Raw genomic sequence first — 72,089 nt, 5'->3', positions numbered from 1 at the left:
TCCATCCACTGGGAGAGGGACAGGTCCATTTATTTTGACAGGGACAGGAAAAGATCAGCAATAGCAGTCTGAGAGAGGTTCCTTTATATTAATCAAATTTCTGGAACAAGTGATCTTAAATTATAAATCCTGCATTTGCCAAAATCATAGGTCAGAATATTTTTCACAGTTGACACTGATTTCTGATCAATCCTCAGTGAATGAAGATTCTGAAGGTGTTCTGAGTAAGATCTTCAAACGTCTTCCCTGTCGTAAATACAGGAGCTTTGCATGTACAGTAATGCCGAGAGGTAAAGATGGACATAGTGATTTAGTTACTACTGGTAGAGAAGAATTGTCAAGTGGTTCTGTTTTTGCTGACGAGGTGACTGCTTGTGTAGTGATTCCTGGTAGTGTAGAGGGACAAAGTGGTTCAGATAGTGATGATAGTGAGATGACAACTGATTCCGAGTCCTTCGATGAGATGCCTGGTGGAATAGTTACTCTGAATACTGCATGTTCATCAAGTAAGTATCAACAGTCTCAATTAAATTTATGACTCTAGAATTTTGACTTTCTGAATCTAAACAGCTCTTCTGAATAATTCTTTGATTTTAGAAAGTCAAGCGCTCTTTGGTGTCTCCGAAAGTTGGGCAGACCAAAATGACCCTTCAAATGTAAAAACTACAGGCCACTTTTGGCACTAGGTACCTACATTACCATTGAATGATGCATGGCTACTCTACCCCACCACGGGGTTACAGTGACAATGGCGGGACAAGAAAAAACTCCTATGTACAAGAATGAAAAGCAAAGAGGAAGGGTGGACCATTAGGAGACCATCACTATTTACTGTTGTGGAATCAAAGGGACTAAAACATGATGAACAGTATGGGGGTATACATAAAAAGTGACAAACAAACAGGGATAGTGCATAAATGTCACGGTACATGACGGTAATTGTACCACCAAATATGAATTTGATTGCCAAATTGTCAAAAGTGTTCTGCATCAGGAGAGACTGACTTACCCTAGTTCATGGTGTTACCAATCTGGTACCCAAACACACATATCAATATCGGTTACTGTAGTAACACCAAACGCTACATCTTGCTTCAAATTTTCCTTAACCTATGCAACTTATTTGAAAGAAATAAAGGCAGTTTTGCAGAACTTGTAAAAACTGTATTCTCTTTAAAAAATTGTAGACTGATTTGTCAAATGGGAAAAAGACAATCCCAAATATATCCAAATACCAAAAGTTAACATATGCCAGATTTGGATAATGGGCGCCAAACAGTCATCAGTCTGATAAGCTCCATGATGTACCTGATGTTGACAGCAAAATTGAAAATCCACAGAAACATGTATGTATTAATTACTGAAGCAGCTGAACTTGATTTTCCGTCACCATAATTTTTGTTTCATATTAATTCTGAACAAGAGCCCATCTTCAATCCGTGAAGATGGGCCAAATATTACCAAATATTAAGCTAACCCTAACGTCTGCATTTGTTTCAAGACTTGTACTGTGACATATGGTCATGCATCAATTATTGACTTTTGAGCCTCAAAACAGCTGTTGATTCAATTTTATAGAGTGAAAATCAGTAGATCTTGAGTTGAAAGCCTGATTTTAATTGTGCTTACTTCACATTGACTACCTTTATCAAATTTTTACTTTTGACTTTTCAGAGTATTGGTCTAAAATTGTTCTGGAAGGTATTCAAGAAGAGCAAGACCAATTCCAATTCCAAAATGTATGCGGACTTGCTTTCCATAATGATCAACTTTTCGTGTGTGATAGAAACAACAACATCGTGCACATATTGAATCCAGACTATTCATGTGATAAGGTTTTAGGCAGTTTTAGTGGTCAGTTTACGAAACCATTTCGGCCAGTATCTATTGCCGTCTCTCAGGACAACTTCTACTTCATCCTTGATGACAAAAATTTACAAGTTGTTGTTTGTAATCAAGATGATAAAATCATCAGATTAATCAATCTACCTGAAGACACAAAACCCTGGTGCATAGCTCTTGTGAGAGAGTTTGTTTTGGTAACAGAGGTCATAGGTCACCGCATCCTTAAGTACACCCAGGGTGGTCAGTTTGTTGCAGAAGTTGGTGGTCAAGGTCATGGTAAAACCAAATTTAACTTCCCCTACTTTATTGCTGCAAGCAGTAGGGATGTGATCAGTGTGTCTGACTATTGGAATCACTGCATTAAGTGTTTTGATACTGATTTCAATTACCTGTACCAATATGGTCAGTATGGTGGTGGCGATGGTTGGCTTGGTAATGCACACAGCATTGCTGTTGATGGCAATGATAATGTTTATGTTTGTGATGAAGGCAATGATAGGATTGCTAAGTGGAGTAGTGATGGAAAGTGGATCTGTAATCTATTTCAATACGAAGTGAGATGGCCCTTGTACATAGCAGTGACTCCTGCTGGTGATAGGATTGCAGTTAGTGGACAACATGGGGATAAAATTGTAGTCTTTTCTCAGTAGACAGACAAACAAAGATGACATCATTTATAAAAATTATGCAGACTGTTGAGGTGCTGTATATTTGTCTTGTAGCTACTGGCAGGTGCCTGTCTCCAGAAATGGAATGTCGTTATTGTGATACACCAAACTTGACATATCAAGCATATATATTGATACAATTTTCTCCAATTTTTATTTAGATTTTTGTAGTGAAAGAAGACCTGTGGCCACATGAAATCAGAAAATATAGGTAGAGAAAATGCAGTGGGTACATTTCTGTGTAGCATATACAAATTTAGATCAAGAGCAGCTGTCTATGTCAATAAGCAATATGCATGAACATTTTGTTGAGTTCTACCAACGACCAACCTCCATCTCTGCAAAATTGAAATAAAGAGAAAAAAAGGATAATTTGAAATAATGTTTGGTTGCCTGGCCTGTTTAGCCAAATTGAATACTAATGAGTCGCTACAAATGAATAAACTTCCTTGTCTGACACATGTTTGTCACAAGGTAAAATATCACCACTGATTCATAAAATTCCAAGCTGCTGCATTGACATGAATTTTCCCTTCTTTTACATGGAATTCAATGGCTGTCGCTAAAAAGGAAGTCTTGCACTTTGTAATTTCATGGTTTTATATCCCATATAAACAGTAAATGTTGACTGGAATAATGCCGGAAGGGTAACCAATCAGAAGAAATGCCTCGCAAACATAGGAAACCCAATACAAAATCACTGTACAGTGTAGGCAAACATGACTGCCGTTTTACTTCTCATTATAAGTGTTACAAATGTGAAATGTCAGAAGTTTAAACGTTTTACAAACAGGAGGAACAGAGGGTGAAGAACATTTTTTGTGAGTGAAAACCTGTCAAAATGTGGCAAAATATTTAATGTAACATATTCCATTTAAATAAAAATATATATACGTGCTTCATGCCACCTATGTTTGCATGAAATTTCAAAAACAATTACCACTGATGTCTTAAATTTAGAGCTGATATTTTGGAATAGAAATATTTTGACTTTGCCAATTGTCTCCTGAGCATGGGTTGTTTAAATGTGGTCATTTTTGACACATTTTCATGGTTGAATTGATTTTCTTTGACAAGAAGTGTAAAGAAATCAAGTGTGATTTGTTTACAAAAACATAATGTCATGTCAATCATGTCAACAAATCAAAATTGTGCACCAAAATGTTTTTATTCCAGCCATATTACCTCCGCAAGATGAATACTAAAAAGAATGAGTTGCTGTGAAGAATTTTTGGATATTTTGGTATTCAACATATCATACATGTTATGCAGATGAAAGAACGGATGGACCAATAACATCTCAACTGGCAGAGAACAGCTACAGCTAACAGCGCTGTATAGGTCAGACACCATCTGACATCTTGACATCGACTGAAATTGTCAGGAGAGGGCGCCATCAAACTGTTAGCAAACTTACACATTACTTGCAGTCAGTTACCTACTTGACTCTTGGGGCACCATAAAAGACTAATTGATTTTCATAGATATTTTTTAATTTCATTTAACGCTTATCCTTGGTATACACAATACATAAAAATTATTTGCTTTCATTAATATTCATCATTTCAATGTTTGCAGTGATAAACTGTCTGCAGCCACATATCCCATCATAACTCTCACTCATTTATAACTATTGATACCAGTCAGCAATGACTTGACACTCAGATCAGTATTATGTTACACATCAAAGGAATTAAAACAGTGTTTTCAAACTGAAGAACGTCTGTGCTGTTTATACGCATTATTTAATGACGTTGAACTCAGCTGCGGATATCAGTGACATTAATCTGTTCTTAGTAGCATGCCTCAAGGTAAGATGGTTGAAATATATATTGACGTTTTGCTTGTACTGCACTCTAGATAATAGCGAAATTATTTGAAGTCACAAAAATGTTATGAAACTATAAAATTCGGTTGGTTACTAAATCAGAATAATTAGGGTTTAATGAAATGCAAAAGTTTAATTCCACCTTCAACATGAAAGGTTTGATAAGCGAAAAATCACCTGTATTATATCTGTGTCGTATGTGCAATGCACATTCATGGAAAACAATATGATTCTGATGTACTAGTATGTTAAAATCTAATGTCATGATTACTTTTGTATCAATAACAAGTAAGATGGCTAAAGTACTATACATGTGCAGAAGGGACCGAGATGAAGCCATGTTTAGGCACTTTTCCTCAATGTGTCAGACAGGAGGAAACATTCAGGTCAGTAAATCAGTGTATGCAATCACATCGCATTTACCTTATTTCGTAGTCCATAAAAGTATTGATTTTGTAATTCAAATGATCTTTTATTAAAAAATTCAATCACACATGATGAAACCTTATGAAAGATTTCTTATATTTGTTAACCAAACAATGAAATATCTGCAAATGCTTTAGCACGTGAGGGTAGAAATCCCCATAAACGGAAAAGGTTAAGATCTGTTAAATAGCGCCCTCAAGATTGTTGATTGAAGGCTTTTGTTTTTGTCCAAACTTGAACAAGTACATTTTGAGGCATAGACTTTTACTGAATAGCAAGAGTAGCTGGATATCAAATTGGTTACAACTGCTTTGAGCTGGGTAATAAACTACAATGAATGAAGTCCAAAATTCAGATGACAGGCTACGCACTGTCACATTTGTTCTGACCACTCAAAAACCTGATATTCATCAGGGCACTGACATTGAACTCCCTAGAGCAACATCTGCAGGTATTAAAAGTATGAGCACCTTCCATAAGGGGCTAGTCAACACTGCTATTTGCATATCACTAACGAAACACAACTAGTGTAAAAGATTATTTTGCTACCAATTATGAAAATAGAAAATGACTTTGGACATAGGGCTCCATGAACTCTAAGAAATGAAAATTAACCAACTGAGGGTACAAAGACTGGTAGAAGAGTATCAATCAGGGATCATTATTTTTTGACCGCACACGCTAACAAGCGATGTAATGGCCAGTACAGGACCAATGTGTTAGATAAGGGATAACTATTTGTGATACATGTGTTGATGAATTGTGTGAAAATATTTGAAAGCTCATTTAAGGATGGTCTGACGAAAACTTCCACCTGCATAGGAACGTATCATATTAAGATTATCCCTAGGAACACAGCTTCCAAATATCAAAGCCATCAGAAGAGTAGTCTTTTAGAGACAAATGTTTGGACCAAAATTGGCAAAATTGAACTAAATATACAAAGATGATGATTTCAAAAATATCAATATATGATATTAAGATAACCTGAACGAACTTGTTTAGCAAATATCAAAGCTATAAGCTGAGTGGTTTTTTGAGAAACAAATCTTTGACCTAAAATGTAGAAAAATTGCCCCAAACATCCAAACTTTGTAGATTTCATCATAATTTGAATGTATTATCTTTGATCATCCTATGAACCAGTAGGCCAAATATCAAGGCCATCAGACAAGCAGTTTCGGTAAAAAATGACAAAATTGTCTTAAAAATACAAATTTACATATTTCTGCAAAATTTCAACAAATCTATATAAGGTCTTCCCTTTGGACCTGTGTATCAAATATTACAGCTGTTGGACTAGCTGTTATGGAGAAAAAGATTTTTGCTCAGAACGAGCAAAATTAGCCTCGAAAATACAAATTGCATATTTCATCACAATTTGAACAAATTATATTAAGGGTATTGAATCGGAATGGCCATTTTAAAGAAGAATGGAATGTAAAAAGTTTATGGATGCCAGACGATGGATGCTGGACGTGGGGCGACGTGATCCTCCTATCAGATAAGCTCCATGTTGCTGACAGCAGAGCAAACCAGATATGAACTAAAAATACTCATGTGTTTCATGTCATATTACATTTGTATGCAAATTTGAACATTTATTACATGTTATAACTTCATTGAAAGTGTTATGATGAACATATTGAACAATATTCACCACAGCTCAATTCTAATGATCATTAGTATTCAAATATGCAATTAGCTGAAATAAAAATAATTTCTTGAGTACTATTATTGTATCACCACTTAGGGAGCGTTCAGTTATTATGGCCGGGGGTGGGCCGGCAAATTCTTCCTGCGCATCAGTCAAAATAAGTGAACCCCCTACCCATTGTACCAAAAAATTGATGACCCCCCTTTCAAGATGACAAAAATTTCATGACCCCCCTCCCCCCACATTGCTTGAGTAAATTAGCTGCACACACAAACACCTCAGGGGTATGGAGCGATAGAATCCCCCAAAACAGAGCTTAGATTTTTTCAAATGACCTTCCTTACAAACTCAAAAGGTGTTAATGCTCAGATTTCCAATTCTGACTTGCTATAATTTTGAAATTACCCCTCAAAGGGGTTGGACAGAAATTACTGGTTGATCGCAATATTTTTGCGCAAGCGTGTGTGTACATATTTTGATATTTGGATTTAATTAAAAATCAGCTGTTGATAATGTTGATTCACATGGTATACATATATTTTCTCATACATGTATGAGGAATCTATGTAATACTTTCTCAATGCAAAACTATATCTATGCATTTATAGATACTTGATAATTTACATAAATGTACTTAAATGAAATAGGGTTGTTACAACTGGCATGTGGACAAAAAGTTTGACCTTAGAATTTCACCAAAAATGTTCATCCACTATACATGGGAGTCAATGATAAAATTGTGAATAATTGTTTTTCCAATGAAAAACTTGGTATACTTGTACATATACAGACGTTCAATAATTAACATAATTGTACTTGATTAGAATATGATGGTTAAAGGTGCATATTATGTGTACTAGAAATCTGATTATGGAATTTCACTGAAAATGTTCATCCACTATACATGGGAGTCTATGAGGAATTTCAGTATGAACTATTTTTTTCCAATACAAAAATAGGTAAACCCATGTATTTATGTACTCTCAATTATTGATATCAATGTACTTGATTAGATTAGGGTGGTAACAAATGGATGTGTTCGTCAGAAATTGGATTTTGGAATTATACCAAAATGTAGATTCACTGTACATGGGAGTCTACGAGGAAAATATGAATAATATTTTTACAATACAAAACTATCAAAATCTGTGTATTTATAGACATTTGATATTTCATTTTAAAGTACTTAGTTAGCCTAGGATGGTTAAAGGTTGATATGTGTGCAAGAAATTGGATTTTGGAATTTCACTGAAATGTTGATTCACTATACATTGGAGTCTATGAGAAAATTAAGAATAATTTTTTTACAATGCTAAACTAAATTAATGTGTGCTTTTATAGGTGTTTGATAATTGATACAATTAATAATGTGTGCTTTTATAGGTGTTTGATAATTGATACAAATGTACTTGATTCAAATAGAGTATTTAAAAGTTCAGATATGGACAACAATTATGATATTGGAATTTCACCTAAAAGTATTATTTAACTTTTCATGGTACTAGTAGTCTCAGTACAGGTAATTGTTAAATAATTTCCCTGACAAAACTTGCTATATCTCTAATATGTAAGTAATAGGAATTGTTCATTGCCCTCAGTGCAGTGAGCTTGATTTACAATAAGACAAGCCTCAGAGTTGTCAAGTCAAGATGTTCATGTGACAGATAATTATACTTTTGTTCAGATTTACAGTTGAATAATTTCAGAGAATGAAATCATGCAACGAATCATTTTTATCTCCCAGAATATTTCTGAACACTGAAACTACTTTTTGACGGGACAGATACTTATGAAAATTAAGTGACCCCCTCTGAGCTGTTTGAAAAATACATGACCCCCTTTGCAGTTTTCAAATTTGAGGTGACCCCCCCCCCCTGGATTTTGCCGGCCCACCCCCGGCCATAATAACTGAACGCTCCCTTAACCTGGTATAATCATCTATGTACATATCATGTCTTGCCAACTTTGGTCAGGTAAATCCCAGTATATATCCCTATTAGGAAAGTTCGATATGGAAATTAGAAATTGACTAAAATGTTCTCATTAAATATACAAGTTAGGAATTGGCTGAAATAAAAAATGTTAAATGACTTTCAATAATGTTGTACCATTGTATCTTTAATGTACATAGTAAGTTTCGTCAACTTTGGTCTAGTCAATACAGATAAATATCCTTAATTAGGAAAGTTCATCAAATACACAAATTAGAAATTGACTTAAGTAAAAATGCTTAACAACTTTCAATAATGCTGTATTATAGTATCTGAAATATATGTAGCAAGATTCATCAACTTTGGTCGAGTCAATTCAGATTTATATCCCTAATTAGAAACGTTCATTACACGTGAAAATAAGGAATTGGCTGAAGTGAAAAAGTTAAATGACTTTCAATAATGTAATATCATAGTATCTTCATTGTACATAGCCAGTTTCATTAACTTTGGTCAAGTTAATTCAGATATATATCACTAATTAGGAAAATTCAAAATGAAACTGATTCATATAATTACTTACGCATGACTGTCACACGATGTTAATATGAGTTACTAGAAAGGAATGAAACTGATTGCATGCTGTAAATCACGGATCAATCATCATTATAGTTTTGATCGATTTCTATATGACACAATGTTCTATTGACCAATATTGTTCTCCCACAATCACCTACGGAAGCAGTGAATGGTTGTTTCAAAGGAAATATGACCTAAGGAAAATTAGATGTTTACAATACCATTTTGGAATATTTATTTTCAAAGAAAATAAAAATATTGACAGCTCTGAAGTTCCAGGCGATTTAGGCTGGACGGCTATTCACACTTCGCACAATACATCACATGTAGAATACCTGGATTACAAAAAATGGACAATGATAGTTGGACAAAAGTAGTCTTCATTGCACTAAATAAATCATTTAAATTTAAATGAGGTACTTTTAGAATATGGTGACAGTATAGATGTATATATGTGTCATTCTCGGAGCTTGAATTTAATTTTAGATTCAACGTTTTATTTAGCAAGACCTTGTGGGAGATGGACCACAACTTGGGAGAAAATGTTTCAAAATTGACCAAAACATATATTAAAACTCTCTGGAATATGAGGAACACTGCTCAGAAAGACTCGCAACTAATTTGTGTTTAAAGATGGACACTTCCTTTGATGTTTATTTGCTGTGTTTTTGATACTTACTGACACTGCTCTTGTCTGCACGTTTTGTTTTCAAAACGTAAATAAATAAAATTATAAATAAATAAATAAATTCACTGACAGAAATACTACTGTTGTTGTCCTACCAAGTGCTTTTTAATGGTTTTGAGGAATCTTTGTCACTAAGTTCATCAAGCTGTTCAAGTATAAAACTGACCAAAGTCTTAAATCTCTCAAAATTAATGAGAGTTTATAGATGCTATGTGTATACAGACAACTATTTTCATCATTATAAAGCTATATTCATATCAGGTTTTCAGCTTTTGTTTCAACATAATGCCATAAAACCAGGGTATACAGTTGAGAATGTTCACCTTGGCTTCAGCAAAAAAATGGAGTAGAGCCCTTAGTGGTCTGCAGATTTGTTTGACTCAGTCATTGTCTGGGATTCTATAGGATAAGCTGAACTTATCAAGATACCTGTTTACACAATATCTGCCTGTCATGAACAGCCCTTGATGGTGTACAGATTGGTTGTACAAAGTAATCGTGTAGGATTCTGTAGGACTAATCTTACTTACAAAGATGTACAAGGATGTCTGCCCATAATTAAAGCAGACCTGTGGTGTACAGCTTGGTTGTACATAGTAATTGTGTAAATTCTATACGACTAGTTTTACTTACAAAGATGTACAGGATATTTGCCTGTCATTAAAGCAGCCCTAGTTTGTGTATACATTTGTTGTACAAAGTAACTGTGAAAGAATTCTATAGGACTAATCTTACTTACCAAGATGTATTGTCTGCTTGTCATCAAAGCAGCTCTGGTTGTTGTACAGATAGGTTGTACAAAGTAATTGTGTAGAACTCTAGGTTGATTGGAGGTTGATTGTACATAGTATATATACCGGGGTATGCAAATGGTATGTATTTGTGCAAAATCAACTGAGCGCACAGTACTAGTGAGGTGGCTTTGAGCGAAAAGGTAGGGTGTACCTGTATTTTTTTATGGAATATCTTGAGACCAGTAGGCAATTGGAGCAGAGGCAGGGTACAAGATGATGCAACTACAATCTTGTGTTAATCCTGATCAACTTTGTCCTCAATTTACGGACACAAAAACAAATGTAATTTCCCCGTTCAATCTGTGGTCACTGTTTTAAAACAGTTCACAGCGAGGATGCCTGATAAAAATACGACACACTCCATTTTCTGTATCAGAAAAGGAACCATTCCTACTTAATACAGTTTGCTTGTTGTTATCTAAAGCGTATTTCCATCAATAAACCCCTTTTTGTTTTCATTGGTGTTATGTGGTATATACCCTTAAATAAACATTATTTGTAAAGCTCCATAAACCTGTTTTAAGTAGGTCAAAGCTCAACAGTCATGTATTGAGTCTTCATGGTGGTTGCAGGTATCCGCCAGTGTTTAATGTCTAATACTTTAGTGCCCACATGTTCTTCTTCACTGATTTTTCATGACAATGTCAGTGACAACTTAGAAAAGCAACAATATAATCAACCATTTAAAGCTCCATCAGCTATAACTCTTGATTTTTTAACGTTTTTTCATAACGTCTGTAAAGCAGAGTTTTTTGTTCTACTCCAAAAATCATATCAAAATGCCCAGTATTCAACAGGGTACTGCAATGCCCAATATCAGTGAGGGCAACTGAATTTTATTCCAGACTGGAATTATAAGAATTTCCACATTCTACCGGAAGAAGAAAATTAAAAATATGCATGACCATATTCCCCCAAAGTTGCAATGACGAAGTACATATTTGCCACAATTCAAAAACTATTTCCAAATTGGCAAAAGTAGCAGCAACAATTCAGTTGAACAGTTTAATTATTCATCCTTGCCTATCTCATTCACATATTATGTGTTCACTTTGATTGTTGTATGTCTATTGGCACCTGCAGCCACAAAATATGAAATATGCACCAGAGATTGTAGAATCGAGAATCGTGGGGGACCTGACAAATTATAAACTTTGTGGCCTGATATTTGTTTCGTACACAATCAGATAAATCCTAAATAATACAAGTAAAAGACTGACAAGACTCAAATATTTTCTCTGGAACTGAAGCCTTTAAAGCTCCATTAGCTGTCGTTTTGATTTTATTTCCAGTATTTTTGTCATGTCTGTAAAGCAGAGTTTTTTGTTCTACTCCAAAAATCATATCAAAATGCCCAGTATTCAACAGGGTACTGCAATGCCCAATATCAGTGAGGGCAACTGAATTTTATTCCAGACTGGAATTCATTTGACAATGATAACATGGTATATTGCACACAATACAGTGTTTGTATGACTAATACCTTTTGTTCTAACTGACTTTTTGGAGAAGTATTTTTTCATGGAGCAAAAATTATACACTGTCATAAATTACCATAAATTCCTTTTAACAAAGTATAGAAACATTTTTCACATTTGATGTTGCTTTTTGGTACTGAGGTTGACCCTATTTTGAAATCAATGCATCACTACTATTAATTATAGGAAAGAGAAGTCAAACCAACAAAGAATCAAAGAATATAAGTCATTTCGAACATGCTGGTAGGGCCAGACAAATATAGCTTCTCAGGGGTTTTAGTTATTTTCTTTTTACAAATCGCAAATATCTTCTACCTACTGTACTACCTATATTTACCGATGACTTGGAGTCCAGATTTTACAAACTGTTCGCAATACTAGAGGTATACATACACAAACAGTGTTGACAAACAAATTCTGAGTATTTCAACTTGCTTCTACAAGAAAACACAAAACTTGACAATATAGAAATATAAATTTTCTGCAATTTCGAAAACAAGGCGTGATACCATTTCATGCATATAGAAGGCGATGTTGAAGCCTAAATCAGTAAATGGTCATTCACCGGTGTTGATGAATCGATGAAGTAAATTGGAGGGAAAATGTATGTATAAATTCTAGCTTAAACTGCAGAACATACCGTAAATCGTGATATTTTGCCTGTGGAACCTGCCCCGTGGCATTTGAATTAGGCTCACCCATCCCAGAGCATAGCTTTGATAACTCGGAGAGGACAGTTTGAAGCGTAATTTCTGTCAAAACCAGCAGCAGGTCCTCCATTGTCAGTGGTGAATACGATGAGAGAATTGTTGTAAAGACCAGTTTCTTTGAGGGTCTAAATCCAAGCTGACAGTTAATCCTGACTTTGGCAAAATTGAAGATATCCTTCCAGTCACAGGCGCCCAGAGCTGCCTTTCTTCAACGTGACTATTACCCAGCGATCCAAGGGCCTGCGCTTCCAGCTGCTAGTACTTTTTTGTACATTCAAAATGAAAATGGGTAACTTTTATGATTGATATTGCCAACTAAAATAAGTTACGCCACTTTGCAGGATATGATAAATTACCAAGTCAAAGCAAACGAACGCGATAACTACGAATGCTTTTGAACATTTAAAACCATTCGCAACCTGGCTGGACTGTGCAATATAGGTTTTTAAGACATTCATCCTGTAGAGGGCGCTCTGAGATTTGACAGTTTTGCTGCTGCCCTATGCCTGCGTTGTACCTTCTTTAAATGTTTCACAGTAGTCCTACAAGAGAGAAAAGTGTGCAGGTATTGAAAATTCTCCATGTTTTTTTCCTGATAAAGTGGCTGTAATGATACACATTAGGGTCCGAGTCAACTGACAATATTTTAAATATAAAAAAGTATTTCTCCATTTTATGTCTTCTAGCTTTTATATCTGTATTTTGTTGTCACTTTGAACATCATTTTGTTGGTTGCACCCTTTTCAACCGTCATGAGATAACCGATGATAATCTAGCAGAGTACATCAGAAATTGAAAGTTCTTTACCATTGTTGTTTTTTTTGGTGATTAACTTTTCTAGGAGGGGGTTTCAGTCAAATTTAAGAGTTAGAGAGGGGTTACTCAAATTCATCATGGTTGACAGGGGGTACTCGAAATTTCAGAGTTTCCGATGAAATTCCGCCGACCCCCCCCCCCCCCAGGCCGTAAATAATTTCGGCTCCCCCAGTACATACCGGTACATTGTGTATACCTTATGACCTTATGATGTATAGACACGATGGTATTTCTTGACCTCCACATCAACGACCCCTGTTGACCTCTGTTGACCTCTATTATGCTCTCGTTCAGTCAACATTGTCGACCCTAGGTAGTGCATGAGGCGAACAAAACCTGGCAACTTTAAAGTATCGGTGCTACTCTTTTCACATGGGTATGAAATAACAAGAACTGACCTCTCGTCAAATCTCGTTCGCCCGTGGAATTTTTATTGCAACACACCCAAAGGTGACACACCTGTTTTGCCGGACTGCAATCACGCTTCACATATATTATTGGTACACAGTATATCACAATCTCGACTACAAAACATTTAGGCTGCATTCACAAAAAACTAAATTGGGTGGGAACTTGTGGATATCAAAGGAAATTTGAAAGCCCAGGGTTAGTAAAATGGTAGATTTGAAAGGTTTGCACTGGGTATAGGGGTTGGATCTGAAAATATTTTGGTTCCCATTTTTTACATTATCAAATTCAACAGTTTGGTAAGTAAGCTTAATTTAATAATAATTGAATGAATAACATTGCTATATCATCCAATGGCTCTAATGTTAATATAATTACACACATTCTAGAATCATTCTATAGCATTTCATAACTTTCATTTTGAAACAATTTACAACTATGTCAATAGTGTGAATTATCATTGATGGATGAAACAAGACTAATGGACCTTATGACAAGGGACAGTACACTTGATATATATTTTTTCTGCTGTATCTGAATCCGTACAGATTATTATGCTACGTATTGGTTACTGTGACAACCACATTCTTTTCCCGCCATACCATTTACAACGTACTCAACAGTCAAATCTATTCAATTACAAAAAACTCTGCACGACATCTTTCCTTTACACGTGTCTTTTGCTGTTGCAAAGTCTAGTGGCGTGGGGCGTCGTGAAATAAAAGTCAGCACCGAACAAAAATTCTAATGAAGTGGAAACGCAGCAACTTTCTCCGATTTGTATGACAGCTTGTGCGTACTGTTGACCGTGAGTCGGCCAGATCTTCAACGGAAGAATAAAGATAAAGTTTCCAATGCAACGGCTTTCATTGCATTTCTCAATATACAAACTGTCCTACTTCTGAATTTATCAAACAAACTTTAAATGACAGTGTCATCGTTGTAAATTATGTAAATGTATTACTGTTGTCAGCATTATGTTTTTTCAATTGTGACGTAATTATGTTTATGTTTACATATTTGCCGATGTTGCCATTTTAAATAGATAAATAAATAATGATAAACCCTCGGCGCTATCAAACAAGACGTTTGTACCGTTTCAAGTTAAACATGCGTTTCAAAGATTGACAATAATTATTCAGCAAGAGTTACTGCAGTGGAACTCGCTTCCAAGTCCCGTGGTCAGCGCAACATCGCCGCTGTGTTTTCAAAGTAATTGCTCTACCATTACAATAGTTTGTCGACAGTCTCGCACGCAGACTGTGCAATATGCATTTTTAAAGTTCATTAACTGGCATTACTGCCTTTCTTTGTTGTGTTTCGTGCTTACTGTGTGTATGTGATGTCTAGTTGTTTGGTTTGCTCTTTGTATATATTCATAGTAAATGTTAACTTGGGAAGTGCTTTAAATGGATAAAAGTCTGCCCGCGACCCTAGACTTTTATCAGAAATAAACAAATAAATAAATAAATAAATAAATAAATAAATAAATAAAACTTGCATAACTTTAGATTTTGACTTTGCAACACTTCTCGCTAAGATATTCCAGTAATATGAGGATGAACTGTACTGCAATCCATTCAGCCCTAAAGTACGATTGATGCTGAACTATAATTAGCTATTAAATAGCTGTATTTGTTCTGTTAACCCGCACACAAGTTTTCTGTACAACCTCGCTGACAAAACCACCTTGTGACGGCTAGGTCAGGTCAAACCCACACACCTGTGACATAGGTCTATTAATATTTCCAAGGCGAATACTTATATTAGCAGCATGTCTGCGTACAAGGCCCTTGGTATAAGGCCACACAGATGTTTAAATTGAAATTGTATGAATATTTTCATGGACGGAAATGTACCGATAAGTATTATCTAAGGAACTCTGGAACTGTGGTTTATCTACAGTCAGCATGGTCAGTATACAATCAAATAGATAGGGGGCGTTTGTGTTCGCTGTAATAAATATTCATATTTACGTCATACCGTCGTGGAATTTTCCGCAACCTAGGGAAACCGCACTGTATTTTCTCATACCGGCACGACACTATACCGGTCTGTGTTGATCACGGCGTTTGGTCTCGCTTTTTTAGCGACCCGTCGACCATACATCTCAAATTAGAGTGTACCTGTTTAAACAGTAACCTTGGCAACCATAATAAGCTGGCGTTTTATACAAACGGAGTGCGTGAATCAGTGAAATCCGGGATAGTTCCTCCACGACACTACTGTGGTAACCTCTGCGTACCGTACCGGGCACAGCATCTAAATATCTGTGGGCGCGGGCAGACATCTGTCAGTGGCACGGGTGAGTGAACTTTCCCCTAAATGACCAGTGTAGCGACACCGATACCTGTGCTAGTATTTCTCAATCGAAATAGTATATCTTCTCCTGTGATACACCTAACGAATGTTGACTGTTGTTTATTTTCAGTGAGTACACCAGTAAACAGAAAGACCAAAGGGCGGCCTTCGCTTTTTCAGACATCTCCAAGGAAGCGTGACGGTGCTATAGAAAACGTGAGAGTACCTACACTGACGTATATGCTCGTCCAAGGACACAGTCCAGGTACCTTTCAGTCTGTAGTGTTCACGTGACCTGACATCAAGTCAATAATGCCTAGCGGTGGTGGAGCAGGAGTCAAGTACCAGTCTGGAAATAGTGCCGTACGTGTTCTGTATGAAGACGTCGGCTGGGACTGGAAGAGTGTGGTCGTCATAATTCTTGGCTGTGTTGACTTGGTGACCGACTGGCTCAATTACGCAGCATGGGCCAACCTGGGCTCCGGTCTTTTGGTCGGTCCACCCACACTATGACCTTGTTTGGCCTTCTGGTGTTCAGTATAGCGGGAACGTTCAGCTTTGCCTTCGATACGGTGAACACCTTCATGAAAGCTAAGGGGCGTAAACACGTTACACAAGATTATGCTGGATTAGTGCCCATGTGGCTTGAAGACGTACCGCTTGCGTGTCTCAATGTCTTCATTGCGCCATGTTCCTGGGCCACTGCAAAAGTTACCCAACTCGTGGCAGTCGCCGTGGCAGCGATCGTCTGCCTGTTTAAGTTTTTCAAGTTGCTTTTTAACTTCTGTTTTCGCGGTACGTGCTGTGAACGTCCTGTCACCAGCGTCCTCATTCTGGCTTTGGCCTTCTTCGGAACTGGTATCGTGTTCTGCTGTTCCATCGCCGTGTTCGTCCGCAACCTTCAGCAACTGCAGGCCGCCCACTCGTATGGCTTACAGAACGCCTACGTTTCAATGCCATCGACTTACCAGAAACACGTCTTGGCTAACCTAGAAGACATCACTACCCAGGAAAACAACGACATCACGTACATCGAATATGTCTGCAATCGTACCTTAAACACAGGCGTCATCGGTACACTTTGCCCACCTGAGTTCGAAGACCCATCAGTCGAAAGTATCATTTTCGGATTTGAGTACATATTACCAAGCGATAAAATCCCATACGGCAATATAGTGTACGACACGAAGTTGAGATACTTTAGCGGGAAATGCGAGACACACGGCAAGTTGGAGTCGCCTTCTTATTTATGGTACTGTGTCAAAGACCAGGGCGGTTACTGCACCATGTCCTGGGAACGAAATCTTTGCAAAATTTCTACCGAACCCGCATGGGAAGAAGAGGTCAGCATGAACTGTAATATGGGTCAGAAAATTATTGAACAGAGATAACCATGCCAATGAAAATAGCTTACAGTACGTAGTTCTAAAGAGACGTTTTAGTGTATATCTTTGTTACCCATTGAAGGTATTCATTGCATTGTACACAGGTAATAATTTCAAAAACACCAGACTACAAAACACCTTGCACTTCTAATCAATCCATACTGCCCGATTCACAGACTCAGGTAGGAAGAATTATACAGCACTGTTTTCAAATTAATAAGCGATGTACAAGTGACAAGAGAGGGCATATTTTTGCTGTATAACGATCGAGCTCTTTCTGATGACCTTAACCACGGTCAAACATCCGGGTATTCTTGTTTCGTAACGCGCGGACCATTACATGCACAAGGCATAAGCTTCTATCGTTTCAGCTTGTCTTGTTTGTTACTTTAATAAACACGTCGAAGACTGGCAAGTGTTGTTATTTAGATATTCAACTATAAGGCTAATGTGCCTGAGGCAAACTTTCATTCTATAGGCAATAACTTGGTATTTCAAGAAAAGTAATCGATGGGACATGTTTTGTGGCACAGAAAACAAAAGGTTCAGAATATTGTGAGGTCGATATGAACTATGGGCCTGCACGAGATTCAGTGTCTTTCATTTGAGTCCGAAATATGCTAATTACGTTGACGAAATCGGGCAAATTATGATTATGGTTATAGATAGTACTACATTTTACAATTTTAGTGATTATTCTACAAATATAGTTGTTTTATTATTTTTGATAACTGCTTTGTCAACCTCATTCCAGTTTATTATGGAGTGAGGGACCGTGGTAAGACCAATGTTTATGTATACAGTACGTTTAGGACGTTGATATCATGACGTATTTGTTGACGATGCAACAATGCTGTTCCCGTAATTAGTAACTAGAGGCTGCATTCAGTATCTCGATTCTGTAACTATGGCAACCATTTTATGGTTCAGTGGAAATTTCCCTTGGGTTCAGATGGGGAACTGTTCTAAAAACGTTTGATATGAGAGAGGAGATACTGCACTAAATTATGTTATTTCTGTTACAGTTTATCAGGATTATTTCCTCTCCGCGGTGTATTATATTGACATTGTCAGAGAATTTATTGACCTATGCGTGTCGGCAGCCATTTTCAGGCACGGTTTACACGCTCGGTGTTATTGTTGCTGGTCGGAGAATTCTATCGTACTGCTGAATTGCAAAAATGGGAATGAATTCAACCTGATTACATGTTGTGCTAGTGAAAACAAAATTCGGCTTTATATGTTGCGCTTTTGTATTTCACCCGCTTTCTCTGTGGACAGGCTTGAAATGCGTTGAAGACAGGCATTATTGTTTGTCTAAAACTCGCAATAATTTTTGGGGTGATTGACAAAGCTAAGAAACGATAATCTTGTCCAATGCTTTAACCAAATGTTCAAAATATTTGTGTAGATTGAACTCCAAAAATTTCATTGATATTTCAACTTTTGAATATTTCTTTACAGTTCTCAGATAAATAGAACAAGCAATATAACGTCAGAATGAGGCCAAGAATTTTTAATCCGGGCATCAATTTAATTTGGCGATAGGATTAGTTTAGACAGTGCCCGTATGAATTACAATACCTTATCAGATGTTAAGGATGATGACCAAAACAAAGTTCGATTTCTGCTTTCTGAGTTCGAGAACGACACAATATAGTATCAACCTGCCACCTTTTGATTGCGCCACGTTTTGCGTTGTACTATTTTTGTCAGTTTTTCTTTCTTCCCATTTAGTTCTCACGTTTTTAAAGATCATGGCTTTTCTCGTTAGTTGCCGAGATATAGGGAAAATAACAAAGTCATATTATCATACCTATTGATAACTCATTCTGACCCAAATTCTGATATCAGTACGCGAAATCAGGACACGGTTTCTGTACTGTACTTGTAGCTGTATGGTGTAGAGTGCGGCTGTGTACATGCAAGTAGGTCATAGTTCGACAAATAATTATCGGCTCCATCAATTTTACAACAATAGATAGGTCGTTTATCGCTCTATAGCGAACTGATAGTTTTGTGTTCCACTGCGTTTGATGGTGCACCTTCCATTAAACACAGACAATAAGAACGGAACCTTAAATATGAAAGCAACCTTTTATCTACCTGTCTCACGTATTCTTTACCAGTCATCACCCATGCCCATCCCGTGATCGCACTCTGGCACTAGTGGCAGTAGCTTGTAAATATTTGAACAGCCTGTGTTAGAAACACTACTATAAAATAACCGGCAAGCCTACCCGGTATTTAGATTAAACCACATGTCAAATCTGACAAAGTTTGAAATTGTTCTGATTAATCTTTTATATATCTCCATGGATTTAATGATATATGCTTATTCAGATCTCTGTACATGAAATATAAATAGTCCACCATTCTCCAAAATGGCAGACGATTAGCTGTGGCAATGTATCACACAACGTAAGTGGTGACAAACCATGAAAGGAGGAGGAAGGGCCTACGGCTGTCAATCACGCATTTTTGTTTTTCATTGCTATTTTGAGATATCTATTTTTTATCATACAATTATTGTGTATTAATTGTTCACTTTCAATGTCATCGTTATGTCTTTCATCTGTTGTTGACCTTTGCTTTGTAGCAAGCAGTCTGTCATTCATTCAAAACATGATTCGTAACTGTATGATCAGTCACCTATTTTTGACACATTTTCACTTTTCAAAGGTTTTTGTATTCATCCAAGAACAAGAGACGTCATCGATAGAAAGCGAGCGATTCTGTTGTAAGACTTAGCTGCTATCGATTTTTAATAAAATGGTCGAGATTCATTAACAGTCTCATTCTAAATATGGCACACCAAATAACAGCATTGATAAAATGACCGGCATGGAGATGTTTGATCCATAAACACTGCATATCGTGTATGACGTACTTCATGGAATGCACGTCGAGTTGGCACTTCTTCAATTTACTAATTCCATTAACGTACTCGGAACTATATATGTATAAAATGGCTACATATGAAATGGCTAGACGCAATACATTCAAAAAATCTTTTCTGTATTTTTATAGACATGTTATTTTAATTGATGAGGATGTCACCTGATGAAAATTACTTTCTCTGATTTGCTGTCACAATATCATGTAATGATTGACTTAGCATGAAGTGCGTTATTTATTAAGGCATCCATGCCTTCATTCAGTGTGTCTGTTCTATCAACTCGATATTAAATAATCATGATTGGATTAATACCGTTCTCTCTAGAGTAAAATGAATTTAAGATATCAATGATTTCTACTGAATTAATATCTCTAATAAACTTCATTTACATGTCTATCTTAATATGTATATTTACAGAAATTTAGAATAAAATCTTGTATTGCTTCTATTAACACGTGACTATCAGCCTCACTCTGACGAATGAATCAAGGTTTAACCTTACAAGGCAAGTGCGTCAGTAATGTTGTTCATTCAGTGAATGTGTGTGACGTAACATCATGTCATGTCGTACGTGAGAGAGGAATGTCGGTCATGGGGTCGCATTCAGTGAACTGCCACAGTTTTCACATATCCAAGAGCAATCTTGTTCTGAAAATCTTTCAATTCGAATTTAAAGATAGTTTCTGATTGTAGTCAGACTTGGAGAGGTTCTCCGCACATGCATATGTTCCCGCACTGCTATGGTGGCATGCCAGTTTAGATGTTTAAAGAGACGTGATTTTGTCAGTGAAGAACTTGTAGTCTGCTTTGCGCTGTCGTATTTCACTCAAATTTTATTCTGTGATTTTGAAATCGCACATTCAAGTGAGTCAACTTCAAACTATGTCTTTTCATGTAGTTTTGGTATTCCCAAGAAATTTCGGGTTTGGGAATCGCATATTTCTTCTTTACAAGGGTGTCACAGTTTTAGACATCCTAATATCTGTTTTTCTTCAAAGCAGTCATGACTGGAATTGAAACTTCATGACTAAATCATGTACATAGAATTTTAAATAAATATACATAATTTTTTAAATGAAACAAATTAATTTTTACGAATCAGTTTTGAGCAGAATGACTCCGTAGAGGAAGCGTATGCAAATTTTCAGTCACGTGAAGGAGTTGGTATGGCAACCTGCAGCAAGCTCGTTTCACTCTATTCATCAAGACTGCAGTAATTGTGTCACTATGGCAGCCAAGCTTGCGAAGGTCAGCTTGTCTTACACAAATCAGACGTCGAAGGCTGGGCTGGTGAACTATGTAAACATACACCCTGGGGAGAAAAAACACTCAAAGCGTTAGCATATCTTCGTAAGCTAGATCAAGCCGTTTCCTGGCATTTACACAATCCTAATTCTTGCAGACGATATTTCAATTATGTAATCGACCGTACCTTGTATCAGAAGAATTTCTTTTCCTAACAGATCACAGGAGAGACTGTGCATTGATTGATATCTAGTGTTAGATATGAAAGAGTTGTCAAAGAAAGGACATACCATTGCATCTGCATTGCTGCATTTATTATGATGATACTATCTGATCAGCCTCTAAGAAATGTACCCGTCTATATTTGGACAACTTCGAAGGGCAAGACCCAGTTCCATCGTCCTTTGGTTGTTCATTTTACTGTCCTTGATTGCTAATGGAAATATATATCTGAAAAATTGGGCAATGATGCGTCACTTCATGAATGAATGTAATGCCGGAGATAGTAATGAAAATGTTTCGGTATCGGGATTCAAACACACATTTTCACGCTGATAGTCGTGTTGAAGCTAAACAAACCGTAATACGGATTTCAACACTTTCGTTTGCCAAACAGTTCCCAACAAACAAATAAAGCCACAGTTTCAAATCACAACTTGGCTCCCTCATTCAAATACTCACTCCCTGGAATGAAATTTTGAAAAAGAGCTCAAAAATAGAGGTGGTCGGTCGGAAAACTTTTTAATTTTTATTTTCAATGCTTTACGGTCAATGAAAGAAACCAGAATTTGGAGAAATCGTTAGCGATACTTTATAAATGTGGAAAATAGTTCAGAAACTTTTCTACTTGGCTACTTAACGATGTGATTGAAATAGAATAATAAAATTAACCTTCCTTCTTTGCAAACATTTTCTCACTTACTGGCCATGTAGACATGAGAAGTCATCAAATGTCACAGGTTACCGACCTTTTGATATTTCAATCACGTGAGATTGTCATACTAATCCATATTAATCACTTGTCATTGCATTTTGCCAAATGAATGTTCTTGAAGATTTATGCTATACATGTATGCCATACATTGTCCCAAACAGACAGTGTGTCACCGAGTGGCATCAGCCAAAGAACAAGATATGCAACTCCAGCACAATTTATAACAAAGACGCTGTTTTCAACCACAAGACTATGATATTTCAAGTGAATAACGATAAGCGATACTTTCTGAACAGATCGGAACCTCACAGTTTTGGAGCCTGTATGTTTAAGCCATTTAGTCAACTAATAATTTACAGAAAATGACCCCTTATTGATACGACTACGGAGTTTATGAGAGTTGTTGGAATGCCACGTTTTCCGTCACGGTGGTGCTACCACACTAAGTGCATTTAATAGCAAGTCTGTTCAGCACAGAGCAAAGTTCGTCAGAATTTGTATGTACATTATCGACGCCGAATCATAAATCAAAAAATTGCCCCAGCGTGATTAGTCAAACAAAGTTGATAATTTTTCGTACGATTTCGCCATTGCCCGTCATACTAGTCGGCTAGATCCCATTACCTCCATCATTAGGCTAAAAACTTCCTTTAACTCCCGTTTTTCCAGTTCACATAAATTAACATATTGATAAGCAAACTTACACCTGTTCAGGCAGGTGTTAGTGGCTGGCACTGCATGAAGTGATCTGAGAATCAAATTGATGATATACGATCTAACAACAGAGCTAGTAGAGACCAAAGAAGTGTTAGAAGACGACTTTTTATTTGGTTCAAATTAGGAATCACGATCGTTTTCCAACGTTTCTGTCTTTGTGAAAACAAATTGAAAGTTTCCGCCAATCTCTGGTTAGTGGCAAACCATCTTACGAGAACCATTATTGGTTTTAGGGTTTATTTATTGGCTTTTTTCGTGATGCCAATTCCTGACATGTTGGGAACTGTAGTAATATTTCAATCATCAATCAACATAACAAGGAATATTATGGAACTACAAGAAGAACATTAACATTATAGGCTTTGGCCAACAGTGAATCCGACCATAAAACAGCTTGCCGCCTCCCGACCAACCCCAGACGACTACCACAAATAGTCGTCTGCGGCCCAACAGAAACGAATCCCGTGTGGCATTGAATGTAACCTGGCTACAGGGGCACATGACTTGTTACCTATCTGACCATTTTGATGCCCTGAAACAAGCGTGGTGGCTGCGTGATGGAAAATTACTTCATGATACAGGTGAAACGTATTGACATTTCCCATAAAGGTTATCTCCTACCACAGCTTTCTGACACCTTCAACCCTGATAACCACTTATGTGTGTCACGAACGAGTTTTACTCATAAATGCTTCATGGAACTTAGGGGGTCCAAGCGCCATATAAACGGAAATTATCGTATTATCTGTTGGCTTATCAATATCAGAATCATGAGAGAAATGATGTGACGTAGACTCCATCAAAAAACACTGGGAGATAGAGTTGATGTCAAGAACGATTTTGTAGCTTGCCTTGCTGTTTTGTTGTTGTTGAAGATACACTTCTCACAAAATGTATAGCTGTCATCTTTATGAGTTGAGTTGTCAGACTCTATAAATTAACTTGTAACTATTTTTGGCCTCTTACCCGCTTCAAAGACTGAAATTAGTTTATTTCAAATCGTTTTGAATGTTCACTGCGCTAGTGCACTAGTTTATTTTTAAGTTTTTATTTGTTGCTTGTGAATAATAATAGTACATCCATTTTTCTGTACATTTCGTGCTAAATGTCCAAATTTTAGTCACAAAACCGTGATCAAGCAGAATGACTGTAAAATACATTTGTTGGTAGATTGCATTTACAGAGGAAAATCTCACTGCCAGTGATTGAACACACCAATTAATAAAAAAAGCGACAAATGAACGATACCGTGTTCGTTAGCACAGTTTGTTAAAGTGACATTATTTTGAATCGTCTAAATGCCATTTCAAGTCAAATTTAGACTAATACATAACCATCAATTTTTCAAGTTCATGGTCCTCCGTGTACAGTGCATTAATATTCGAGTAATATTTACCAATCGCACTGCATTATTCGTTCCTGCGAAATTTTATAAAAAATTAACATAATCGTGACTCATCTGGAGCAGCTAAGTTACGAGTTCTTTTAACACTATACATAGTTAATGTACCTCCAAGAAGTGGAATCATAAATACAGTGAAGTGAATAAATATTACATACACCGATATCAGCGTTCACACACATTGATGGAAATACCACACACAGTATCTCATCGATCGTTTGTTGAAGAATATCGACCACCATCGCATTATTTATGCATAACATTATGTATTTATATCTGCTGAAATCGACGAGTCCCTATTTCATGAATACGCGCACACCGATGTGCAAAAATAGAGTCACGAAAGACAGGTGGTCAGCTTGATACAGTTTTGATGTGATAGATGAGTGTCCTGCATCGAACAAAGAAATCAATGGAGGTGATTTTACTCACAAGACTACGTCAGATATGGGTGTTGTAATCATGACATGTGTCTACATGTAGCAAGATATGTCTACATGTAGCAAGATATGTCTACATGTAGCAAGATATGTCTACATGTAGCAAGATATGTCTACATGTAGCAAGATATGTCTACATGTAGCAAGATATGTCTACATGTAGCAAGATATGTATACCATTCAGACGCGACGGTGTTTAGCTTAGAAGGTCGATATTTTTAGATTCATGGATCCATGCCAACTCAGGAGTAGAAGGGTGCCTATTCGAATCAAAATTATGTTGCCGCCTTTTTAAAGGAATGCATTATATTCACTGATTTTCCTATGAAAATCCACCCGTCAAATGCTTCATCAAGAATCCATGTTTAAGATTGAACTAAAAACGAAAGCTGTGTCAAGGTATCCAAAATAACAATTAACCTACAAAGTGTTCAATGTAGACATAGATTCACATCACAGGTCGTCTGGTCACTAACTCGGTTCCTCGATAGTTCAACAAACGTAAAATGAGCTTACGTCATTGAAAACAGATCGACAGAAAGCTAGATAAGTTCAGCAAAGCTAATGTAGCGTATTTATAAATTGCTGGTATTGTTTTCCGGTAGTATTCTGAAATTAGAAAATGTATTAATCGAATAGACTGCTTTGGTGTCAATACGTAATTTTGTATTAGGCTAATGCACATGGCTGCCTTTGACGTGACTGAGTGCATCATACCACCGTCTAGTCTGTTTTGCTTTACATGATGTACGAGACATTTCACTTAGCATCTGGCGCTAAAAGGGGTCATTCCTCGGATGAAGTTCCTTGGAAACCTCAGTTTCCAAGAGTTAGAGTGAATGAAATTTAGTGTTTTCATTTTGGCATCAATATGATGAACGTGTTTGACAAGAGATTCTGACGATGTTTTTTCTAAATAAAAAATTGGCATTGACAAAGTTCAAAATCCACCTCTATGAATTAAATTTGAAGGGAAATCGCTGTTTTTTCATGTATCGTTAGACGATAGCACAGAACTCAATTCAAGGGCATACATATTTTTTCCTACATGTGTCCAAAGTTGCCATTGTAACACTCTAAACGAAAGGCATGATTTACAGTATGTAAATATATTCATTCAGACAGTTTGACTTTCAATAATGATGATGTCTGTTTAAAGCTTTAGTCAAAACTCAATGCTGTAAGTGCCTAGCTTCTTTTCTAAACCGCGTCTTATAGTCAGTGCTACGACAGAACTGGTCGCCATAACAACAATTCGATGGTCTTGGATTTCCCGGTAGACCGAGATTCGGATATGGCTTAGCGATACACAGATTAGTTTTAAATTATACATTAGTGGAAATCGTTGCCTGTATGGTTTTGATGATGTCGCAGACTCTCTCCGGAATCGCTAATGTTCAAGTCATACACTATAAATAAATCATGTAAAGCCATTCTGTGTCTGAATTCAACTCTTGCTACAGCCTAATGGCTTTGCAACGACCATAAAATATTCAAAGTTTCCACGATAAATTGTTTACAACTAGTCACGAATTCGATTCTACCAATTCGTAAAGTTCTTTGCAATTGGCTATTTCGTTTATAAATCCTAAAGTATCCATTCGAAAACTGCTTTGCCATTGGCTATTTCGTAGATAGATCGATTCTAAATCGACGGATTATATTTGATCTGAGCGACAATCAAGATGCGAGAGCCGTAGACAGGTAAACAGAAGTATCTAGTCATTAAACGAGGAAAAACAGGTTTTGATGAAAATTGGCAATTCACAGGATACAGACTCGGAATCACATCGGAATTCAGAATCAGAACTTTTCATATAATTTTTATGCTGGGCAATATACCACAATGGGTCGTATAACGGTAATGTGGAAAGTGTGCACCATCTTTGTAAAGAAATGCATTATATACATCTTACGTGTGAATGTAAAGCAACAACAGTTTTCGATAGAATGGTACAAGACAAACCCTCAAATGTACAGAGGTTTTCATTGATTGGTTGACTTGCAGGGACATTAAAATTATGCTGACTAGAGCTATTGCAATGAACTATAATTTCAACATTTCCTCAGCATTCAGAAAATATACAAGACTTGAATCATGAAAGACAGAATTCAGCACGGACAGCGACTCCATGTCACCTGGCTAAGGGTTACAGTGACTCAAATCTACCGAGGTCATTCCAACTGAAGCGTTACAGTAAATAGTTAGTAAATGTTAAAAGGGTAGTGCCACCGTTTATGTAGGCTGTCAACTACAGTATTGTAGTGATACCGTGGTGTTTAACATCTGTGAAATAAGACTTCAAGTCTAGCAGAGTTCATTACCAATGCCTCATAGAAATGACCCCTTTCTCTGCATTGAATTTCTAAATGGAATAACAATCTTTTCCAGCAATATTGTCATGTACTCCTTTTTCTCTAATCGACCTTGAAAATCAGGACGTGGAGGTCACGCAACCTGTCATACTTTCAAATGTGTATTTAAAGTCTCACGTATACCACTTTGTCAAGACTCATCGAGGTTTCCAGATCGGCATTTATCTGATACACCTTGGCAAATGGACTCGGTGTGCAGTGCAACAAGGTTGGAGTTTCACATCCTGAAAATGGCTGCGATCAATGCTTTTCCAGTTTATAAGTTAGACAGTGCAGTGTTCGGCCATTTGATGGAAATACATTAATATGGTAATATAGTGTGGTAAAGGAAAGGGTACCAGGATTAAAGGAGTTAGGTTAAGGTACTTCTGTACTATTGAGGGACGTTCGTTCAACCTGATTAAATATCATCAAATTTGAACGATGAAATAGCCATGCCACATATATTTTGCCAACATGTGTCACAGGCAGGCTAAGCTGACCCATTCACTTAACAGGCAGATAAATTGTCGGTATATGTCGTGTGTTTTGTGTCCGTCTATTGACTGATAACCTTGTCCGGTCAATGGAAGATGACACTTCTAAAGACAACAGAACAGTACTCGCCGAGCAGCCAACAAATAAAAATGGGATACATGGGGTCATCAAACCAAGTGACAAGAGTTCAGAATGCAACAACAGGACACGCCAGGCCAGCAATCACATAGTCTATACTCAATGCATCTCTCTCAAATAACGACAGTTTAACTATAGAACGGGACAAATGATGGATGTGATATTGTCAGCACTTTCGTTGCCTACAGCTATCGATCGTTTTAGTCAGAATAAGAGTTTATTCCAAACATTCCCTATGTCTCCCATCTCTGACGACTCATCTAGTATTAATCTCTCTCTCTCTCTCTCTCTCTCTCTCTCTCTCTCTCTCTCTCTCTCTCTCTCTCTCTCTTATCTGTTTTGTATTTGTACAGTTGCCGCGCCGTATTGCCGTGTGTAAAATATTCGCGATTATCGTTTTTCAGAATGATGTAGGATTGGACAACTAATCAGCCTGTTCCAGTAATACCATCAAATTGATTTGGTAAATACATTCAATCACCCTGGGGCAATCTCACCGAGGCAGTGAAGGTGATTAGCAGTCCTGTGATGACACTGTGCAATTGATCGACAAAGGTCATTCACAAGTCAAGGTGACACTGACTGTGTTCAAAACACGGGATATATAAAAGCGTGTTCGTGCATTCAGAAGTTGATTTCAAGGATACCTGTCTAATGTAAAAAAGATTGTGAATAGCCAACTTCATTCAAGTGACTTTTATGGCTCGTTTCCCAATCATGAAAGCAAGGATAAATAAACCACTTCTGATTTCCATAACACTGAGTGTTTATTCATCCATTTTCATGTTTTGCTTGGTCTTACGTGTGATTTGGATTTCGCGATTTCCAGTGTAACGTGAACATGCGAGAATAAACGGACACCTTCCTTTTCCATACTTACACTACAGTGTCTCTAAGTATTAGGAAGGCACACTGGTCTTGCAGTACGGCCAACAAGCCAAGAAGTTCTGCAGTTAAACCTAAAATCTACGCGCGTGGTACTTTTGGTACACAGTTTGCACAAATTGTCCATTCAAAGCAACTAGTCAATACGAAGCAAATCTGTCTCATGTTAAACTATGGTGTTATATTTTTTCGAAGTCTCGCAGTGTCCGGATAACGGCATTCTCTATTTTGCAGCAGATGGACGATGGGACATTACCTATATTTATTGACACGAGTCTAAATCATGATCCAGAAACAATTTAGAATAGTAACTATACCCGAATGCTATTTCAGCAGGATATTTGATGACAAAAGGTGAATTTTCACTCAAACAGAGTGAAAGATTTACGATGTATCTCTTGATATTTCTCAATGCGACAAATTTCAAGAATTTCAAGATTTAAAAAATCGCATTTTAAAAAGGATTCTTAGTCAAACAAATCACCGAATAAGAAACATTAGTCGATGTCAGAGAAATTCAGGTTACGATGATACTTAGTGTAAGACAACTGAATACCCGTGTAATGGACAGATAGCATTGGAAACATCTCATTAAACGTAGAAATGGTTTTAAATATGTATCGAGCAAAGTGCGTTCACCGAGGAGACAAAGCTATTAATACGTTAATAATTTGCTGTGGTTTCGAGATGTTCAGTCCTATGAAACTAAAATACTGATTGCAAAGGTCACCACAAAGGTCATAAACATTTGCACTGTCACTTCCCATCATACACTTCGATGGTGTATGGATACTTCACGCCATGGAGTAACAGCTGTGAAACTGTTCGTTATTAGTTGTAGGGAAAATACCACGACCGATCTTACAAAACGTTTTGGACTCCTGTTTGTCTTTTATGAGAACTATAATTGTATTGAACGATAAAATTGGACCTTTACAGAATATTAACTAAAGGAGACGTCAAATGAGTTCAAAAAATCAATATCATTCTAGGTGTATTTTTATATGAATAGATTACCAGGTGCAAGAAACAAATATATGTATAGACACATAGAGGGACTGTGGCATAGAAAAATGACAATAACAATATGGTTGTTTCGAACGACTGTTTAATGATGATACCCGAATGACTAAATCTTACTTATACCCTACCATCTTTCAACGCATGTAAAGATTGACATCGTCATTTGTACATAGTTTATACAAAATGAACTTGAACTGTTGACATTACATTTCTCTTCAAAAAAACTCGTACAATTTGAGCATTGGAAAGGCGAATATTTATCAACATTACAGGAACGGATCACGCCACTGCTAGAATCAGAATATGACAATATTGATGTATAGTAGAGTCAGAAGCAATAACCCAACGGCTCAGTGGATGTGATGATTTGTATTTTATGAGGAACACGATTGGAACTAATTTGGGATAATTGGATATTCATATTTTTCAAATTTCTCAAAAGTGTTAGGTGCCGTATAGCTGAATGTTGCAATATCGCAAATTACTCATAAAACAAGTGTGTAACGTAAAAAGAAAAGCAGATGAGATTACATTTGTAGATGAAATCGACATTACTTCACCATCCAATTATTCCAAATTAGTTCCAATCGTGTTTAGGGAAACATTTTAACAGAATCGAGAATACTGTGCTGACGGGTTGCGTGTTACGATACCAAATAGATGTATGGACTTCCCTTTCCACATTTATCTTTCATATTTATTTCGCTTAGTCTGAATTTAATTCAAACATTTCCCATATTGTTGCCTCTGACGTCACGGGATAGATTTAAGCATATAATAGAAAATACTGTGTATGTTTATCCTCTCGGGATATTCAATAATCCTCTTTTAAAGAGAGTCAGAGAAAAATGTCCCACAAATTTCCTCAAAACAAACGACTTGGAAAGATGCCACCTTCGTTGAATAAATCAATGCCAGACTAGTTATGCTTAAGGTATTTAACGCCCAGAAAGTGAAAAACTTAAACTTCTGCTCGAACTTTTTCTGAATCAGACATTCAACCATTCTCTCATGATCAACAATAAAAATCAAGGGGTCACTGGGCAAAGTTTGGAACCAGCGAAACAAATAACCCAACATTTTGCAATATTTGAATTCAAAATGGCCGCCATTCCTGTTGTAAAGTCTATGGGGAAAAATTAAATTAATTTTCGAAAAAGTTTTTTCTTTCTCCAAGAGCTTTAAAGTAGCCCCGACAAGTGGTAGATAAAAAAAAAGAATTGTATAAAATTGAGAATCCGACCATCTGTCCTCGAGGCGTGTTCTACCCTAATGCTTCAACTTCTGCTAGATATTAAATCCATAACTTCCTGAAATGTTGATATTCTCCGGGCAACGACAGATTTTATCGCGTGCTCTCAGTGTCTGAATATTCTGTAAAACTCATTTACTTTCATTTCCCTATTAACTTGTGGCATACATCGCAACACAGGATAGAATTAGCCACTATATCTCGGGGAGGTGTTCATAGTGAAAAAAATACTTAAATTTAATTCTTAGCTTTACTTCTTTGGCTGAGCAAATATACTGACGTGACTCTAGAGTGAAGACAAATGTGGAAATCTGATAATGTCTAAATGCACTTCTTCTTTCGTCTCAGAGAATAAACAACAGGCATCTTTAGTGACGCTATTCCTACATATTGCCACTCGATGACATGAATTATCATCGCATATCTCATGTTTGGTTCAACCATGCCCCCTCTCTCTCCCCTCTCTCTCCCTCCCTCCCTCCCTCCCTCCCTCCCTCCCTCCCTCCCTCCCTCTCTCTCTCTCTCTCTCTTCTCTCTCTCTCTCTCTCTCTCCTCTCTCTCTCTCTCTCTCTCTCTCTCTCTCTCTCTCTCTCTCTCTCTCTCTCTCTCTCTCTCTGTCTCTCGGTAGGTCTTAAAATAAGGTGGCCTTCTTACTAAAATAACTTTATTGCAACATTTGTTTTTTCCTAGCTATTTTCAGAAACATAATGAGTCTATAAATTGTTTTACAGTCTAGATCGGCAAGCTTTACTGACTGTGTGTGTAAGTGAAAAAAAAAACTGTACAGAACAGAAAACTGGATTGGTCTCGTCTCTTTGACATCACATTTCGTGCTTAAATAAGTGCGGTCTAAGAAAGATTTACACAAATTATATTGATAACTATTGATTATCTTATCTTATTTTCACTAAATTATATCTGCTCTCTTGTTCTGAGGCCTGTACAAAGCGCCCTCACTGGTCTGACATGCATCGTAGATTCTTGCAGACATTTTTCTACATTTTCCTACTGGTTAAAATGGAAAGGAAACTATGAGTAGTATGTGTCGTCTGCTAAAAATCTCTGCGAAGAATGTAAGTTCACATGTTATTTTCCCAGTGCCCTAGAGCCTGTCTTACGTCTATTTATAGCTTTAATATATAAATACACTGGCCATACGTCCTATCATTCATAATGTCACTGAATATAATGCCTTGGCGCTCCACGAAAGTAGACGCTGGAAATTCATAGATCTACTTTTGAAAAATGCCAGGACCGCTAGCAGCATATCAGGATGCCCATCTTTTACATATCAAGGATATATAAAATGATATATCATGCATTACAAACGGAGGGCAGTGAAGGAAAATGGCTACACTAGTCATCCAATCATATTGCTAGTGATGGGGTGTTTTATTTGCTTGGTAGAAATGAATTTTCTAACACTGGGTATTAGTTGATTACCCATACACATATCAATTCTAAGAGAGTATACTACACTATCGTCAGTTCCCTTTTCTATAGTGAGTATACCGTAATAGTACTGCATAACGATGCACATATGCACGTCATGTTCCTCTGAGTTTGCCAACTTAAATTGTTTGCATGCATGGTGTCATGGATTCCAAAGATAGATTAGACGATATAAATGGCACGTGGTGTTTCATATCAATGTCATTTCATACGCGGCGATAGCAAAGGAGCGCTACTTGAAGACCGTACGTTTATGGCGATGTGGACGAATCCCACTTCAGTTTCAAATTGAACGGACCATTTCCGCTTTTAACTAAAAGTTGTTCTGTAGACAACACGAAGCGAGCTACACCATTTGCATTTATTCATCTTCAACCAAAAGCAGGAGATGAGGGCGCCCCATTTCGGGCTATTTATTGATTTGTGTTGAAAGTGTTAATTCTTTGTTTCACTTATAAAATTCTTACAGGCCAAGCCCCTGACTATCTAGCAGAAATGCTTACAGTACGTCATACTGGTCGTACACTTAGGTCCCAGTCTAGTGGTGCGATCATTTTGCATCAGCCTGTTTGCAACACGGCTTTTTATGGCAATAGAGCCTTTTCTGTATGTGCTCCCCATTTGTGGAATGCTTTACCATTTGTGATAAGGCTTGCTAATTCTTATAACAATTTTAGAAGTCAGTTAAAAACTTATCTTTTTAGCTCATTTTATTCCTAGACATTTTTTAAAATTTTTATCTCCTTGCATTTTATTGGTGTTTTCTCGTAATTTTATAATTTACTTTTTTTTAGTGTTGTGTAAAGCGCATTGAGATTTTTAAAATGTAATGCGCTCTATAAGAAATAAATATTATTATATTATTATTATTATTATTTCAATTTTAATAGACAGACAATTCGTGTACCCATTAAAAATTTGTCCGACTCGGTATACGGCATAACTGTGAACAGTAATGAAGGAACTAGATAAGTTGACGTAACCAGCTGTAGAATTTATGACAGCTTAATATCCTCATCCCCATCATCTGAACACTTCTACATGCTTCCAATGACCTTGTCCGTTTTGTAACCATGGCAACATATATGGTTATAATATATCCTACGCATTAAATGCAATTTAAACATTAAAGTTCACCTTCAGCATGCAACAAGACTTCGAATGATTTCACACATTGCTTGTCGAATAGTGAGAAGAAAATATATAACTTTCTCACAGCGCTCCTGGGCTTTCTTGTGTTCTTTCCATGTCTTCAGGGCAGGATAGTAATTAGCAAATAGATTCACACAGCCTTTAGTTTGCATTAATTTGATTGATTACATTTATACAGAAAGCCCCGGGGTAGAGACGACAAATAGTTGTAAATATATATGCTGGGGCGTACACAGTGGGTATTGACTCGCCAGGTGAGCTAGTTTCACAATCACCCCATAATCAACGAGACAGTCTGCTGAAGGTTTTCAATCAATTTACTCTGATTTGGCATTAATAATCCCACAGACTGCTTGGGACAAGTCTAGCTTCAGAGTAGTTCTACATGGTAGGACTGAATGTTACCGGCTACTCCTCCTACCACGGGGGTGGGGGTTGTAACACAGTCTCTGCCATGTAGAGCTAGACCCAGGGCTGACCAGTATGACTACAAACAAATCTTAGTTGGAATCACCATTTAATGCCAAGAACTTGCACACAAAACACTAATATCTAAGGAGTGAGATTATCCCATTATTGTGTGTTCAAACGAAAATGTCTAGTTCTACTGACACTCTCAGATTTTTATTTTTTTGTCAGTTATAGAAGTCCCAAACCCCAATAAAGTATATATTTTCTGAAAGCCCTTATAAAGATAAATCCGACCGTGCATAGTATATGGTCATTATTTGCATTATTAATAGTCACATGACAAGCGTTTTCCAAAAATTTGTTTACACGCTGCACGATATTCGGTTGAAATTTATGCATTGACAAGCCTTAGCAATACGTACGTGTTAGCAGGTTGCAATTGGATGCTGAAAATTTCAATATAATAGAGGGTAAAACAAGAAGAAATCGAGTTGATATAAAGAGCAAAATTAATGAAAAATAAAATTCAATGTTGTTGTCTAAATAAATGTTTGGCCATTTAATAGTGTTGACGATTTTAACATTTTTGATCACAATGGGATAAGGAATGTTTTTGAGGGTATTTAGAGGGAATGAAAATGAATTGCGATCTTTATCGCGATTCTCTACCCCTCCCAATATTTGTGAATGCAGCCTTGTTTTATAAATCACCTTCAATAATTGTACATGGGCTGTAATGATTAGAATACATTTATGCGAACCCATTCCCGGGACTCACTGGTATCTTAGTCCATTGATAACGACAAATCTGTACAATATTGATGGAAAATTGAAATTTCTTTGAAGAGATTAACGTGACGAAAATCATGTGCTTCAAAATTAATCAACTCTCGCTCGAGTTGCATCGATGAATCGAATAAATCTGACAATGCCCGAGGAGAAGATAGTCAAGGGATTTAAAACGTCCTGGTAAACATTGCATAAGGCGTTTGACATTTACAATTCAATTCAGCCTTTATATTACGAAGTAAAATCGGTGTTTGCTTCAGAATGCTATCGGCTATTTTCTCCATCATGCGCTATTCTCTGTTGATTCACGCAAAGTTTTACTCCTAGTGTGGTTGATTAAATGCAAATATGATGGAAAGAAAATTACATTAGTCATCCAATGAGAGGATATAATTACTTTCTTCCAAAATCTCTACTGCATCAGACCGTGAACTATTGCTACAGTGCTACATCTTCATTTGTCGAAATAAAAAACAAAAATATCAAAGATGGCTCTGAGTGCATGTCTTATACCTATCTTCAAGAGGCATAGACTACATATCGAGGGCACTGCCAGTGAATAAGCTTATACTGTTATTATCTGATGTCGTCAGTATTGTTTTGTTATCAGCAACGTAAACCTCACAAAGTGCGCTGAACATGGAATGCATTGATCATAAGTGATAACTAAATTAGGTCTTCTGAATGAGGTTTACAAACACCTAACAATGACTCTTCTCTTCATACTATAAATGTTAGCCGTATGGCTTTTCATCACTGTGTTTAAATATTACATTTGAGGTGCATCGTGAAAGGAAGGTGGCGTAACTTGAGCCCCGGTTATCCAGTGTTGCGCCCTCTACAGTGAGCTAAACGGTTTCTAGGCTATGAACAAGTATGCTGTTGCTCTCTGCCAGTGAATTTTCATTACTTGTTAAAATGAAACGTTAACAGCATAACTTACGGAAATAACTGTAGAACAGAGAAGTGACTCAATGTGTTCATTCAATGTAAAAACAAACGAATGCCGACAGGATTTCTACCTCCAGGCAACGCACGAATACGTGTACATACAAACGTCTACAAGGTGCAAGTAAGCTTATGTATTGAACGAATATGCGGAGAAGCTTAACTTACACAGGTATTAAGCATATTTCAAATATTACTTCTCCTTGTAGTTTTACACTAACATGATTGCTATGGTGGCCTGGGAAAGTGACGTCATATCACAAAAATAATGATCGTGCGTTAGTTGGTATGGGTATACCTGAGCAGAGGGGAACACAGTTTAACTTACTGCTCATAGTAGCGTTTATACTTTGGCTTTATTTATGACTGGTTCAATGTCAAATTGCATTAAGAAAACAAAATGGATAATTAATCTTAAGAATCGCCTTTCTTCTACTCTTTCAGAATATGAATAATTTTTAGTGTTCTGCAAAATAGTTATGGCACAGATATTTCCGCATTGTCGCCATCGACATGCCAATAGACCTCTTTCCATATAATGATGTCATATTCAATGTTTTCTAATAGAAATGAAAAAAGAAAGAAAAGAGCGACACACATATATACACACACAGACACACACACAAGTTAGGACTTGAGTTCGACCTTCAGGGCGCAATAGCTATTATTTTATTACATTTTAATATATTTTATTGTTTATTTAGTTCGTGAATCTATACATTCCAAAAAAAAAATACATATCTTACTATGGTATGAAAATAATTATTAAAACGAAGACAGACAAGTAAGAAAAAATGCAAATTACAGACAAAGCAGCCAGACTAGATAAAGCAGCGTGAAAAAAGAACAATAAAAACCACGAAACAAGACTCTTTAAAAATTAAAAAGGATTAATTTAAAGGACCAAGCGGGTAATCCCAATTACACAGTATACATGATCCACTTTCTATACGATTCATTATATTTTGAGACAACGAGAATGCATGAGAAGTCACAATTTTGTTCAGAACATAATTCTTACTATTGCGCAGTCTGATGAAGAAATTATACGACAGTTTTCGTCTGAGAGCATCGAAAGATGGACAACTTCCGTATATTTCGTCATCATATTATATATATACTTTTAGCAGTTTTGTTCTATGTATTAACTTTGTATTTTCTGGTTCCTCTCCTAAACTCGTATGGTGATAGGCCCATTCACTATGTGAACACCACTAGTATACCGAGCATGCAATAAGCTTATGCATATTTATTTACAATAGAATATCAAGTCATCGATATCAGTGTGGCTATGTGGGAAGGGTGTGTCAACAAGCAGAATACTGATCATTTGAACTGACAAATTCTCATTGTCTCAATTAAAGGGAGTAGACTACGAAACCACGTGTAATAGAAATGTTGAAAAAATTCCAAAGTTGCAGGTACTTATCTCGTTACAGTAGAATGCGCCTCGGGGACAGAAATTCGGACTCTAAAACTTTTACAATTCTTTTCTGATCTACCACCTGTTGGGTTGGTGTAAGAAAAAAATTTACCGTCCAAGTTTTTCGAAAATCGAAAACTTATTTTTCTCTATAGTTTCTCTATAGTTAACCCGGGGATGGCGGTCATTTTGAATTTCAAATATAGTAAATTTTAGGTAATTTGTTTATGTAGAACCAAATTGTGCACGGCAACCCCAGATTTTTATCAGTGATTGAAAGAGAAGGGTTGACAGATTCCGTAACGAAAGCTTGAGAAAATATTTAGTTCTTTCATTTTCGAGGCGCAAACACTTCATCGACAACAGCTGTTAGTAGGCTTTTGTTTCATCATTTGTTTCTCTCCGTTGATATATATTTATTCGTTAAAATAAAATTATGAATTAAAAAAAATCACCATGCACTTTGCTTTTGCGAAAAAAAAAAACGGCGAACAATGTTTTTTGTCCTGTCTTGGTTGTTTCTTTTTGTTTGAAAGCATTGCGTTGCTCTTTACCGTCCAAAAACACCGATGATCATGTTTACTGAATGCTGAATGGACGAACGCATTTAAACACGCAAGTCTCCCGCAGTTATGAAGAAACGATCAGATTACAGCACATACCCTGTCTCTACAGGGTCAATGATTACGGTGAACGCCCCTTCCTTTGACTTTGAATTTTCCATCAATTTTATTCCCTTGCACCCCTCAATTCAAATGGAATACACTGTACACCTGGTGACCTTTGACTCCAATATGGCGGCCTTGAGGGCGACAAGTTCGACATCGTCCGTATGTAAACACAGTAAAAGTGACGTGTTGGTAACATGATGAGACAAAATGAATGCACGAATGTGGAAAAATCTATTTCTTGCCTGCCTGGCGGTTTCTTTCACGGTCAACAGTATTCTAATGCTAGCAAGTAAGCCTCGATCATCGCATCGATAACTCGTCCTTTCAATTTTTATCACTCATAGTTTTTGTTGTCCTTCTGGCGTTCTGCCAGTTCTTGCTTCAGAATTCAATTGACTGATTTGACTTTAAAATTTTTATGGCTTTCCCGTCCCTCTTTTGTTTGAATTATGTTAATGATAATATTTACATGAACAATAGCGTCGATGCCAATATAACACGTAGCGGATTTTGACGAAAAAGAGGGCAAATCTAGGAGTCAAATCGGAATTGAAAATACCCCCATATCTACAAAACCTGTTTTGATATCGATTCGAATGTAACTTCCCTCATGAGAGTGTAAAAGGCTTAAAATTGGTATTCATAGTATAACAATGTTTTGAGTTCAAAGTCAAAGTGACCTTATTTCTTGACTTCACAAACCGACAAGATGAACAGAAACATCCCTTCGCCCTGAAATTGTAGTCTGTATCATGCTATATTCTTTGACTTCTAAATTTTAACAGCCTCAAAATTCATTCTAGAGAAGGGAAAGTGAAAGATAGATGAAACTGTAATGTACAATTTGGCTACACACTTATGTTGTGAGTGAAAGTACATATATCATAATTGTAAAACACGTCACAATCAATCTTTCTCATATCAGCAAAAAACAGTGTTATAAATTTTCAACTTTCCCTGCTTTCAACTTTGCACAATTTTTAAGTTTCCCTACTGACCTAGATTCAAGCCTCTATACTCCACATCTGTCTGTCAAGTCATCTATGATTTCTATCAATGATGTCACTCTTTCCATGGAGATAGGATGAGATCCATGCTCTTTCTGATCATCGATAAGAATCCCTCACTTTACAAATGACAAACTTTAAACCAGTAGCAGTCTTATCTGTCAAGAAACTGTCCAATAAAGTTAATGTCCTGATTGAGGAATGATTTGTAGGCTGTCTACTTAACCTTTGACCTCCAGGGTGATATGGGTGATACAAGGTTTATCTTTGGCTACTGGCTAGTTTGTAATCAGTAACACAACACTGTGCAATGTGTAACTTACAGTGATAGATGGCTGGCAGCTGTAGCCACTGAAAGCATAGGATTGTAATTGCAGTGGTAGGTATAGTTTGACAAGGCCGTAGGGTAGATATTTTGTATTACAATGACTAGTAAGAGCTTCAAAGCCTGTATGACTTGATCAGGTTACCGGTACATGTAGCTTTTCCTAATTGGCTCTAAGATTTCAAAATCCATAAAAATAATGATGAACACATGCATGGTGCATATAGCCAGTAAACTAAACATATAAGTTTTGACGGTACCGCAGCTGTTGATGATAATTCCAGTAGTTGTCAAGGAACATAAATGTACACTGATGAAATAGAATTAATGACCAAAAGTAATAACTCAAACAGATAAATGTTAATTTATGACCACAGTTGTTGATGTAAACACACAGAGCGCCATGGATATACCTTAGATGCAGTCTGTATACTACTGTGTTCCCTGAACCTGTACTGCAATATCATTGGAAGAAATATGATATAAATTTTTACGTTCTGAATTCACATTTTTGTCATAATTGTGGACTGCCATTGAGTTTGTTGTCAGTGACAATCACAATTTTAGATACAATAAAATCAAAATGAGTTATAAAAATGTTTAGGTTAAGTATCCAAATAAACTTCTCTGATAATGAAGCTGACATATATAAAAAAAATTGGGATTTATCATTTATCTTAATAACAGTTTCATTCCAGATAAAGTAGATTGCACGACAGTAAAATAAGGTTACTTTATATCTTGATGGAGATCAAAGTTTGCTCCATGTGATGGTTTACACTTCATATCTCTTGGAGATAAAATAGTTTGCCTCCTTCTTTTCAAGTATTTAAGAATATGGTGATCAGCCAAACAGTAACACTACAGCAATCATGAAAAACTTAGAAACCTGTATTCATTTTATCGGTGACAGGATATTGAATTCATGACTGTGAATGCTGACCTGAAGTCTCTAAAGCTCTTTAGATATCGAAAGTATGGAGTGTACTGTGTGAGGTGTGTATTTCACACCGTAAAATAAACTGCCATGTAAAGTGTCACAAAAATATTTGAATCAAAATACGTGATGACATGCATCAATTGTCAAGCTTGTCCCCAAGAGATCTTAATAATCAGGAAACCTCTATTTTATGAAAAATTCTCACCATCAATCGGAAGCTTCATTATTTCATTGCTTCCTTCACTATGAAGACATTTACTACATTTTCAATTGTGACCTCAGACAGATGTTGCTGTACTTGCATAACACCTAGCAACTACCGTATATTTTAATGTTGGATGGACTTACAATAAATATAAAAAAATCTTGAAGTTCTGCATTTAATTATTCAGTGTTCACTTGGCCATTAGAACATCACTTCAGTTCAGTTAAAAATTTGAAATCCTCATAGGATTTTGATCATTCCTCCATGCATCACTCATCAGATCATTTCTCACCAAAAAAATTTGGATTGTCATGGATGTTGATGTCAGCAAAATTAACAACGTTTTTTAAAACAATGTATGTAATGCATCCAAAACTGACTCAGAATTGGTTCATTTGAAATCAGAGAAATCAAGCTTTCTATCCCCTTTGGTGAGACCCTGTTTAGAGAACACAGATGATGTATGCTGGCAGTTTCAGGTTGAGGCATGGCTAATCTGACGTCCCTGTGTTCCACTGACATATACAGACAAATGAAATTAATCTTTTTAGCAGTACGTCTCTGGGACTTCAGAACCAAAAATCGGGAAAATTTTGTGAATGTTGAGTAAGGCCAGAGAAAAAAAAATCTTGTTCATCGGATTTTTTGGACCAAGTTCCAGGAGCGGCGAGCGAAATTTTTTTTTAGGCCGAAGGTAAACGCGGTTCTCTGGCATTTTTGCACAGATGCAGACAAGGCAAGATAATTGTTTCCCTTTTTACCAGAAATATCTCAGACAAGAAACACTGATACTGGTAACTGAATTCAATACTATATTTCCCAACAATAACATAGGCCATTACATTCACAGTTAGTGTTTGCACAACATATTCTGAGTATTTCAACATTCTCTCAGAATAAAACTGAAATGTACAGCAAATCACTGAAATCCAACAATTCAGTATTGTCCTTTAATATTGTCCTGATGGGACCTAGCATCTGAGTTTTTTCATTTTACTTTGGCCCCATGTTTTGACCTCTTTACCACTGTCTCTACACAGTTTACACAATGGTCTAACAACACTGTACTGTGATCGGAGTGGAGTTATATAGTCATCATTCAGATCGTACTTTAACATCGACGCAACCATGTGTTTTGTCATTGCCGTAATTTTTTATACTTTCGATGCAATTTTCATTCAATCGGATGCACTGTCCATCTGCTGTCACGATCTTGTTGAACAAATCGCCGAACGTAATATCAGGACAAACACTGAATAGCGTCTTTGGAACTAACTGTTGGCCATCACGTCGAATGTTGGCGATCAAATTAATACTCATGATGTGACATGTACTAACCTAACCAAATCGACCCACTTTGTGTCATGATTCGCCAAATTCAGACGTCACAACAATGTGTTGGCGGTCATCTAAGTCCAAACACGTAGGAAGTCTTATTAAAAATCCCGTGCCCGCGAAAACTCGACAAAGTGTAGGACGCCACCAGCGGCAGTACTAAACATATTTGTAATGCGGAAGTAAGAATTTGCCGTGATCAAAAAAAAAAAAATTTCCAAATATGCCAAAGTAGAAGCAGCGATTCCGATGAACAATTTATTTTTTCTTCCTGGCCTAATGTTGATTTTTGTAAGTGGTTCATGGATTAAAAACACGAAATGATGGTTGATGCAGGAATTGATATATTATCCTAATTTTTTTCAGAAACCTTCTCCCTTGACAAAAGTGACTCAAAAACAGCGTGTGAAGAACAAAAAGACACCATGTTGAAAACCATTAGACTATTGCAAGATAACTGCAATGTAAAAAATAAACATCAACAATTCCAACAGAGCATTGTGGTGAGTAACAGGTATACAGTGTTGTGATATGGAGTGCGCCCTCTAATGTCAAAGATTTTTTTACTCTGAAAGCTTTTCTGGGATTTCTTGAAATTTCTTGGTGTGAACTCAATTGCAACACATTTTTAAGTCAACAAGAACACTTCTGTCATTTGCACCCAATTGACATAGAGGGCGCACTGGTGATCGATATTGACAAATGATCTACAGTGTCACCATGCGTAGACACTTGAGAAAAAATCAATGCATGGTACAATTCACACACATTCGTTGTTTGTGGTTGATACATGGCAAGGGCCCTTTAGGCATTAGACCTTTGCTGACTTTGCTGTCACTCAGCCTTTTTACCAGACTGAAATCAAGTTGTCATGACAACAGTTTTACCTACAATGGCATTGACATGAAGAACATGTAAACATGGTCCATAGAGTGTGATGTAAATGATTCTTTTGTTGACATCACTTCATATCACATTGTTCTATTTTCCATTACAGTATTTGTTCTCTTAGTTCGATATTTTCATCCATGTTGTATGGGCTTTTCCCAGGGAGATGCAATTTCAGTATGTTTCATCTATCAGTTGTAACGTTCACTGATGGCTAAAGAAAATCCAGTAGTTATTTTATATACTCTTGCCATATCCTAAATCAAACATGCATTTGTAATTTGACAAGGACATTTTTTTATAAGTTCAACTTCATGGCAGATAATCCGTTAGAAGAGAATGTTGTTAGTGACTTTCTACATCAAAACAGACTCACTGACTTGTTTTGTCACAATTACCACACCCATTGCTACAAATGCTTTGTTATGTAAATTAAGTGACAGCTTATCAATCCTTGCATACATAGTATATGCATTGTCTATCTCAGACAACACTGCTATTGAAAACACAGACCTTAGAGCGTGGATCATATGTTTAAAATTACTACAGAACAAGAAAGAGAAAAAGTGCTTTTAAGGTTATCACTGCAATAAGAGTTACCTGTGTTTCCAATAGACAAGCCATATATTCATCCATCAGATAAACTCAGATAACAGTTTAGAGTCAGCGTTTCAGTAGACAGCCATATATTTACTCAGCAGATACTCATATCACAGTTATCAGCATTTCAGTTGACTAGCCATATATTTATGCAACAGATTTACCAAGATCATAATCGTAATTCTGGCAAGTGTCAGCTTGACCCATATAAACATCTTCAAGACATTACTGGACTTATTTGTAATGACCTTCGAATTCAATCATCATATGCAAATACGTGTTCAGTGGTCCAAAATTTATGAGGAAAGTTTTAGAAATTGCTTACAGGAATAGTGAAATTGATACTTATGACTCAAATGAAACTACCGGTACACAGGCTGCCATGTACAGGTATCACAGTTACTCTAAGCCACACTGTGCATATACCTAATAAATGGTGCAAAAATTTTTAAAGGTTACATTTGTAGCAGTAAAAGCCACATGCCAATTAAAGCAGTAACATTGCCTAGCAATGTGACTCAATGTAGAGTCAATCTGATCATTTACAACAGGACAATAAAACCTGCCAAAGTGAATCAATTTAGAATAAATGTGTTTATTCACTACAGGACATTGTCTTGCAAGGTGAATCAATGTAGAATAAATGTGTTTATTCACTACAGGACATTGTCTTGCAAGGTGAATCAATGTAGAATAAATGTGTTTATTCACTACAGGACATTGCCTTGCAAGGTGAATCAATGTAGAATAAATGTGATTATTCACTACAGGACATTGTCTTGCAAGGTGAATCAATGTAGAATAAATGTGTTTATTCACTACAGGACATTGCCTTGCAAGGTGAATCAATGTAGAATAAATGTGATTATTTACTACAGGATAAAACAGATCAGAGCACTATGAGGAGATCAAGTATTGTCATTGACAAGGAGGAGGTCCGGTTGCTAGGTAATGCCAGGGCTAATAAAGGTAAGATTCTGTGGTTTACAACGTCAAAATAACTGTCATCTACCGTAGATTGCAGGAATTGTCATCTGCATTGCAGAAACTGTCATTTAGATTGCAGAAACGGTAAACTAGATCACAGAAACTCATCTTGATTGTGGAAACTGTCATCCCAATGGAAAAATTTCAGCTGTGATTAAATTTGTAAAATGTTTTTAGAAGTCCTTGGAGATTTTCTGTTGACAGGACTTTAGAGTCATATTGTTCAAGGTGGGTCAAATTGTTCAAAATCGATCATACCGGGGGGTATAGCTGTATTACCTGTAACTTGTAAGGAATTGAAGTGATTTTGTTTTGTTTTTAAAGCAGTTTATTGTTCAACTCTCAACATGATATTGAAACGCTCAGTATTCATTTGTTAACTCAGTCTTGCCTATGTGTGTATAGTCTTATTTTATCATTGACAAATCAATTTAAGTAAGGACTAGAATTCATTTGTCAATAAAAAGTTGCACACTTGTATTTGCAAGCTTTAATAACACAGTATATTTCAACACATGGTTCTTAAGAAGATATGGTGAGAAAATGTACATGTACCGTATTTAGATAAATTAAAATCTCATCAAAATTTACAGCTACTGTTCCTTGGAAAAGTAATATTAAAGCCTTGTTTTCATATATCGTATTTAGATATGTATGTTGTACGTTTTTGGGAGGAATTCAATTTTAGAGCTAACACATCTTAATTTATGTTGTAAGATGAGTCAGTGGAATGTCGTTGTTGAGTTTATGTTCTGTCTTATCAATTCAATTTTCAACTCAAAAACAATTGTGTTCTCTCTTTTCCAGGATTTCTGACCATCGGTATTCCGACAGTAAAAAGAGCAAAAGGGAGCTACCTGCAGTCTACTCTGGATTCAATCATAGAACACACATCAGCAGATGAACGTAAAAACATCGTAGTCGTGGTGTTCCTTGCCGACATGGATGTTGAAATTAAAAGTCAAACTGTTGAAATTCTCAAACAAAAGTATTCACAGTACATGTGGAATGGATTCCTGGAGGTTATCGAGGCGCCACAAAGTTTTTATCCGCCATTGGAAAATTTGAAACAGAAGTATGGCGATTCTCAGGATAGGATACGATGGCGTTCCAAACAAGTTGTTGATTATGCATTTCTATTCAGCTACTGTCAGGATATTTCAACATATTACTTACAGCTTGAGGATGATGTGGTGTCATCGCCAAATTTTATCAGTTCTATCAGAGTCTTTATTGAATCACAAGATCATCCCTGGGTGACTTTGGAATTTTCAGAACTTGGTTTTATAGGCAAGCTTTATCATTCAACTGACCTTCCTAAATTATCAGAATTTGCATTGCTGTTCTACGATGAACAACCTGTGGATTATTTATTACGATATCACTTAGCTGTCATGGGCCAGACCAAGACACTCATTCATTTGCCGTCCTTGTTCCAGCATGTAGGTCAGGAATCGTCGTTGAAAGAGAAACAGCAGGATTTGATGGATAGATTTTTTAATGCGGGATCTCTGCAATATAACGCTGACAATCCACCAGCCACAGTGTACAGCAGCATGCGTGCTTTTAGTATGTATTTACCACAGCTGGCTTACAAGTCACAACCTGGCTATTTCTGGGGTGTGGCACCAAAGACGGGCGACTCAATCTTTGTTGTATTTGAAACAGCAGTGAAACTGACTAGAGTGATTTTTGAAACCGGCACTGAGGATCACAAAGACGATTTTCTGAGAAATGGCCGACTTGAAGCAAGCTCACAGCTTATTGGTCAGACTGAAAAACAACTGCCTGTATGTTCTGACTATGTTTATCTTGGAAGCTTTGACAATGGAAAAGTGGATGTTAGTGATGTTCAGAAGAAAACAGAGCAAGCTGTGAAATGTCTGAGAGTCAGTGTGACAGAAGATCAAGTAGCATGGATGATATTGAAAGAGATTGCTGTGTGGATTCTGAAATAACACTGTTGTTTGTATCACCACTGAACGGTGACTGGTTCAAGCAATGACCATGTTGTTTTTAGTCATTTTTTATTTTATTTTTGGACCTGGTCAATACTGACTATTGAACTTGTTTTTATGTGATATTTTAACAGAGAAGTCATAGCAACATTGTCTGTATCAAGAGAGTTACCAATGAATATTTTGTCACCTATACATTGTCTACTCACCTGTCAGGACATTTGTAAATTTATTCAAGTATCTGGTTGCAAATGTGACTGTCCCTCCGTGAAAGAAGGACCATGCAAATGTACAACAGGGTCAATACTGTCCAGGAAACTTTGCAGAATCCTTTTGACGTCAGTTAAAACTAAATAACAGTGCAATTTCTTCTGGGACATGCCTACCATATATACTGTTCTTTTGATGTCAGTTAAAACTGACTAACAGTGCAATTTCTTACAACACATACTTTGTGCCCTCAACACAAAAATTGTACAACAGTCAAAACTGACTGACTGAATCCCAGGAGGCAAAGGGTAAAGTTCATACCATTGTTCAAAGCATCAGATCACACAGTGTCTTTGACTGTTGATAAAAGAGTACAGACTCTTGCAAACCAAAGAAAATGTGTAAACCTTAAAATATACACAGAACCCATCTGGGCAACCCTCCAAAGAAATGGTATATTCCACTGTGCTGCATAGTCAGTTATGATCAGGCAGTTGAAATAAGACCAACATTTTTTGCAGATTTTCTTGTATGATATTTACTACTCTAATAGTTTCAGTGCATGAACAAAATATTTGCATGGAAGAAAAATAAGTTATGTAATTTTTGTAATGTGGTATTGTATGTTTTGATAAATCTACAGTCAGCAGTGGAAAATTTTTCCAAGTTGCAATCAATTTTTATAGCAAAGTTTAGTACGGTATAACACAAAAAACCTCCATTAATGCTAATAATCACAATGTAATTTTTTTTTGGTAATCAGTTGAGGTACAGTTTCTTGTAAGGTAGAATGTAACTCAGGGACAGGTATTTGGACTCTAAAACTTGGACAATTCATAAACTTGGACAATTCATAAACTTGGATAATACTTTTCAATTGTGTATCAAGTATTGCTATGATGGCAGCCTCAGCCGGTGTGAGTTTCAATTGACCAATCATGTCTGTGATAATTCAAAATAACACAGTTATATGAATTTTCAAAGTTTGTCTTTATTCTGTAACTAACAGAGGTGAATAATTGTTCTTGAATTATATTTACACCATGGCCCACAGAAATGGTTAAAAACAAAGAAAAAACTGAATAAAGGTAAATCATGTGTCATCAAAATGTTCAGTTTATGGTTCATCAATGCCCCAGGCACTCTGCTTGTCTCTATCATTTATCTGTGATTTCAGTTTTGTTGACATGCCCTCACAGAGTCTTATTATTTCTGCTCTGACTGTCTTGGTAAGGGACGTCACTGAATGCGTGAGAAGGCCAGTTTTACAATGCTTGTCATCTTGTCAGTAATTCAAAATTCATAATCACACTTGCATGGTGTAACTCGGCAAGCAAATAGTGTAGTCACTGAGAACACTCTCTAGAGAACCAACACAAATATGGTAAAATTAATCAATTACCTAGCCCTGTGTACAATGCTGTGTTCCCAGCGTTGTACACACATGCACACACACTTCAGTAACAAAATAATCATTGCTGCCTGTACTTGCCATTGAAGTTAAGGGATGCTGTCAGTAAATGCTAAAACGTACTGTTAACTGAAGAATGCAAAGAAAACTTTTCTCACAACTGTGGTTACTGGTTTATCTTTCACTGACACTGTTAATGTTTTCATCATTGTAAGATTTGAAACACTGTGAAGGATCCTATGAGATAAGATTTGAAGGCAAAACAGCGTCTAAGTGAGAGTACACTTTCAAAATTCCAGTATGAGGATTATCAACATAAAAGAAAATGATGGTTTATATAGCTTTTAACTTGATTGTGACTAGCATTCATGGGAAATGTAAGATACCATGTATGGTTGAGATTTGAGTAAACTTGACTGAAATTTTCCATGAGGTAAAATTGTCAATATATGTCACCGATTCCCTCATGTATATGAAATCCCCTTCTATTATATTACCATGCCCTGTCCATCGCATTGTGATTGGTTGAGCTCAACTGCGTGACTGACCACAAATACACATTAATGGTTTGTTTGCAAACCCATTAATATGAATAATAAAAACTCATAGTAGTGTTGTGATTTGTACAAAGATCGTAATCAATCAAAAAATAAAATGGAGCACTTGTAGGCCAAGTTTAGACACTTTTCAAAAAAAAAATCACCAGATTTCCAAAATTTTTCAGAGCATGTGACAGTGCGTTGTGTATTGCTCAGTTCTAGGACCCATTGTCTTTTGTGTGGGAAATTTTCGTAAATTTTGAAGGTTTTCTTGGGCTTGTTGATAATATCATGGAAAAAACAGACTCTGACCACTTATTTATGGGCGAGGACGACAGGTAAGCCAAAATTAATGGGCTCAGCAAGCCTCGCCTGTTAATTTTTGGCTTTCCTCTTGCCCTTGCTAAAAAATAAACGATTATGGTCAGTGTGTTGCCCTTTATTTCTATATTTGAATGTAGCCATTGCTTTCGAAGAGGGCATGATAAAAGTATTTGTGGAAGTTTAGAACTTTCAAGCTGTCAACACTGTAGACTATATGGCATAAAAAATCAGTAACAGCAGTCTTCTATGCACTGTAAATTGTATATTTTGGACATGTTTCACCAACTCTGTAGTACTAGTCATAGATTCAATATTGTAACATCCAACTAAAGTTCAATGAATACCTTTGTCTAGATATGAATATGAAATCGACAGTCCTTATTCGCACCACTGTGGGGCAAATAAGTTTTCCATTCCTTATCCGCACTGATATGGGGCGAATAACATCTTCTTTTGTAAACATTGTCAAGATAAAGTAAACATATTAATGAAATCTGCATTTCCTGGCAGTAACTTCTCTGAAGACTTACTTTCCTTCACTCATAAATTTATAAAATTACTGTACTTGTTGCAAGCAACTTGATATAATCAGTTAGTATCCAAGGAAAGATGATGTCTATCACCCCATCAACACATTTGCTGCTACATCAACAGCACCAGAGGACGAGCTCAGTGCCTCACTTATTTCATCCACTGTTTTGTGTGGAAACATATCTTTTAACAATTCCACATCTGGGTCACTTGTTGAATTCCCTGGACGATCTACAACGTGACTAGTTTGTGATTGCGGTTCAAAACTTTCAACGGCAGTGACCTGAGGGTGACCTGATGACGTTGCCATACCCTGTGGTTGCTTTCCATTCCTTTCAAATTTCCTCAAAAATTCATCATTCTTCTTTCTGCGGTCTTCATCCAATCTCTGCTGTCTTGTTTGTTCCCTTTCTTTATTTTTCTCTGTCTGCATACGTGCCTTTGCTTTCTTTTCTAAGGCCTCGGCTTCTTCCTTTGCTCGGAGTGACGATTTATACGAAGACTTTGCACCATATCCAACCCGAGCTGTCACTTGCCTGTGCTGTAAAGATTGTTGTTGTCTGGCGCTGGTTTGTGACACGACTTTACCGCCCCCTACAGTCTGAGGTGGAAGACTTATGTAGCCCATTTTGTTTCGTTCTTTGTATTCTTCGTATTGCCTCGTCTCTTTTTCAGCTTGCCGTTGGATTTGGCTTCGTTTCTTCTCGTTCGGCGCAATCACTGCGTAGTTACCACGGTGTTGTAAACGTTCCTGGGCGGTTTGGCCCTGTCTGGGATCACCAGCATTACCTCGAGAGTTCTGGCCCGATACAGCATCAGACGGTTGATCCATCCTTACCGATCTAGACCGTGTACTTGCTGGCACAGTTGTCGGTTTTCTCTGCGGGCTAGTATATCGGCCGCGTTGTGGCTTTCCAACTGTTGTTGTTGTTCGACCACGATCGTTTGTTGCACCAGCTGTTCTTGAGCCCACTGGCCTGGTAGTGCGGCTGGACGAGTAACTCATTTCTGCCGTTAGCTTCTACGAACGCCAGTCATACAACTTCTGGGAATTCCCCAAACTAATCTATTTTCGTTTTCATTTTTGGACAATTACGTCATATTAAAAATAATTGTTTCCCATCTTTAGAATAAAGCTGAGCTTGATATCACTTCTGGCTGCAAAATGGTTACATACAAGTCCGATCATTCAAGGTTTGACAAGAAGACGCTGCTTTCGTTTCCATAACACCATCTTTGTAGCATCACTGGAGTAACGAATCCTAGAACCAGTAAACAGTCTTTAAACAAGGCCAGCTAGGTTAGTAATGATTGGCTATCTCGGATATCGCTACCGCTAACAAAATTACATTTTACCGTGTATTACTCTTCAAGATAAAAACATGGAATTCAAAACGATATATGATTCCATGGATTTCTCAAAAACGAAAGGGAATGCCCTAATTGGCCTTTTCGACATCTGGATTTTGATATAAATGTAAACTTCCTGATTCGTTAAAGGTTCTCCCAGAGGTGTCACCTGATTGGAGGTCGATCGACCGTGACCCCAAAGTGACCAATCTGTCTTTTATTCAGAAACAGAAACATACATTGCCACCATATCCGTCATTTTTAACCAGTAGATCGGTAACCACGTATTCTGTTGTCGATCTGCTTGACGGAACACCATGGCAACTGAAATCCTCTCTACTGTTCAGCTGAAGAAACTCTCTGAGCACAAATACAGCTCCCATGGCACCTCGATCTTCGAACCGGTAATGCAGGTTTTTTGGCGATGGTTGGTCGAGCAAATCCCAGAGACCATCGCTCCGAACGCAATAACGACGGCTGGACTTGTCGTCAACGCTGTAACGAGTATCGTGTTATTCATATACTGTCCTACAGCCACTGAAGAGGTAAGTTTTGCTGCCGCAATGTTAACATATCAAATATCTCAGCCGTGATTCTGTGTAGTCTGTGTACGAACCCTTCACTCAGAACAGCTGACAGAAGGGCGACACCATATCCTACCAGGCTGTAACGTAACCGGTAACCTGCACCCAGCACAAACTATCGACACACTGAGTGAGCCATAGCGGTAAATCCGCACGTCACCCGCACGTACATTTCACTCTTGAAAAAATATTTACACTTGATTTGGGAATGATAACTTGAACACAAAATGACGGGACATCTATCCCTTCATTATTTGATATTAATATTTTAAGATGAGATGTCACTCATTCAGAACTACTTGTCGACCAGAAAAAAAATGAAAGCGATTGTAATAGCGTTTTAGGGAAACACAGTATACACAGATTGCCCTTGTGATCATGAACAACCTTTTGTTGTGTTATTGAATCAAATATGCTACGTGTGGTGTGACCTTGTATGCAAATTTAGATCATTCAGTTTTCAAATTTGCATGTCTCCATATGGCATATCAGTTTAGTTGTAAATCATTCCAAACATTCATAAAGCATTGTAGATCACTCATAATTATTGTGAATTATTGTATCAGTTAATACATTGTTATTTCGAAAAACATCACCTCACACTGATGGGATTTTCAAGCAATTACATTGTAATGGTTCAATTTTTTTTCAAGTATGTGTTTATTGACAAATCAATTAAAATATTATTAATAATAATTAAAGGACGAGTAATGCTAACTTTTGATCATTTTTCACCATTTTTGTTTTGATCGTAAACCATAATTCCTTCTTCTACTACCCGAAGCATGTTGAGATATAGGGCATTCAGCTTATCAACTCATCCTGTACATTTGTAAACTGTGTTGATATTGTTGACTAGTAAATTCTGGTGTTGACTAGAGTTCAAAAGTAAACAATAACAGTGCATTTTACACATATAGACACTAAGTTGACAAGCTAAATAGCGGGTGTTTCAAGTTTTCCTTTAGGAGTAGAATAAGAAGTTGTAGTTAATCCTCTTTCTCCCAAGTTATATTTATTTCTATGGTTTGTCTATGGAGCCTGGTAGAAACAGAATTAACATACAAAATAACAATAATTAAAAATCATCAAAAGTTAGCATTCTGACTCTTTAATATAGTGTAACTGTTGGATGGATATCATTAGTGGATTATCTGTCCAGCCATAAATCTAGAATAATAATAAAACTAATATCTAGATACCTATCAGAAACTGTTACAGTACTTATTTATTAAATGATGACCTTTGGCCTTTGCTAGGTCACTGTCTAGAAGACTTTAATCTCATTTTTGTTTTCAGGAAATGAGCAAAACAGCAATTCATTATGAGGAGAGCTGCAATGTAATGAAAATGTTAGTATTTCAACTAGTAATACACAATTTGAAATCATTGATAGACTGTGAAATTTAATTGTTAAGACAGAATATGGCGCAAATCGGGATCTTTGAGATATATTTTACAGATGAATTTTAAGGAAACAGATAAACCTACCATCTGCTGTATATTCCAAGTGTAGGGTCAGGGATATTGCAGAAACCTTTGTTTCACAGTATTGAAGTTTACATGTATTGTTGTCATTTTCAACATGAATTGTTCAAAATGTATGTACATGTATCCTTTTCTTGTTTTGAATATACAATGAATTGACAATTTATTTGGCATTAATATGGTATATTATAACGTTGACCCGTTTTTAACCTTTGATGCATATCAAATGCATTTCCATAATCATAATTGAGAATTTGAGATCAAAAACTGCTCCAGAAAGACTCTGTACGTAGAGCTTAGTTCTGTTATTCCATGTTTGAATGTTTGATCAGCCATAAGAATCTTGGAAAAAGTGATTTTAAGAAGCATTAAACAGCTGTTTTATTGTGTTGAAACAAATACTGAAGCCAGAGATGATAACAGGATGGCCTGATGAATGACCAACTTGCAACTTATAAATTGTGGTAACCATATCACAGGCCATATCAGAACATATGGGACAATGTCTTCATGTGTAAATGAATATTAAATCAATAATTTTGCACTCCTCTTTCAACTTTTAAGTAAATACAATCAGTGACATACAGAAGTTGAAAACACAAATTTTAAGAGCTCTTGTGGTTTACTGTAAACAATGAAATTTGAAGTACATTGTTTAGAGTTGTCCATGACAAGGTCATATGACACACCCCCTCATCTTGAAAAGGAGGTTGAAGTTTACATTGTGATTGTAAAGAAATACGTCTCATTGACAAGTGTAAATGACAGACGTGGAATTGTATGTAAGGATGTACATGTATGTATGTCACTGTGACCTTTGATCCCATCCAACAATGGTACACATCTGTCAGAGTATAAGAGATTACAGTCATCTGGGCTGTTGAATGAGTTAATTCTTCGTTGTGATTTGAAGGTTAGAAATCCACAGATCTTTTCATGACTGTTATTTCTCTGTCTTTTGAGATGAGCTCAATGTTCAGTTCTGATGTTTCAAAAGATATACATGCACTGTACACAGCTGAATCACATGGAAAACATCTGTTTGTCCTTAAATGATTTCAACTCTAAGGTATGACCCATTATGTCATGGGTGAAATAGCCACAATGCTTAATTGTAAATTCTTTAAAAATGTTCCAAAATTGAAATTTAAAAAATTTGTTTACCAGTATGTGCATTTAAACTCCCCCTCCTAATATCACCCAAACTTCATGTCAGTACAGTGTGTTTGTTTAAAATTTCAGTGAGGCTTCAAAAATACTTCCCTCCATTTTTAACCATCCCCTTTTAAAATGGAATGGTCCATTCATAAGTACATGGACACTGCCATGGTATGATCAACATGTGTTTGTCCAGACATGATTTTATTTCAAATACCAGAAGAATAGTGTCCAGGGTACGATCAGCTTATATTACCCATTTAGTGTACAATACTCCAGTGTTGAATATTAACAAGAACTGGATCTATCTTCTGTCAGTGATTAGGATGAACTGCTCCAGTATGTTCCATCACCTACAGTGACTATTCCTAAAATTCTGCACTTTTAGATGTTTTTTGCCTCCTTTTCGTTGGTGATAGGTACATTTTTGTTTTGGGAAATATTAATTTTGATATATGTACACCATACCGTTATTAGGGTAAAACATCTGAAGTCAGGGGTTCTTAATTAAAGCTCTGAGGTCTTTAGAAACCTTACACAGTACACTGGTAATGCTGACAACTTAAGTATCCAGTGAGAAGGTTTGTAATTTACCTGTTGAAGATGTGAGTTCAGAGATTTTTGAGAAGTAGTTTGATGGAAGTTAGAACAAAATCATTGAAAGCTTTTCGCTCTTATTGGTGTGGACAGTAAATGTAGGTCAAAGCAAGAATTCAAATGGACCATGGTATAAACCCACATGCATGAACGTGCCTAGAAGTACTTGTATTTCCATATATATGCATTTGTACACATGTGGGTTTGTTTGTACTGTTATCATGTGATCTCCTGGGGCGTAATGAGTCTGTAAAGCACATTGCGTCCTTTTTTTTATTCCGGAGTAGAACCATTTACACCTTTACATGTTGACAAACAGATATACAGACTGTACAGGGTCTTATGCTCTGCCAAAGATAGGGTCATTGCCCTCCAATACATGTACATCTACAGCTAGCATACACTGTACAACATCAGACACTGGTACCAGTATTTCTTCTTCCAAATTTCAATTGGATTTTCCAGTGGAAATTTCCTTGTGTCAGACAGACAGCAACTCATTATGGAATGTTTGAGAAGAAAACAGATGTTGTCATGTTGTTGAAACAAAAAGTAAGGTTCAGGGACCAAATACTATCAACAATGGAGACATTGTACTCTGCTACAACTATGGCAATAAAATGAAATGACAATAAAGTGACAACTCTGCTATGTCAGACTTCATGCCAAATGTTTTGGTGGCATGGCTCTAAATACATTGGTCCATTTTGAAAGGTTTTACATTACTTTTTACTAATCTGTGTGTACTAGTGATTTCATTTTTCAAATCCAGAGCTTACACTGTAAAATGCCTTTTTTTCTGGCAGTGAAGTTGTATGCTAGTTTAGAGCCTGTTTCAGCACTGGTATGTGACTACCAGAATTTTACTATGTTGGTTTGAACTCTTAGCCAATCAGCACAAAGCATTAGCATGCCAGTACATGACCCAATGATATGGTTAAGGTACATGTACTTGGCAAGAATTCACCATCATCAAATATTTCTCCAAGTTATCTGTCTGTTCCTTCTGGTGAGAATAGTTCAAATGATCTCCAGAAGGTCTCAAAATGGATTTCTGCTCATCATGACAATGTTGTTTTCTTCTTGTCGTGCTGAATATCATTCTTTAAAGTTCTAAGGACATTTTCAGTCTGTACTGTACTGGTACATGTATACATACAACATGCAACATTGCCCTGGCCAGGTCAAGTACACTGTACCTGTGTGTGTGTAACTGCACGTATTGCATAACAGGTTATTTTGGACAAATTTGCCAAAACATTTGCAGGATAATAAAAGTGTTGTCATTAAAGTATATTAACGCAATGGTTTGACAAAAACTGTACTTGCAATGATTCAAACTTTTATCTCACTGTCACTTGAGATCTTGCCATGCTACATGTATTTGAAATCAGTGGATTTTCATCGTTCTGTATTTTATTTGTGAATAATTCAAAGACTCTATGTTTTGACAGCAAAAGGCAATGTACAAAAAGGAAGGAATGACAATATGTTTGTTGCAAATTTGTCTTTGTCAAAATAAGTATTATCAATACATGTCTATTTTGACATAAGGTAAAAAATAGAGATTTATGATCACTTTAGATCCATATTGAAATAACTTTTCTGAAATTGTCAGTGCCATATGGAGGAATTAATTTCAATATGAAATATACCGGTCCATAAATCCTCTAAATTTTATTTGGAAATTACATATTTTCTCAAGCGGTTTATTGTCTGTAGACAAGCACACATGCACTGGTATGCCATGGTGAGATCTGTATCTGATATGTGGACAGCTGGTGTGTTACATGTATCTGGTGTTGAGATATGTATAGATTGCTGTAATTGGAATGTAATATCATTTGTAGACAAAGTGTCAGTTGAAGTGATCTATAGAAAAAGTCATGTGACACTAGAGATTGATTTCAACGCTTTGAAAATAGGGCTGTGAATACATGAATGGTGGAGATAATTTGGAAATGTAGCCGATGGCAAGTCAGAGTAGACATGAATGGACAAAAATACCAAATGTGTTCTGTAGCTTCAGGAGATATTTAAAAGATGAATGATGGACTTTGTGAAGGGAAAGCACTTGAGAAAATGAAATTCATAACACAGACCTTAATGTCCTGTGTGCAATTTCATGATTTACTGGAAGGTTCTGAATGCAGCTGTGCAGCAAAGTGAAAGTGATTTTGAAACTGTGTTGATTTATAGTATAATGAGTTGCATTTTTAGTCTTTTGTTTTCCTTCCATCATGTGTAAAGGGTGAATTACACAGCAAGATAACATCATTAAACATTTGTTGCTGTCTCATAGTGTTTATGATAACTACCTTTGTGAACGGTGACATGTTTCATTTTTGCTCTGGCACTATGTGTGAAATCAGAGACCCTAGAGTCTTCTCCAGGGTCTATGGTCAATTCAAATACCGATTCAGAAAAGTATAAAACATAAAACTAATAGTACGTAATTTCTGTCACTTTTCAAATCATTCATTGAGCACTACATGTGATAATAACACTGACATTACTACTACAGAGAGATTGAAACATGAATAACTTTGCTCTGTGACAGTACAGTGCATAAAATAAATGTCAGGTCAGAGGTTATCTCACACAAGAGTGACTGCCACAGGTGACCCTAGAAAGGTCACAGTGACCTCAAATGAACTTTTACTGGTACGCTCAGTAACAAGTACAAGGAAGAATGCGTTTGATATCAGAATCCTATAAAACAACTACCGGTAATTCAAAATTGGTTTCAGTCGTGATTCTCGCCGCATATGGATGTGTTTGTTTATTGTTTTCTTTAGAATTTAATTGTCTGAAAGATTTTATACAGTTCCAACATTGGTTTTATTACTCACATCATCAAAGCTTATCACCCTGTAACATTCCTCATTTGAGTCAGTTTAATGTAGTACTACCTGCAAGTATATTCTACTTTGAATGACTGTCAGTACTGTAACAATTCAATGTTGGTATTCAACTTCCTGTATCACAGGGAATGTTGTGATTCAAAATCCACTGAGACCTTTCATCATTGCAAAGTCCTATTGAATGAAAGTGCATCATAGTACATGTATATTAAATCAAATAATTTCTATTATTTCAGGCTCCAGTATGGGTGTATCTACTCTGTGCCCTAGGTTTGTTCATCTATCAATCTTTGGATGCCATCGATGGAAAACAAGCTAGGCGAACAAACAGCAGTACACCACTGGGTGAATTGTTTGACCATGGTTGTGATTCCCTATCAACAGGTACAGTACATACCGTATATGGTGATTTTTCATACTTTGTTGTCTTTTGAAATCCATATCTTCAAAAAATGTATGTGATATAAGTGTAAGGGTAGAATGCACCTTGGAACAGATATTTGGACTCTCAAACTTTTACAATTTTTTCCCATCACCTTCACTTATGTGGGCCCATTTTGAAGTGTATGGAGTAGAAGTTATTACTGTCTTGATTTTGTGAAAATTGAACTTTTTTTATATTTTTCTCCGTAGAGTTAACACAGGGATGGCGGCCATTTTGAATTTCAAATATCTGTAAATGTTGGGTAATTTGTTTCGCTTGAACCAAAATTTGCACAGTTACCCCTGATGTTTTTCTTGATTTTGAAAGAAATTGGTTAAAAGATTTCTCTAGGAAAGTTTTAGCAAAAGTTTAAGTCTTTCACTTTACAAGCGTGAACTATGTTAATGAGAATAATTTCAGTGCATTCAAAAAAAAAAGTGAATGAAAGAGTTGAAAGTTGAAATAAAAGCTGATGATGTGATCTGAATACAGTCTTCAAATGATCTTTATTTTATACCTGGAGACAGATTTGTTTATTTCATACCTGGAGACAGATTTGTTTATTTCATACCTGGAGTTATGCTTTTCTGATATCCCATGCTCCTATCATGTTCCTCCACTCTCTTTTCAAGTTCAGCTGTTGTAGTTGGACTAACTCTCCCTGGAACATTTCAAAATTTATCATTAGATAAGACACCAAGTACATCATATTGTCAGATTTGAACTGAAATTGTCTGAAGTATCACATTGACATACTAATCAGCCAGCAGTCTGACCTAATTACCTGTTTCAGAATTGTGACATAATCCTAGTTTTTTCCCCAAATTCTTCAGTCATGACTTTCAATGTTCTCATTTCTATTTTTCAGTGTTTGTATGCATAAGTACAGGCTGTGCATTACAGTTAGGTGTCTACCCAGGCTGGTTTCTGTACATGTGTTGTGTTGGAAATTTTCTCTATTACGCGGCACATTGGCAGGCGTATGTCTCAGGAACATTACGCTTTGGAAGGTTAGTAAAACAAATTAAGTTAACTTCTAGTTATTGATATTTATCTGCAGAAAAGTTTACTCTATCAGTTGAATCAAATTTTCAAATTTTTAAAAAATGTTCTTGAGCCAGATCCTCATCTGTAACTTCACAACCATCATAGTGTAGCAACTCGGAAAAAATTTCTTCATAATTGATTTATTTGTTTTAAACCAAACTACATGTATGGAATTCCTTTCACAGAATAATTAATTCAATTTCTTCTATGATGGAAAATTTGAAATGTATTCAATACTTCTGAGTAAAACCTCGCACAGATGTGTGTGCATAATATGTGTTAAAAAGTAACTTTTCCACAATGTAGCTCAGGAAAGTTTTTCATTAAATGCAAAGTACATGATTGATATGTAGAATTGTCAAAGATGAAATCTGTTATTTTTTGATATTTCTAGGTTTGATGTAACAGAAGCCCAGTTCAGTGTTATAGCACTATACATCATCTCAGCGGTTGTCGGTCCATCTTTCTGGGCAGTAAAGGTAATGTCACACAAATCATGAATGTTGTTTGTCCATGGTTCTGGGCAGTACAGGTACTGTAAAGTTAGCATAGATGATGCATTCCACATCAAGGCCACTGGGTGGTCAAGTTCAACAGTGGTTGTTTTTATTCCAAAGGTTACTTTGGTGAATAGCGCCTCCAAGTGACAGTCAGCTGAGAAAGTTGATGCTGACATTGTTTGCTCTGATTGTTTGGGCATGACTTGTGCTGTTCACAGATAGAGAAATGATGACTGTTTGTCATGGTTAGTTATTAGTTAGTTATAGCTGGCAAGACACACTCATGAAATAGACAAGTAGTCCAAATAATTCAATATCCAGCACAGATTGTAGTGAAGCTAAAGTATCAGTAAAACGGAATATACAGCTTCAAAACAAATCAAAATGAACGTTCATAGATCATCATCATGGATGTAAACAAACAGAAAGTGAATCATATTTGAACGGTGAAAGTTTTCCTGTTTGGCGGTCAGGTAAAATGAAAACGATGCTTTTGTGTGAAAACGTACATTTGTTCAAATTTTCCTAAGTTTAAACTCTATGTATGTAAGCGTGACTTCATCTATACATTTGTGTTGTTCTTACAATCATGCACATAAAAATAACTTTTAATTTTCATAGAGTAGTCCTTTCAATGATGGCTTACCTTGATAAAAATTTTCACTGAGTATTTGGGTTTCATGTCATGACCATTGACTGTAAGTTGTGATGTTTTGGACGATGATAACAGGATTTTAAATGTGCATAAGATTTTCATTCTTTTATAAAGTTTGGAATCTGTGGAAGATAGCAACAGGAAATCTAAACAGCAAGCTTTGATAAGTTGTCTGCCCCCCTCCCCAATAATAGCACCAGATCTGAAAATCATATCTTGCACATTGTATATTACCAGTACCCCATCTCTTCATTAGAAAATGAGAATCAGCAATTATTTCTGCCTATCTATTTGGAAAGTTACTCTAGAATTTCATCTGCTCGGCCAAATTTTCACTTGTCAGGTAAGCACTTTTACCCTGGAGTGGATACATTCTGAAGCTGTATAAATATTTCAGAAGTCAGTCAGGAATATGAAGGAAAGCAAGGCAATCTCTGACCACAATTGAATTTTTTTAAACACATTTCTGTACCTCTGATGACTCAGACAGTATAACACAAATCGTGTTCAAGTCAGCTACATTATATCAAGTGTAATTTTGATATCGTAACAAGTTTTGCTCCTATTCCTACCATTGATGGTGCTTATGAAATCAACATGGAGCTTGTGACAGTTTAATCTGCAAAATACCGGTAGTTGATTTTTGAACTTTTTGTGAAATTCACCTCTGAAGATGAAAATTGTAACTCCCTTGGAGATCAGGATGACTTTTTCCTGCATTTTGTTTTTGCATCATTGAAAGTTTAAACAGAATCAGAAAGCCTGATTATTGGTACAATGTAGACTGGAAGATTTGTAGCTCAAGGGCGCTCTATACGCTCCCTCTCTTAGGAGGGGAGCGTAGGGAGTGTCCTCGAGCAACGGATCTTTCAGTCTGGGTACAATGCTACCATCTTTTTTTTGAAAAAGATAACAAAGTCGATACCAATGCTACTATCCCAGAATAGAAACCTCTGATAGAGCGCCATCTAGATACCAATTTCAGAAATGCTCAATACATTTTTAGATTGATAATAATGTATAGATGTGCATATTAGAATAACTCTGAACTCATGCTAGAAGTAAATTTCCCCAATGCTAATTACCACATGTATTTTACACATGTACCGAGTACTTTGTTAGATATCTGCCCAAATTATTGTAAATAACAACAAAATATTTTTTGTTGGTGTTTTTGTCATGTACATTTTGCGAAATGTGAAATTTAGTCCAAATATTCAGCAATAATCTGTCACATATCTTGTTAACCCTTTGCACCCTGACCCCCTGGTACTCTATGACGTCATCGGACATTTATGTCCGAGCCGGGTTCAAAGTGTTTAAATATCTTCTGAAATCCTTCAATGTACATGTACCATGGGGACAAGTTCAATGTCAATGCCATCTGTAATCTGTATTTTATGTCTTTAAGATACCTGTAATGGTTTGCCCATGACTGACAACCCTTATCCTGCCAAGTTCATATTTCACCATCAGGTCAAGTTGGTTGAAACTAGTGCAGCACAACATGTCCAATACAGTGCAACATTTGAAGGCCCCCTGAAAACATAGATATTGTAAACATGATTTTTAAAGACTCAGTCTGCTGTAGCAGACTAAGCCAAGTGGGTTAAAAAAATACATGTACATGTAGTTTTTGCTCAATACTGCTTTTTACTGACTTGGCAGATGGGTAAGTGATATTGTCTGGCAGGAAAAGGGATAAAGATTGCAAAAAGGAAAATATTAGACAATATTTGGGTGTGTGCTGCTCTTGACATGAAGGGTTGATGTTCTCACAGACATTAGGTGTAATCCTTTCTTCATAGCATGGCTTGATATCGTAGCATGGCAACATTGCATGCCTTCTTTCTGCCCTGTCTGTCTGCTTCCCTGTTTTCCACACAATGAACGTTTGTTTGTACCCTGTTTACTCCCATGAGGATGCAGTGTCTGTAACCACTTCTGGTAACAATAAGTAGTGGGTTAGAAAGTTTGGGATGAAGAAATAAATTTAGTCTCAAGATAAAACATTTAAACAAAAAAAAGAGAACATGCTGCTATCATTGTACCGGTATGAATCTTTGTATGTAGTTAACAAGGAAAAGAGTTTTTGTGAAAAACTTAGGAGTACAGAAATAAGTAAGTCAATAAATTAGTGAACAAAAAACTGACAAACTTAATATTAACAAAATGCTGCTGCAGCTACTCTTCAAATAACTAACAAAACCACAACAGATACAAAGTAACTTTTAATGTGAATTTTAATATTTCAATGTACAGGACGAATATTGTTAGCATTTAATTTGCTGCCATATTATTGAATGCATTGTCGTAATGATTTCTAAGTGCTTCCATGTAAATGTTGCAATTTATGGAAATAATGTAGCATGTCTTGAACAGAAAAATTTATATTTTTCATAAGTATAGCAGGGACTGTCTGTAAATGCTCAAAGTATCACTTTCTGTGCATTTTCATAAACATAGTTAAAGAAGAATTCATAACTGGATCTGATAAAATTTAAATGCTAATCATACCAAAAATCTCACAAATAATACCCAAATGTACAGGAGATGTTTATCTTCTCAGACTTCTCTGTCGAAGAAACTATTAACCCTGGGTAACCTTCTGTCATAATCCTGTGTTGCACGCACCTTGTCTTTGTGATACACACTGTGCATTTCTCTCTCTCTGTGTATTTCTCCTGCAGATACCCATGCCTAGTTTCAATAACACACTCATCCTACACCAAGTAAGTCTGCCTCTACATTGGCACTTACACTACCTACATCGTCCAAGGGGCGTATAAAAGCCTCTGCCTGATTGGTTGACCAAGCTCTAGTTGCTTCAGTCATGTGGTCCTGTAGCCAACCATCAGTCGCCTTATATTTGCCAAGGCTGCTTGCAGTAATTGGTGTGGTATTGCTTTATTCATGGGTATAGACTTGAGTGCGTCGGTCATCAGCTGAGTATCGAAATATTTTCAGTCTTCCTAATGTGAATTTTACAAAAAAGGCTAAAATGCACAAAATCTATCATTTTATGTTTCAAACTTTCAAATCAGTTGTAATTTTCCAGGTATATCTTCAAAATCCATGATCAGGAGCATAACACACTTACCTTCCTTTCTGCCTATGTCACAAAGACAAACACCTTGCAATGTATTGCTACTACACTGCATGCTGGGTAAAGCAGCATACCAATGCTTTACATGCACAGTGGTCAGAATTCAAGTATTTCAAATGCACATCTGATGACCCATGCACTTTTAATCAGAGTAGAATGTTTACAATGGTCACAGAAATGAAATAAATCTTCAATGTCTTCTTACTCAGTCCCTAAGCATGATTTTGTATTTTCTGTTCCAGGTACCATTTGTTGGCTTAGAAATGAAACATATTTTTGTAATAATTTCCAGTATTGGCGGATTTTATGCTGGAGTTTTGTACTTTGTCGTCATCTTCAGTGGCGGCATCGGCAAAAATGGATCCACAGTAGCTGTAAGTACCAAAATCTCATAGTCTTTAAAAATAATGCAGTACAGTGCTTCTGAATTTTAAAAGTTGTGGTGCATTGTGTCCCATCTAGTGTAATTCCACAGGCTATCCAATGATATGTAAAATGTTAGGGCAGCTCACCGTGTACAGATACTTGCTGAAATTCCATGTCTTATGAAACTTTCAGCAAGTACATACAATGTGTTGTTAACTAAACTTCAGTTAGCAGAATTTGTCTTTGTAAATCTTTACATACCATTCCAAGTTACCAAGGGGTCAGGGTTCACAGTGTTGCTTTGTCCATATTATCAATTATGTCTTTGAATTAGTAATTAGAAATTTATTGAAATGAGAATTTCCTGTACAATAAACCCTGACCTTGGTGCAAGCAGTTAAGTCTCTGTTGGGTTTGAAAGACATATTGTTACAATTGTACGTCTTGTAAGACAAATTCTGCTGAATGAAGTTTAGTTACAACACATTGTATGTACTTACTGCAGCTTTTGTATTGTTTAATATTTTCATGTTTTAAAAAAAAATCTAATGTTCATGTAGAGTGAACTGCAGCAGCATGTGTAAATTGTAACAAGATGTATAAATATCAAGGTACTCCACTCAAATATGGCACCTCCGTATAAACATGCAAAATATGGTGAACATGATGCATGTACACACTAGAATCGTCAAGGAAGCCAAAGTCTGTGTATCCATTTGAACACATTATTGAATATCTGTACTTGGATGTTATATTGTCTGTAGTGTTTCTGATTCGACCCGTTTTTGAACTGGCAAGATGCAACATGAATTGTGATGTAATGCAGTTAATTTTGTCTGATAGGCAGGCAGGATATAAAGAACGTCTGAGAATCTTTCAAAGACATTGTGATATTCTCATTTTACAAAGAGATGCCACTAGAGGGCCTTCAGCCCTATGCAGTCCAGTAAATTTTGATGTATTTACAACTTGTTGTTATTTTCAGGGAACCAGTATTATAGCTCCAGTGATGCATGTAGGAACAGTTTTACTTTTAGAACTTATGATCATGATAAAATCTCCAAGTCGCATTTATGAAAATCACCCATGTTTGTATCTTTTAACCTTTGGCATGGTGTCAGCAAAGGTCGTCAACAAACTTGTGGTAAGTGTATTGACCTCTTAACCTTTGACATGGCAGTTACTACACACAAACAACCACTGTAATTGTATATGCTCTAGTCCTCAAGCTCACCTTTGACACGTGTGACCATTTAAGGCCAACAAAACAGTGATGTCACAGGCCTCGTGTTTACTCTGCCTTTGGTGACAGACTTTTCTTACGATAATCAAATCATTCTGCTTGGTTGGGGGGACCATTAGATGTTGAGAGGGGATCATTTTGCTGAGGAAGGAACCATTATTGAGAGGGGATCATTTTGCTGAGGAAGGAACCATTATTGAGAGGGGATCATTTTGCTGAGGAAGGAACCATTATTGAGAGGGGATCATTTTGCTGAGGAAGGAACCATTATTGAGAGGGGATCATTTTGCTGAGGAAGGAACCATTATTGAGAGGGGATCATTTTGCTGAGGAAGGAACCATTATTGAGAGGGGATCATTTTGCTGAGGAAGGAACCATTATTGAGAGGGGATCATTTTGCTGAGGAAGGACCATGAGATGTTAGAAGGGAATATTAGAATGGTCATACGGTCCATCCCTAAATATTAAAATAAGTATTCAATCATTATGACAATGGTATGGATTGTTGTATTTAAAAAGTGAACTGTGTTACATGTCCTTTTTTTCACCAACACTTTAGAGAGACAAATAAGTCACCTGGACAAAGGGCAAGCCCTGTCCCTGCCATTACTTGATATTTGTTTATCTATTGACGTATTGTGCTGAACACTTGGAAACAGAAATGAATGTATCTAGTTGTCATATTATGTGAAGCTATTTTAAAGTTTGGAATAGGGATTTGCATCACTTTACCAGTATGTTTGGAATTTACATCAACAAAGTTTATTGCAATCTGTATTTTGATTTTCAGGTTGCAAACATGACTAAGAGTGAAATGAATTATCTAGACACAATAATGATTGGTCCAGCGTTGTTGTTTTTCAATCAGTATTTTGATACACCAATCAATGAACATCTCCTTTTATGGATAGCATTGGTAAGTACACCAGGTGTCAAATAAATCTGTATTCAAAAGGTGAGCATTATCTCTGACTTCATATGCCGAATAAATTTACAAAACTTTATTCAACACAAGTTAAACCATAGACAGTACAGGTTCCTCTACTATCTCTGGTTAGACTGATATTTATTTGTATGTCTGTCTTTCAAGGATATGAAGATAGCTTGATTAGTGTCTCTCTGATGTAATCTGTGGGTAGTGTACAGCTTGCTAATGTTGGAATATCAAGCAATCACACCATCTTGTTGTAACACAACAGAAATAGGGAGATATTTTATGAAGCTTTTTAGTCCCCACGGACACCGTCTGGGGGGACTTATAGGTTTGGTCATGTCCGTGCGTGCGTGCGTCCGTCCATCCGTTCACGCAGATATCTCAGAGATGCCTGGAGCGATTTCATTCAAACTTGGTACAAGGATTACTTCATATGTCATACAGATGCACGTCAATTTGTTTTGTAATACGATCCAATATGGCTGCCAGGCGGCCATTTTATTACGAGTTTTTCATGTACAAAGCCATAACTCAGGCATGTTACAACCGATTTTATTCAAAGTTGGTACAAGAACATTGACCAATGTCATAGATATGCATGTAAATTTGTTTTGTGATACGATCCAATATGGCTGCCGTGCGGCCATTTTGTTACGATTTTTTTCATGTACAGAGCCATAACTCAGGCATATCTCAATCGATTTTATTCAAAGTTGGTACAAGGACATTGACCTATGTCATACAGATGCACGTCAATTTGTTTTGTGATACAATCCAATATGGCCGCCAGGCGGCCATTTTATTACGATTTTTTCATGTACAGAGCCATTACTCAGGCATGTTTCAACCGATTTTATTCAAAGTTGGTACAAGGACATTGACCAATGTCATAGCTATGCAAATCAATTTGTTTTATGATACAATCCAATATGGCCACCGTGCGGCCATTTTGTTACGATTTTTTCATGTACAGAGCCATAACTCAGGCATATCTCAACCGATTTCATTCAAAGTTGGTACAAGGACATTGACCTATGTCATACACATGCACATTGATTTGTTTTGTGATACGATCCAATATGGCTGCCGTGTGGCCTTTTTGTTACATTTTTTTCATGTCCGGAACCATAACTCAGACATGTATCAAGCAAATTTATTCAAAGTTGGTACAAGGAGATTTACCAATGTCATACATATGCACGGTAATTTGTTTTGTTATACAATCCAATATGGCTGCCGTGTAGCCATTTTATTACGAGTTTTTCATGTCCTGAACCATAACTCAGGCATGTATCAAGAGAATTTATTCAAAAGTATTTTTATCACAGACCTAATGAAGAGGACTCTATCCTCTCTGAGGACCTGTAATCAAAGTACCCATTAACAAGTGGGGACTGTGTCATCAACGATGACTTGTTCATTTTAAATGGGAAGTTACAGGACCGTGGGCACACAATAGGGGGATTACTGATGACGCAGCCATTTGCATACACTGGGTGGGAGTCTTGAATTCTCATAGCATTGCTTTGACCATATAATAAATTTGATTAATCGTGATGGGCACTTTTGTGATATATGCAAAGAGGGGTCAAATGGTTGTACAAGGAACACATATTGAAACATATGTATTCTCCGACAAACAACGGAACATTTTTTAAGTTTATTTCCAACTCAAGTTTAGTTGTTATGTATTCACAGACATCATATGCAAGATTCAATGACAATGAATGTCTGAAACATGGCAAAATTATGGGATTCTGGGACCAAACACGGCACGTCCGATCAGTAACGTTGCTGTTTTACATTTTCATAGATTTATGATAATCCGGCTTTTATAGGGGAGGTTCCTGTTTAATGGTCTGTTTATCAACATCCCCATCATTGACCTTTCTCGTTTATCGTGTTTCTATGCCAACAGATAATATCAACAGTGGATTTACTTCGATATGCAGTATTGGTATGCCGAGAAATCTGCAACTATTTAGGCATCTTCTGTTTTGACATCACAAAAACCAAACAACCTGCTGATCAACACAAAATTATGACTCGGTCGCAGACTGCAAAACAGAGAGCTGCAGTCTCTCACAAACAGTAAGACTTTTTTTTTAAATGGGGAGAAATCATAACAGGTTTTAAAAAATGGAAAAAATTATAACTTTTAAACACAAAACATTTTAATGCAAAGAAAGTGAATATATAAGTATGTGGAATTTGGATTTCAACTGCGCTCATTGTACATCTTAAAATGGTACATTTTTACTGACTTCAGCTTGCTTAAGACAAGTATTGTGCATTGCTTAACAGGGTAGGCAGATAGGCAGGTCATCTAATCGTAGACAATTCACATTTGTAACCTTTCTCTTAGAATGACAACTTTTTATCAGTGTCTTCAACTGTTTGTTCAAGTTTTAATCTGTTGTGAACTATTGATACCAGATAAACATACTAACCAGACCAAACACTTTACCCATAGTGCAACTCTAGTACAAGTTTTGCTGATGGCTGCTGGTAAGCTTGAAAAATAATGGCTTTGAATAGAGATACATGTATTGTTTCTGTTCATTTGAAAAAAAAAATTAACAGAATAGTAGAATACAGTGCTAGTGGTAAATTATTTGAAAACTCAATGGCTGACCAATTGGATTTCTAATATTCCGCACAGTGTTGCAAAATTGTCAATATTAGTTGTAATCAGCTGTTTGTGTATCACAGACATCGGAATGTTTCCAAACAAATTAATCATGTGATTTAATATTGAATTCTAATGACAATACCTTAAACTTGAATCAGACTTGTGTTTGAAAGAAGAAAACATTTCATCAATCTTTCACCTTTTCCTGTGTGTTTCTCTCCGGCTTGTCACCAAAATCGAATTGTGTTTAATGAAGATGATATATGAAGATGGTATTAGAGGGAAGGAAAGTGATCATAGACTGACTGAGAATAAAAGATCCCAAGAAAAACATTGTGTCCTTGAATGGGTGATCAAACCTTAAAATTATTGACAGAATTTTTATATATCAGAAATTTTAAAACCAATGATAAAAACCTGTCATATGTTTGTGTAATAACAATAGAAATTCAGTTTTTAAATGCCTTTAAATTCCTTGTAAAGATCACAATGAAGATATTTTAGATTTAAGGTTTAAGTGGCTGCTGTATAAAGTCTTTCAAATGTATAAGAATTCTTGTAATCAAATTTTTGAAGTTTTAATTTCTCCATTTGTTGAGTGGAGCGCCCTCTAGTGACATGTTTTACCCTCATGGTATCTTAAAATGACCATCTTGCCAATCTTGAAGTCTTATAGGTCACTGCACATTTAAAAAATATTGTTCATATATGGTGAACAAGGTATATCAATTTTACTAACAGAATGTACGTAGCGTTGTACAGTTATGGAGGTCCACTTGGTTTTGTTCGGCAGTCCACAGGAAAATCAGTGATTAGCAACTATGATGTACTATGATATAAATGATAGAATTCCTTTAATTCAGTGTTTATGATTTTATTGAGAAGTGTTAATAACTTTTCCAGAGTATGCGGCTTGAGTCAAAATTATTTCTAAAGGAGTTGATCACAGACACAAATTATAAAGCTGATTTGAGTATAAACCTTGAGATGTATTATTGACTTGGATGATGGCCTTACTCAACATGATTTAACTTTGATAAAATATGTTTTGTAATTGATCAGTTCAAAATAATTCAGACCAACTAATCATCGTATTCAGATTCAGAATGACTAATTACTTTTTGGATTCAGTTTCAGAATTATTCATTTATCATTGGATTCAGATTCAGAATTATTGACATTTGATATTGAATTCAGATTCAGAAAACAAAGCCCTGCAAAGTGTACACTTGAACTCAGACCTACTAAGACTCTGAGACTGGAAGCATTCTCATGAGAGTGTGCTCCTACATTCTCTTGTAAAGAGGAAGTGAGTGTGGTGGCACCCTCACATGACGTACCAGTACCTTCCAGGCTATAAAAACACAAAGGCATTTTTCCAGTGATTCATGACATTGAATGACTGAAATAGGTTCAATGTCTGGAACAGGTTCACTAAATGATGGTTGGTGGTGTATGTTCATGTACCTCTGGTATACAGACATTCATTTAAATTTAAACCGGCAAGTACTGTAATGGATTCAAAAACAACAACAATTTACTAATTTCTCACAGGTTTCAAACGGAAAACATTCAGTGTCTTGATTCATGGAGACCAGAATATATTTTGGTCCAAATAAAAGAGACTTTGTGTTTGATTGAATTTGGAATAATTACATCAAGTTATTTCATTGGGTAGTTATTCACTTAGACATAGCATTGCAACAATTTTTATGTCTTTCACTGCAGGGGTCTAATACAAGTCTGCAGTACGACAGTATTGCAATTTTAGTATTTGAGCTGAAAGTTTTACAGAACTGCAAAATATTTTTTTCTGTAACTGCAACAGTTTTACTGTCTTTCAAAACACAAGTCCAACATAACAGGTTTACAATATCACAGTTTGTTATGTAGTTTGCTTTTTTAGTTTTTATTTTTCTGTGAGTTATGTTATATCATTTACCGCAACTTACAACTTTGTGGAGAGTCAGAGAGGCATTCCTCAATTGTCAGGGTATACGTCTTTACTTACTTCTAGGACAGTCACCCCCTGGTGTATCAACCAGACACTTTATCATAATCCTATTCCCAAGCCTAGCCCCATTTGGTGGGTATGAAAATCATGACTGTAAATCTCTCAGGGGGTCACTGCCCTAGTATGTATTTATAGGTGACGTTGTGAAAATACCAGAGAACAAGGAAGGGTGAGAGTGACACCCCTGCACCATTGGGCTTCCATGTGGATTATTAAAACTTATGGAACACTGCTTATAGGTTCCCTCTAGAGATACAAATTCCATAGTGGCTGTTACCAAGGGTAATTACCATAGCAACTATTACTATGGTAACTGCTATTAAAGAAATATACACACATTCTTTTGAGCTTGAGAAATGTCACAGAGAACCGTGCATATAGTCCATCTTGAAAAAAAAACCATAGTTTTGTAAATTGAATTTCTGTCTAACTGTTAGGCTTTACTCATGTGGTCAATATCGTTTGTTTTATTTTCTAAATACCAGTAAATGTTCAAACAATAAAAAGTATTACTCTGTAATTATTTGTGTGCTATTTTAAATCAGCCAGTTAATTTTCGTGGTGTTCTTGTGCATGTGTATTTAATGTATCTTTTATCAATTTTATTTTTTCCATCATTAAGAAGTCTTTGTATTTAAAAATGTCCAGCCATTACCGGTGCATTATATTAAGCCAATAATTTACAGAATGCGTTTATCAAGGTAAAAAACATTAAACATGAGTAAAGTGTGGTTGAAATTGTATCGTTTATTGTCTGTTAGTTCAATGTCTTATATTTTCTTTGTTGATTAATGTTGATTTCAGAGATAAATAAGTATGTTTACACATCTTAGCCTAATCACTACATTTCTGACACTACTCTGGTCTAGGTTTATATGTTATATTGCATTTGTCAAAGGGATTTTTCTTTTCCATTGGCATGGCATACAGACAGACAGACAGACAGGACAGGACAGGACAAGCAGATAGACAGACAGGACAGATAAAAATAAAACAAGATATTTGTTTCTTTGGGCTACTAAACACGATTGACATTTATTTAACTACTACTTACAAAGCTTTGGGTGTGGAAATTATTTGAAATATTTTCAGGTTCATGAATAGTGGAACAAGTAAATTCAATTCATAAGAAAGAAATTTTGCAGAGTCAGAGCACAAGTTAATGTTTTTGTCACATTTTTATTGTATTTGTTCATAATCGTGTCATAATATATAGAGTGATATCTTTGAAATCTGTCAGTGATGTTCAATGTGCAGTATTGACCTTATTCATTTAACACATTATCAATGCAACTGTGTTGTTATGACAACCCAGGATTTTTAAAATTTTATATCAGCTGTGAAGTTACCATGATGTTCCAATTTTAGTTTTGCCATTTATTTTCTCTGAGTTTTATCATTTATTGTTCAATAGACTTTCACTGTGGTTGCGTGAGGTTCAGAGTCATCACTTGGTTTTTATTTTCCATTTTTGATGTTGTCATTTTTAGTTTCTATGTAATTCACAGTATCTTGTCTCTTTGTATGCCAATTATTGATGTTTGTAACTTTTAGCCATGTACGACCCAACCAAGGTGAATGTGGTTACTGTGACCCTGCGATACATATTATGGACATCAAGTTACTTGAAATAAAGGTCATAAATATTGAAGTTGTGTCTGCCCATCAATTAATAGCAGAAAATTTATAAGGCAGAATGCACCTCAGGGACAGATATT

At 36.3% G+C, this 72,089-nt stretch overlaps 5 protein-coding genes across 6 annotated transcripts in view; 4 read left to right on the top strand and 1 right to left on the bottom strand.

Moving 5' to 3' along the window:
- LOC139146055 (titin homolog) overlaps positions 1–3,387 on the top strand; it is a 24,469-nt gene extending 21,082 nt beyond the window's left edge. Inside the window, exons 8-9 of the mRNA XM_070717506.1 lie at positions 198–506; positions 1,675–3,387. Coding sequence (XP_070573607.1) covers positions 198–506; positions 1,675–2,495 — 1,130 coding nt within the window. The 3' untranslated portion in view covers positions 2,496–3,387. The remainder of the gene's footprint in view (positions 1–197; positions 507–1,674) is intronic.
- A 12,470-nt stretch (positions 3,388–15,857) lies between these two features.
- On the top strand, positions 15,858–20,865 carry LOC139141925 (uncharacterized). The gene is made up of 2 exons (XM_070711691.1): positions 15,858–16,133; positions 16,260–20,865. The coding sequence occupies exon 2, from the start codon at positions 16,594–16,596 to the stop codon at positions 17,518–17,520; it is 927 nt and encodes a 308-aa protein (XP_070567792.1). The 5' UTR covers positions 15,858–16,133; positions 16,260–16,593; the 3' UTR covers positions 17,521–20,865.
- A 17,400-nt stretch (positions 20,866–38,265) lies between these two features.
- Positions 38,266–48,995, top strand: LOC139141890 (alpha-1,3-mannosyl-glycoprotein 4-beta-N-acetylglucosaminyltransferase C-like). The gene is made up of 4 exons (XM_070711650.1): positions 38,266–38,437; positions 42,327–42,463; positions 44,327–44,417; positions 45,243–48,995. Exons 1-4 carry the CDS (start codon positions 38,356–38,358, stop codon positions 46,391–46,393), a joined length of 1,461 nt encoding a protein of 486 aa, XP_070567751.1. The 5' UTR covers positions 38,266–38,355; the 3' UTR covers positions 46,394–48,995.
- Positions 47,338–50,673, bottom strand: LOC139141916 (epithelial-stromal interaction protein 1-like). Its single transcript, XM_070711680.1, has one exon. The coding sequence runs from the start codon at positions 50,412–50,414 to the stop codon at positions 49,497–49,499; it is 918 nt and encodes a 305-aa protein (XP_070567781.1). The 5' UTR covers positions 50,415–50,673; the 3' UTR covers positions 47,338–49,496.
- A 267-nt stretch (positions 50,674–50,940) lies between these two features.
- LOC139141900 (choline/ethanolaminephosphotransferase 1-like) lies at positions 50,941–70,993 on the top strand. 2 transcript variants are annotated; one of them, XM_070711661.1, is made up of 9 exons: positions 50,941–51,303; positions 57,686–57,833; positions 58,742–58,883; positions 59,315–59,399; positions 62,766–62,807; positions 63,424–63,555; positions 64,533–64,691; positions 65,582–65,707; positions 67,644–70,993. In XM_070711661.1, the coding sequence occupies exons 1-9, from the start codon at positions 51,076–51,078 to the stop codon at positions 67,818–67,820; spliced, it is 1,239 nt and encodes a 412-aa protein (XP_070567762.1). In that variant the 5' UTR covers positions 50,941–51,075; the 3' UTR covers positions 67,821–70,993. The 2 variants fall into 2 exon arrangements, with proteins under 2 accessions (XP_070567762.1, XP_070567769.1); XM_070711668.1 differs by lacking the exon at positions 62,766–62,807 and having other exon boundaries at positions 50,943–51,303.
- The last annotated feature ends 1,096 nt before the right edge of the window (positions 70,994–72,089 follow it).

Source organism: Ptychodera flava, chromosome 1 (genome assembly GCF_041260155.1).
Source record: "Ptychodera flava strain L36383 chromosome 1, AS_Pfla_20210202, whole genome shotgun sequence".
NCBI lineage: Eukaryota > Metazoa > Hemichordata > Enteropneusta > Ptychoderidae > Ptychodera > Ptychodera flava.
Note: the sequence above shows the minus strand (reverse complement) of the source record. Positions and strands in the feature narration are given on the sequence as shown.

What these genes read in the sequence shown, in the direction of transcription:
- LOC139141925 (XM_070711691.1), top strand. Translation starts at nt 16,594, where the DNA reads ATGGGCCAACCTGGGCTCCGGTCTTTTGGTCGGTCCACCCACACTATG.
- LOC139141900 (XM_070711661.1), top strand. Translation starts at nt 51,076, where the DNA reads ATGGCAACTGAAATCCTCTCTACTGTTCAGCTGAAGAAACTCTCTGAG. An exon ending in AAAATGGATCCACAGTAGCT is followed by an intron (nt 63,556 to 64,532) that starts GTAAGTACCAAA and finishes TGTTATTTTCAG; the next exon opens with GGAACCAGTATTATAGCTCC. An exon ending in TCCTTTTATGGATAGCATTG is followed by an intron (nt 65,708 to 67,643) that starts GTAAGTACACCA and finishes CTATGCCAACAG; the next exon opens with ATAATATCAACAGTGGATTT.
- LOC139141890 (XM_070711650.1), top strand. Translation starts at nt 38,356, where the DNA reads ATGAATGCACGAATGTGGAAAAATCTATTTCTTGCCTGCCTGGCGGTT. An exon ending in AATTCCAACAGAGCATTGTG is followed by an intron (nt 42,464 to 44,326) that starts GTGAGTAACAGG and finishes TATTTACTACAG; the next exon opens with GATAAAACAGATCAGAGCAC. An exon ending in TAATGCCAGGGCTAATAAAG is followed by an intron (nt 44,418 to 45,242) that starts GTAAGATTCTGT and finishes TCTCTTTTCCAG; the next exon opens with GATTTCTGACCATCGGTATT.
- LOC139141916 (XM_070711680.1), bottom strand. Translation starts at nt 50,414, where the DNA reads ATGAGTTACTCGTCCAGCCGCACTACCAGGCCAGTGGGCTCAAGAACA.